This window comes from Nyctibius grandis, chromosome 4 (genome assembly GCF_013368605.1).
Source record: "Nyctibius grandis isolate bNycGra1 chromosome 4, bNycGra1.pri, whole genome shotgun sequence".
Lineage (NCBI taxonomy): Eukaryota > Metazoa > Chordata > Aves > Nyctibiiformes > Nyctibiidae > Nyctibius > Nyctibius grandis.
In genome coordinates, this window is record NC_090661.1 from 69,184,690 (window position 1) to 69,256,778 (window position 72,089).

General features: G+C 46.6%; 1 protein-coding gene across 1 annotated transcript; it reads right to left on the reverse strand.

Annotated features, from left to right (window-relative positions):
• Positions 1-19,489: 19,489 nt before the first annotated feature.
• TMEM260 (transmembrane protein 260) lies at positions 19,490-55,015 on the reverse strand. Its single transcript, XM_068397410.1, has 14 exons — positions 54,907-55,015; positions 48,219-48,370; positions 32,914-33,027; positions 30,390-30,569; positions 27,914-27,954; positions 27,458-27,541; positions 26,986-27,103; positions 26,635-26,807; positions 25,292-25,463; positions 24,142-24,290; positions 22,259-22,435; positions 21,640-21,693; positions 21,114-21,204; positions 19,490-20,022 (listed from the first exon to the last, which is right to left on the reverse strand). Exons 1-14 carry the CDS (start codon positions 55,013-55,015, stop codon positions 19,750-19,752), a joined length of 1,887 nt encoding a protein of 628 aa, XP_068253511.1. The 3' UTR covers positions 19,490-19,749.
• Between the last annotated feature and the right edge of the window lie 17,074 nt (positions 55,016-72,089).

Consider the following 72,089-nt stretch of genomic DNA (forward strand, 5'->3'; position numbering starts at 1 on the left):
TTCAACCCTGAGTTTTCATTGCACACAGACAGCGGCTTCATTTCAAATATCAGTTGCGCTTTGTTCAAGTCTTCAGTGCGCTGCAACTGCGTCTACTTGACCATCTGCTTGTTTTACAGGTATGCTGAGGGCTGCTCAAACCAAACCCATGGATACAGAGGAGTTCCTCCTAAGTCCTCCTCTTGACAACCAAGCAGCATCTGGAAACTGAATCCTTACACGGTGCTCACTGGTCCAGAAGATCTGCTCAGGTAGTAGCAGTATCATGTGTGATTTAAGTGCCCAGCATTGATTGATGCATTATTTTTAGTACTGATGACTGTGTGCACAACACACTGATTTTACAGATATCTAAAGAACAGGGAAACCAGCTCAGAACAAAATCTTTCAGGCTCAGGGTATATATGTGTCTGTTTATAGTGCACTGTAGGATATAAGCCTCTGGGAAAACCCTGAGTCTTTTGGAAGCAAAAGATCTGCAAGATCCCACAAGTGAGTGGCTTAGGAGGAGCCAGGAATCTGACAGGCATAAGAAAAAGGAACGAGTGTCTTCCTACAAGCCTGCAGGAGAAAATGAGCATCAGGCAGCGGGGGATCTTTAGAGTTATCAAATCCAAACTCCTCTTTGCAGTCATGTCATACAGTCCCTTACTCAAGCCAAGTGCCAAGATGCCAGTTTGCATCACAGCAAGTAGAATAGGCAGCCATTGGACTGGCTACTTCAAATACAGAATCTGAAATGCTGAAAGTGCTAAAAATGGTCTTTGGCAATGTATGTGATGTTACATTAGAGACCAGAGTTCAGGGAAGGGGCTCAAATGAATGGTTGCCAGTTTCGTGTCTGTCAAGGATAGGAAAGCAATGCAGACCACCAAGAGGTCAAGACAGAACATTTGATTATAATAAAACCACAGGCTTTCATCTCACAAGCAGAGTATGACAACACTTCCAGGGCACACACTTCAACCAGGGCACACACACTTCATTCCTGTTTGCGAGAATATGCCCAAAGCCTGAAAAGCAGTGTAAATTGCCATGGTCATCAAAACATGACAATAGCTCCAGAACTTTCTGGGAGGCACTTCCAGCACCAAACAGGAAACTAAAACATCCTAAAGCCCATTTGAGGACAAGAAGGGCCCCCTTTAATCACCAAGTCCTTCCTGTCACATTCCCTGGCAACCAAGTCATACAATCCCATTTCACAGGCTGAACAAGCATCAGCTTCAAATGAGCTGGAGCATTTGCCCCAAGGCCATTCCCAAATCTCTGTTGTCTGAGAGTCTCAAACTCTCTTCTGATATCCAGCCTGAATATATTGTTCATCAGTTCATGTCTCACTGTATTTGCAGCAGCACAGCCCATTAAAGCTAGGCAGCCTCACCCCTCTCCCAATCAGTCTACGCACAACCAGCAGCCACATCCCCTCCAGCATGCATCAAGCCAGGATAAATCATCCTGGCTGTGCCCATCTCCTCTCTTCATTCCTGCCCTAAGTTCAAAACAGTCCCCTGTTTCTGTTCCCAGCTGGTGTCCCCAGACTCAAATCCAGACAGTGCACCAAAGGAGCTCATGCAAAGATCTATCTCAAAAAGCAGAGGCCGCTGCAAAAAGGAGATTGTGTCTTTCACTGCAGAGATGAAGTTGGGGTGGACAGATGTCCACAAAGCCTCCAGACATTGGGACAGTTATACCAGCCGAATGCAACCTTGAAGATGTTCATCCTTTGCAGAATGTTTCTGCTTCACACAGTGCTGGTAATTTTGGGAAACTCTTAAGCTGGGCCAGGTGATTGCTGCTCTCATTGCAAATGATTGGGAAATGAGTTTCACAAGCATTCTGGGTCTGGGTTGCTCGCCTGGTAATTGGGGCACACATTTTTTTTCTGCTTGGTACAAAGTCCCAAATAAGCCAGCTGTGCAGCTCAGCAGGAATTTGTGTTTCTTCTTTTTTTTTCTCCTCCTCTTTTGTTGCAGTATTGGAGGCACTGGTTAAAAATAACTGTGTAAACCCACTGCAGGAAGTGAATGTCCCTCACTCAGGACTTCCAGGCAAGCCTCTAGCATGCTCTATCCAAAAGTGTTCACCAAGGCTGCATGCACTTTGTGGTCAGCCCGCTGGCCACCCCCGTGGCACCATTCAGCACTGGGTGTAGCTAGGGTAGCACACAGGCAGGCAGAGCAGTGCTGTGCACCCCTCGGTGGCTTAGGAGCGAGACATCCCTGGGACTAGGGGACTTGAGGTGGGAACCTGCCATCAGGACCCATGTCCCTCCTACCAGATGATCCCATTGCTCACTGTCCTTTGACTAACAGCAGTCATAGGATAATTAGTCTCCCTAGGTGGATGCTAACCCTGGTGAGCACCTTGAGCCCTCCAGATGAGTTCTCAAGGTTGGAGAAGAATTTGGGATAGAGTATAGAAATCAAGATGGGCTTTCCAAGACCTAGATGGCCATCCTAAGCACTCTCCTCTGTGACTGATGTGCCAATGGTCAATTAGCCAAACTACCCAGTGGGAGGGAGCTGGTTCCCAAGGCTTCACCCTTGGGACAATTCACACAGGAGAAAAACAGGACCCCTAACATGCAGGGCTTCGAATTAAGAAGGTAATCAACTATCACCAAGTTTCTTCCTAACCATTGGCTTGATTTCACTGCTGCTTGAAGTACCTTTTGGTGGCATTTCAAACCCATTTCAGTATTTGTGATGGTTTGATCACACTCATTGCAATCAGTTTTTATTTTAATTTGAACAAGGATTGCTGTGAATGGTGGTAAGGAAAGATCACATCTACAGGATGTCATCTTGCTCACAGAAAAATAAGTTGAAAAAAAACTACAATCAGCATCAAGTGGATTGCTTGGGAAATCATTTTTGTTCCAAAATGTAATCATCTATATTGGATACGACATTTATTTGTTAAAAAGAAAATAAAAATGGAGTTTGGGAGCTCTCATGTCTATAAAAAGACTACTTTTCCTGGCATTTATAAATATTAATATGGAATGCTAGTGAAGAACAATACATAACAATAATGAGAATCACCAAATCCCATCATTTTTGACATTGTCATATCAACAGCTTAAGGATTAGCAGGTGAACTTTAAACATATTGCTTCCAAATAATAATAACAACAGTAATGATAATAACATCAGAATGAAAAAAAAACCCTTACTGCATTATATATTCGTGATGGCTTTCTTCTTCTAATAGCGTTTACAGGATCATTGCTTTGAACATTTGGATGACATGCTTAAAAAATTAACCTGAAGAAGGGGGAGGTCTTCTTATCTCTTTCCATTCTTGCAAAGCTTTGCTCAGCCTCGTCTTTGTTTCCCACTAACCCCGACATTGACAGAGTCAAAGGCCTATCAACTAATACCCTAATTTCAGGAGGATTTTATATACACATATATCTATGCGCGTCTGCAAATGTTTTGTGCATGTGTGTATGTATATGCATAAAATGAAGCAGTGTTTTAAAAGATAAAGTTGCGCCAGGTGTCAATTTTCACACCTCTTACTAAATAAGCATGGTAAAAAATGATGCCACAATTTCATTGAAAATCCAAGCTATTGAGATCTAATCGCTGCTTAAGCTGTGGCTTTATTCAAATCTGGATCACCAATAGGGCTCAGGATGTAAATGAAGTGCAAAGAGAAATAAAGCAAAGGGGGAAAAAAAATCTATGATAGTCCTTTCCTTCAGCCATTTGATTCCCAAGTCCTTATCAGTCAATTAATGCATCCTAAAACTTTAGTGGCAGCCTCAGTTTAACAGACCTAAGAGCTAGAGCAAGTCCCAAGCATCAACCAAACAAAACACACTTTCAACAGCCTTAATATAAGACTGAAAAAAGGTCAAAACAGACAGGCTTTACAGAATAAATCCTGAAGATCCATTCTAATTTCCACTCAAGGATCTTTTAAGCAGTTCTTGGATGCTCTTTATGGTACTTTGATCCAAGTATATTTTCATTAAAACTTTGTGGCTCGGTATTTTTAAACCTGATAGCTTCACTAAACTAGTTCTCAAAATGTTAGCTAAGCCGCTATGCATAAAACTACTTTACTGTCATGGTGTCTTCTAATATCACCCAAGTACAGGCTGTGGCAATTTTGAAAACGAACCTTTTCTACATTCACTGGATCTCAGCTTGGGAATTTTTGCTTTCGCACTTGAAGGCTGTCTCGCAGTATAAAGGGAAGGTGCTGCCTTACCCCCTACCTCTCCCCCTCCTTGAAACCTAAAACTAAAATTAGCTGCTGTACCTTATTGTTCTGGAAGCAAGTTACACAGTACTTCTATCCACTGTGGTTTCCAATTGCAGGATTAACACTGGATGCTAAAAAAAACACCCTAGAAAAATAACAAAACATTAAACGGTGGTTTAAAATCCAGTTTAATGATGGCAGGATAAATTCCCTAAAGACCCAGGAAAACAAATGTTACTTCCCACCTTCATAACGTGGCATGTTAATAAATCTGATTTAAGTGCCACAGATAAAAAACCTTGTGTCTCTAGAGGTTGTCCTTTGCTCCCCTGAAAATGAGGATGGCTGAAAGGTTAGGCGACAATTTTCTTCCTTCCGCCTGGTGTTCACAAAAGCCTTGATTTCTCGAGGAGCTTTAGTGGAGAGTTTGCGTTACAGTAGTTAAGAGAATTACAGAAAGATGGCTTCAGAGGAGGCTGGGCTGACTTTTCGAGAGAAAATATAAACAAAGGATTATTTTTAAAAATAATAATAAAACCAAGGAGATGGGATTCGCACAGACACCCTGTCCAGCCCTGCTCCATTTTGAGCCAAGGGCCAAACACCCATTAACTTTCACGGGAACAATTTGGCCAGTGCTGGGAAAAAAAACAGCAAAACTTGCAAGGGAGCCCAAAAAACTCCTCTGGGCTGTTGGGTGGGAGACTGCTTCCACTCATGGTGGACTTTTAAAGCCAAGGTGGACATTTAAGGCCAAAACAGGAGCTTGTGTGTATAATCACACATGGAAGTGCAACTTCTGTTGTCTGCATAGTCACTCCCTGTCCTGCATGGGTACAAAACATCACACTGAAAAAGCCTGATGTTAGTTTTAACCCACAACCCAGTGGCTTTCCAGGGCTGCCCTTCCAGGGTCTAAACCCAGGATCCACCCTCCAACCTCACCTCTGCCCCAACACCACCAACAGAGGAGGCAGAAGTGAGCATGAAACCCTTTGGCATCCAAAAACTCATGAGATATTCATGGGTTTGTGGGAAAAAGCCTGTCCCATCAACCACTTCTTGGGCAAGGGCGGCTTTTGGCTAGTTATGGGAAAGGCCACCAAATCTTTGCTCTTTAATTCCTTTGCTCTTCAATTTCCCTCAGATGTTCTCTCAAAAAACCCCTGTGAATTACTGATATTGCAAGCAGTGACTGCCCGGTGGGTTGAGACGAGACTGTGCCACTCCTGCCTGGGTCCCCATCACCTGGCAGAAACGGTTTGGTTGTTTTCACTGCTTCACACACCTCCGACGGGTCAGCAGAAAATCCTGTCAACTGCACGCCTGACAAAAGCGTCCTGATGTCAGGTATAAAGAATGCCACCTACAGCTTAATGTCTGCAAAAAAAACCCTCCGACTTCATCCAAACAATGAACGTTTTTGTCTTCTTAATGCCCAGTATGCAATCGAGTGGAAATGCTACTTCCATCCTTAATCTACAAATGAAATTAAAGTTGTTGAAAGACACATGAATAAACTAGGATCCTTTGTTTCTTACAGAAGAGGGGAAAAAATTGGAAACCACTAAATATTTTAGCAGATTTACTAAATTTCCAATTAAATCTGGAATTATGGCAGAGCCTGTATCTCCCTCTCACTCCACCACACACATTTTCTATTAGAATAAAGTAGGTTAGACGAGGCGCTCCCTCCACCCCACCCACCAGAGCAGGAAATATTAATGAAGCAGATCGGTCGTCCCTGGCACACTGGGCCAGCGGGGATGCTTGGGCATCCCTGGGCTCAAGCGTGTGGGAAGGGCTGGTTTATAGGGAACAGCCCTGGCTATCCGGAGGGAGAGGGATATGCTAGGCAAGAGCACCCTCTGCCCGCTGGCAGGAGGGTCTGGCTGTATTAACATGCCCCCCCATCTCTCCCCCTTCTTCCCTTGGCTGAGGAAAGGTCACAGGAAGCAGCTTACACAAGCCAGATGAGGTGGAGACCAAATCAGGACCAAGATTATATGTCAGGGACTTAAAGGCAGGAGTGAAGAACAGCGTGCAGCGCTGGTGCATGCTTTCTGCCCGTTTCCAGCCCTTCCTCTCATTCCACATAGAGTTGGTCATGTCAAAGTAAGGATAATGGGCGTCCCTTCACCCCAGGGTTTCCAGTGCACATGGCCAAGTTGGCTCGGACTTGGCCAAAAAGGTGTGAGAGACATGGATGTGCTTACAGCTCTTCCAGTCTGGTCCAGTCCCGTTTGAAATTGAAGGGAAAAGGGATGCAGTGGTTGGCACTCGTAGCAGGCACAACCTCACTGTCCCCTTGTCCTCTTGGGGGAAAGGTGGGGATTTCTCCCTTGCCACAGGTCAAACAACAAGGGACAGGCAGACCCACAGGGAATCGCTGACCCTGAAGCCTAGACCAAAAAAAGGTAACACCAGCTGTAAGAACAGGGTCAGGTCTGTACTGGGTCAGGTCTTGGGTGCGGCTAGTATGTTGTCCCACCTCCAACACCAGCCACACTTCAGAAATGAGGTGGAGGAAGAAGCACAGAGCAAAATTCCCCAGCCACGTCCCTCAGCTTCCAGCAATAGAGACGCCTTGAGCCAGGCTTTTGCATTTAAGACCACCCCCTCTATGTTCTGGCTCCATGTCATTTCTGACATCTGTGGGCATGTCAACTCAGAGACATACAAACACCAAAGAGGCTGGGGAGACTCTCACCATGAGTGAGACCAGCAGCAGGAGCATGCTGTACAGGCGGCTGCACGAGCAACACGCAGGCAAGGCTGCCCACCTGCACTAAGGCAAAGACAGTCCTCTCAGCGTGGCTCTTGGTGCAGCTTATCCTTGCACACCTTTCGTCACCCATGGGTGATACCCACTGCTTGGGTACCACTCACAGGCACAAAGCTCTGCTCCACCCCTGTGTCCTTGGACATCCCTTTGCATATGCAGGGAGAGCTGATGAATTTCCTCCAGGCTAATGCTACAGCAACACGCCTCAACGGGAAGCAACTTGAGATTTTGGAAGATGTTTCCTGTCGCCTAGTGAAACCTGAGCTCCAGAGGAGACCAGAGGAGCATTTACGCACCCACTCCTGAGTTTCTCTATTTCTTGGCATCAGGACAAACAAGGACAAACGCCACTCGTCTTCTCCCAGGTATTCAGAGCTGGATCGTGCAGCTGCGGGCTTAATGCACACCTTCACCATAACCCTGGGTCAGCTCTCAGCACACCAAGGCTTCCTCAGAGGGATTGGGAGGGCAGTCATGTGGGACAGGAGGGGACTCACAAAAATTTGCCTTTGCCTCGTCGCTGGACCACAGATCACTTTACCTTTCTCAGGCATTAGCTAAGACTTTCCCCCCCTGGACTCTCTGGTACATCACTCGCTCCTGCTCGGTCTCAGCTCTGGCCGCTTGTCGCAGTGCTCAGGCAGGCACCCTCCTCTTTCTTCTACTCTTGGGCACCATCTTGCACAGGAGAAGGTAGTTTCTTGGTGCCACTAAAACAAAAAAAGAGAGATGAAGATTCTTTTTTCACCTTGCGAAGCAGCTAAGCCCGGTGAAAAGTTAGTACGAGGCTTTGCCGTGGCACAGAGCAGTTGAGAATAAGGCCAAAGAAATCAGCAATTGCGCTTATTTTCTCCTCTAAAAACAGCTCAATTGGTCCATTGCAACTTATTCCTGCTGTCTCTATTCATATCTTTTCTTTCTAGGCAGCTGCCAATTGATGCTGCACGTTTGCTTTGAGTGGAATATACCAGCAGGCCTGAGCTCTAAAATGTTGTTTCAGTCGTATTTCAATATTTAGCTTACACACACGTCTGTATAAGGCCTGGCTTGTCACAACCTCATATGCCAAGAGAGCAAAAGAGCGTTGTTTGCTTGTGGTCAGAAAATGCAAATTGCAGCTGCAGAAGGGTTTGCCACCTTGTGTGGGATTTCCTACACTGCAGATGCCCACGCCTGAGCTGGCAACCTGGGCTCCCTCCAGCGCTGACCGAGAAAAGGGGACCCTGACCACGATCTCCCCGGGATCAGCTGCGTTGGGATGGGATGGATCACCCTGTGCTGTGCCTGGTTGGGTTGTAGCCTGGTCCCCTTCCAGGAGACACTTTCCTGGGCTGCTGGGTATAAAGAAGGCTGAGCTGCAAAGGGGATTCTGTGAGCAGGAATTCTGAGAGGTGCCTTCATGCCGTGCTGCTCCCACCCTGGAGACCCAGTCAGGAGACAGGTCAGGATGTGTCCCATTTTCCACAAGACATCAGTAAAGCTGAGGAAACAGAGGCAACCATAGGAAATTCCAGGGAAACCTGCAGAGATGTGAAGTTACTATTGCAGGGATGTGCTGACCTTCCAGGGTCATCTTCCAACCTGAGCTGGACATGACTGGAAACCATGGAAGGGTTTCCATCCTGTACCTCAGGGTCAGGGGAGGAGTGGGAGAGCAGCGATGTGGGGGGTTCCCAGCAGACAGGAGTGGTAAGGCAGTTTGGGGGAGTGTGCACCAGCAATGACAGCTCAGAAACAAGCTGTATTAGTAAAATTCTCATCCTCTCCACCATCTCCCAGCATGATGCTCGTGACCCTGGAGAAGACCATGAGGCAAGTAAACTCATATTTATTCTTCCTATTTTTTTTGTATTTCACAGAATCACACAGAATCAACCAGAATCACACAGAATCAACCAGGCTGGAAGAGACCTCAGGGATCATCGAGTCCAACCGCTGCCTCTACACCACCCTGTCAACTAGACCATGGCCACCATGTCAACTAGACCATGGCACTAAGTGCCATGTCCAGTCTTTTCTTAAACACATCCAGAGATGGTGACTCCACCACCTCCCTGGGCAGCCCCTTCCAATGCCTAATGACCCTTGCTGAGTAGAAATGCTTCCTAATGTCCAACCTGAACCTCCCCTGGCCAAGCTTGAGGCTGTGTCCTCTTGTCCTATCGCTAGTTGCCTGGGAGAAGAGGCCGACTCCCACTTCACTACAACCTCCCTTCAGGTAGTTGTAGACTGCAGTAAGGTCACCAAATTTCTCTGCTCTAGTAATAAAGGACTGGGAAATATATTTACCTGCCCCCACAGGGACCTCAAATCTTGTTTGCAGCAGTAGGTAAAGGTACAGAAGATATTTTGAATAGCCACTAGCTAAATCAAAAATAGTCCTGAGACACCAAAACCATTGCTGTATTCAGGATGGTTTCAGGATATTTCATCCACAAAAAATGCCTTAGAAATGTACAAAAAAAAGGAAGCAAACATGTAATTATTATGATTTTATATTTTCAGAATTTAGGTCTGAAAATTCAGAGGTGGCTCAAATAATCCTCCGAATAAGGCTAACCATTTTGCTGCTGGCTGAATGGAGCATCACAAGGAAATGTTTCAGCAACAGATAAAAATGATTTAGTCTAATGTAAACTGACTGCCCTCCAAACCCAATAATTTCCAGAATTCCCAGTGGGAATTCCTCCTTGCCATTGCCATGTGAGTGGTAGAAATACCCACTACCATCAACCTGACCTGGATACCTCGGTGGAAGATGGATAGCCCTGGGCACCGGGACATTCACCTTGGCTAATGCTGGAGAAGAGCTGCAGAGGGAAAGTCTCTGATGAAGGATGTGGACAGGCTAATGAGATTGCTTTGCCAGAGCAAGGGCCCCACTGCCATGAGCTTGTGGAGGGCAAACAGCCCCATCTTACCAAGGGAAGTGGACACAAAACCTCCTTGTAATGGATTCAGTCAACCTCCATGGCTTTTACTCCCTCTAAAGGGGAAAAGGAATTACCTGCCAGCGGGCGGACAGGGAAGGCACTGCTGCAAATTCCCAACATATTGGATGAAACTCCACCAAAGGGAAGGGCAAAGAGCAGCCTTCCCTCCTCCTCAGACCCTGAACCTCTAATTTTGGGGGTCTCGGGTTGGTCACAACAGAATAGCAGCACCCATTGCTTTCCTGCCTCATTAGAGCTGTGGGTTTCCACTTCTCACCAGTCTCAAGCTTGGTAGAAGTTGTGGGAGGCATTTGGGGACTGGGGAACAACCTTGCCAACCCAACAATGATTGCACAATGGCTTGAGATTGCAAGAGTTCTTGGCTGCTTTCTCCTTGTAGAGATCTCTCCTATGAAGACAGGCTGAGAGAGTTGGGGCTCTTCAGCCTGGAGAAGAGAAGGCTCCGGGGAGACCTTCGAGCACCTTCCAGTACCTGAAGGGGCTACAGGAAAGCTGGAGAGGGGCTTTTTACAAGGGCATGGAGTGATAGGACGAGGGGGAACGGTTTTAAACTGAAAGAGGGGAGATTTAGATTAGATATTAGGAAGAAATTCTTTGCTGTGAGGGTGGTGAGACACTGGCCCAGGTTGCCCAGAGAAGCTGTGGCTGCCCCCTCCCTGGCCGTGTTTAAGGCCAGGTTGGATGAGGCTTTGAGCAACCTGGTCTAGAGGAAAGGTGTCCCTGCCCACGGCAGGGGGGTTGGAACTGGATGATCTTTAAGGTCCCTTCCAACCCAAACCATTCTATGAGTTCTATTCTATGATTCTATGATCTACAAGTAGATCTCGGACCCTACCAGCCTGGACTGGGGGACTCAGTGATCTCTGTCCCTAAAAACAGAGTCAACAGAGGTCCAAGACAACTTGCTCCTGCAGGCCTTGTAGGCACTGCCACGGGTTATGTGATTAAACAGCAGCACCAAGTTTGCAAAGCTGTCAATCCCATACCTTTCATCAGCACTTAATTCACAAAAAAAAAAAAAAAAAAAAAAAAAAAAAAAGCGCCATACCAGCCCTTAAAAGCTTTGGAGCTGCGTTTCTCATGGCTGCAATAATACTTACTTACAATATGGACTCTAGCTGGTTTTTATGTAACTGCTGCTCTTAATCAGCTCGGCATTAGCAGCTCTAACCTGCTCTTGCTTGATTTATTTTATTTTATTTCTAAAACAAACATAGATTTACAATCTCTCTGATTTCCCAGCTTTTACGCCACTCCACTGAGGTGCTTTAAACATCTCATTTATCTCCCATACGTTGGGAAATTACAACCCCCCTCTCTCCAAAACAAACAAGCAAGCAAAAAAACCTCCAGCTAAAACCTACACAGTTGGGAAGTGTTGATTTAAACAATAACCCTGAAACAAGATAGGGAGAGACCAGAACATGAAAATAGACTTTTTTTTTTTTTTCCTTGCACAGATTGAGCTCTGAGGTTGTTTGCATCAAATGTTGACTTGTTCCAAGGCACCATCTATTTATATTTTGTGAAACTGGAAGGAAGCAGCATGAAATATATTTTTCAGTCGTTGGAGAAAGACTGCGCTGTTGCATTTGTTCTAGCACACGTTTCTCTCTGCTTCCCTTCCTGCCCACTTCACCTGTGCTTGTGCAAAGGGGGCTGGAAGCAGTGGGAATAATGGGAAGTATTGGGCTTTCCGAACGAGGTTTGGGTGGGAAGCACATGTTAACTTTTTTTTTTTGACCTGTATCATTTATGAAAAAAATTCTTTCCTCATCAGACAGCTGATTTAAGGCTTGTGCTTGTTGCTGGTTGATGTGTTTGCTGAATACAAAGGACTGTACTTAAGAATATCTACTCATTTTGCACTAACGAAAGCAATGCTGTGCCCCAATGTCATAGTCCGTTTTGCTAATTGTGTAATTCACTGAATGCAAATAACAGTGGATTTTTTAAATTTTTGTTGTTTTAGACTTCTCTTACATTTTTTCCCCATCTATCTCCTGCCTAATGCAATCGTAGATTCTTTATGCTATAGTATGTGAAACTAATGGGAAACTTTCTCTTCCCAAACTTTCTCTTCCCAATTACTATTTTGTTATATATAAGCAAGAAACTCACATTTTTTCCATAAATAAAAGGGACAGTATTCCCCTCCTTATAATTCTCTTCAACCTTATTTTTTTTCACTTTCTAACAACATTTTTATTTACCCACAGAAACCCATGTAAAAATACTGCTGGCAGAACACAATACGACAAGATGCATCGCCTCCCTGTTAGCAGCCAAGGTTTGAATTTTTAATTCAAGATATCACCCAAACACTGAACCAGTTCACTGTACTTTAACGAGCAAACACAAAAATTTAACAAAACAGTGGGCAAAGCATGAAAGTCTCCTATGTATTGATGAGGGGGAAAGAGGAAGAGTTATAAATCTAAACCCTCCATTCCAGACCACATCCCCAAATGGAAATAAGCACACAAGCATGTTGCTACATATTTTTACAGAAATTATTCCGAACGGCCTCATCAGGGGCGGCGAATCCGGTGCCGCACGCAGCATTTATCCGTTGTGCCCTCTGCTGGGTACAGCACACAAGGCAAGCAAGATGATTTCCAATTAATTTTTGGCATCATCACTTGGCATCCGCTTTAGGAATGCGAAGCGTGAAATTTGTAGTAGCAGGTTTAATATTTGATCGAGCCAAAAATATTTTTGCTACAAGGACTTACCTTTGGTAGCGTTTTCCTCCCCGCTCCCCCCTCCTCTGCTCCATGTTGTTTCGTTGCCACCGAGCCTTGTTTATGGTCCAAACGAAAAAATCTGCCACCGAACGCCGTACGTGGCAGGAATAATTTCATGCTGTGCAAAATTTGTTTCATTTCACATCCTGTAAGAATAATTACTTAGCATAATGCCACTTAAGCTGTATTTCTAGCTGCAAACATTAAGGAAATGGTAAAAAGCAAGATCCCGGTTGGGAGAAAAAAACGGTATTTAGGGGTCACCGGGGTTTCTTAACACTAGTCGCTTCTAACACCAGGGACGGCAGGAAGAATTAAAATGTTACAAATGATGCCACTGAATTTAAAAACACAATAAACCCCAATATTTTCAAGGATATTTGAGGTCACTCATGTGCTGCAGCACCTTGATAGGACACTGCCTTCAGAAATACAGGACAAAACACCTGGCACATATTGCCCACGTTTCTCATGTTTCCCATGTTTTCTCTAAAGAAGTTTATTTGAAGGTGACAATTATCCAATCAGTCTGGAATAAAATAGCAACTGAAGAAGCTGGATCCTCCTTGTGTCATGTCATTGACTCTAATTTTTACATGATGGAAAATAGGACTCAGCAGGTTTGGAGGAGAGTTGATGCGGTGGATGAGCAGAATGTATTGAACAAATATTAGTGTTAGTCGTGCAAAAAACACCTTAGCACTTCAGAGCAGTGTGATACATGGTGCCAAAGGAGGGTCCAACCTCCATCCTGGGCCCCACAAGAGAAAAATCCGCCTTCATATCTAGTAGAATTATTCATGCTTCACTCTTAACTCCTAGCAAAACCAAACTGCAGCCTTCAATCAAATGAAAGACTGGCATGGTCTAATTGAATTACTTCAACTAAGTTTAAGGATCAAAGTTATGATTGTGGATCTGTAAAAAATTCCAGTTTTCTCGATGCCAAACCACAGCTTGCAATCAAGTAGCAAATTCTTGCTTTTTCTTTCCCAAATGTTGGCAGGAAATAATCACTTACAGATAACTGCTCTTGAGAAGTACCTTATCCCCCTCGTTTTTTAACCAGCAATGACAACACTTGTGTACACCAAGTATCCAGGCTGACCAGCTTCCTCGAGGCCATCGTGTCTTTCCCTCACACACCAGCAAATCCCACTTTTGCTGTAGTTTGACCAATGAGGATTTACTGATAAAATTCTCTGATAACCAGTACGGTTGCATTGGGTTTGTTCAACCCGACACAAGGCAAAATCTCAGATTTGTTCAAAGCAGGCTGAGAAGGATCCCTGGATGGATGGAGGCTGTCAGTCACAGCACATCATCTCCAACCAGCCCTCCGCTGGCACAAATTCCCCCAGCTCAACTCATCTGAATAAAGTTATTTCAATTTATACCCATTCCTTGGTTTCAGTCTGTTTTGAGCAAGCCTTTATTGACATGTCAAGTTTGAATACAAGAGGAGTGTCAGGAGGCAGCAAGGGAGAAATAATAAATTTTAGGGAAAAAATGGCAACAATCTGGGCACGCAAGTCCTTCTTCTGGCCTGAAACAGGCAGCAGGTCTTCCCTGGGGAGGCTTTATGAGCAGCAGTATTCTTCAGATGCCATTGTTTTTAAGTGGTTTTCCTGCTAAATCAAAGGCCATGACAAAAAAGGCCTCCCAAACCATCCAAAACCATGCTCCTCTTACGTGTTTTTCCCCCAAAGTTCAGCAAGCTGCTGTTCCATCTGACCAGCAGCAATATGTTACAACTCTAAAATACCAAAGAGCACTCAAATGCTCCCGTAAAAGGGACCACACGTGGAGAATGTGGTGTCACCAGCATGCTCCATCCTCATCATGTGGTCCTTCATGGCCATGGAACCAGGCAGCATCTCGCAGCCACCTGGCAGGGGCAACACCACGAGCACTCAGTCTGGCTTAGTTGGTCAGATCCAAACCAAACAGCCTTTCGGAGGGTACTGACAATGATGTCTTCATTCCCTACCACTAGCAGTGCAGGAGCTTTACCCGCCTGTTTGCTCACGTAGCGCCGTGCCAAGCTCCCGGCCCTGGAAGTCCCCAGAAAGGCAGCTCCAGCTCTGGCATGGGTGGGCTTCGTCGGGGTACATACATTGGCATCCCCGTGGGAGATGCCATCCTTAATGTGGACACCTTGTTTCATGAGTCCCCCAAATGCAGAGGCTGGGAACACATCAACATGATTTTGTGCTCTGAAATTCCCAGCTCGATGCCCTCCAGGATGAGGTGGCCCATGACATTGTCACTTATCATATATAAGATGCTTTCACAACCTGGCAAAAGTTTTATTCTTTATTTAAAATACGCAATGGGGGACATGGGGAGAGAGGGCAATAAGTACGCTCAAATTAATGCAGCATTTACCAAAATCAACATTAAAAAACAATTCACGTGAGAACATCCAAGTGTCTCCACGCTTAAATATTTCCCATCTATAAATGCCATCACCAACCCCACGGCTGACTCAAGGGCAGCCAGGATTGTCCTCAGGCACATGGAAACCTCAGCACTGCTCTGCTCAACCCTTGAGAGGTTGCAAACTGTCAAGAACAATAGTGCCACCTTACAGATCATCTCCCAGGCTCCGTGAGGGAAGCCTGGCCTGCGAGCAGGTCTGGTAACACACGTATACACGTGTACATGCAGATTTCAACTGCATTTCAGGATGGATCGCCCTGTGCTGCATCTGGCTCCATGACTCTCTTTTAAAGAGCAAATAGAAGTTGCCAACAGCCTCACGCAGGACAAGCCCAACAATTTATCAGTTGCCTCTTTTTTTTTTTTTTTCTAATTTTTTTTTAAACACCGCATTGAATCCCAACAGGATTTTGGGGTTTTGTTTTAATGGCGAGGCAAGAATTTGCTGATCCTCCCCGTGGTGAAGTTACTTTCAAGTCAGTGAAAGTTCTTGGCCTGCGATGAAAAGTCTTTGCCAATTAGCGCTCAACAACTCCAATTCATCCCTCCTGGTTCAAGATGAGTAGGAACCTAATAAGGCTGCGATAAAAGGGCAAAAGGCACCGAGTACCCAAAGGGGATTAATGGGCTCTTCCATTTATTTGTCTTCCTAACAGCTGAACTGTTACAAGTATTGACGGTCTTCAAACGGCCCGGGCGCAGGGTCTCCAATGGCCATCTCCAGCTCCCCGGCCCCGAGGGGCGAGGGCTTCCCCCTGGGCGATGCCAAAACCAACAAAGCCCCAGGGATCAGGTAATGAAACTTCAGCTTCCCCCCTCCCCGCCCCTTCTTTGAGATTTATTTACTGGCAGCTGACAAGGGGCAAATTCAGCTGGAATTGTGTAGTCAAGGCCCTGTCAAGCCTTCAGAGGCACCCTTATGTCGAATCACCTTCCTGACTGGCATGTCGCTGAAAAGCCCTCGGCGCTGGTCCTTAACAGCTCCCAACAGCACAAAGGACACTCCAGACAGATGCCTACATGGCATCCTGCAGCATTTTAAAAGAGAATTAGTGGTTTTAATTATGGTCGTTGTATGAAAGGAAACCATGCAAGCTCGGCAGGAGACCTTTGATCAAACCCTTTTGCTAGCACAATGCCGCGGAACTGTGACTATTCCTAGCAAGGGGCCTTTTCTCGCTGAATGGCTCACCAGTGATCTTTGAATGCAGACAAGTTCCTCACCCTCCCTCTTCATTAGCGAGCATTTCTATACAGGCCCTATATAGTGCGCGGAGTCTCGGAGCTATACAATGGGGGGGAAAAAAGAATCCCTACAGATTCTGGCCTCTACTTAGGAAGTGCTGAAGGACTCTGAGTGACTTTATTCATTAAAACAGGTTGCTATTAATTAACTGTCATAATAAAATAAAGAGCTATTATTTGCATTTCTTAGTGCGCTCCCTTTAGTAATATGTATAAAAGATGCTTGTAACAAAAATGAATTTATAAGGGAGTAAAAACCTTCAGAAGTCTTTTTTTCCTCTCCCCACCCTTTATTTTTTTTTTTTTTAAGGTCTAGGCAGCAGGAGCCCAACTAATTATTAGGACTGGTTTTGCAAGAGAACAAATAGAGGTAAAACACAAATATGAAAGTAATTAGGAAAATGCAAAATCCTGTTTACTTGGCAACTGATTTGTGCAACTGAGACTAACGACGAGCAAATCAGCTTTGCTTGTTTGATAAACTTAAGGGTGCCACCTAAGAGGAGCTGATAAAAATTAAACTTCTGCCAGCATCCCTCAGCACTGCCTTTTAGTGAACATCCACGCAACTGCTGCATCGACAAGCACCAGCAAATCTCATTTGAACAGATTCAGGGGGAGGAATTTTGCATCTGCCGTCTCTGTTAAATATTTTCACCTTCATGATCTGCCGTTGGTGATATCTTGGAGTCAAACACCCGCCACAGACACCTGTACCCCACGTGCACACGATTCATATGGACAAGGCGCCTGTGAACAGCACAGTTGCCACCAGTTCTGCTTTGCTCCCTAAAAAAGCGTCACGTTTCCACCGCTCTTCACACCTGGGAAGGCTTTTGCCGGTGGGAAACTTCTCCTTGTAGTTTGCATCGCTGCTTATCACAATATATGTCACACAGAATCACAGAATCAACCAGGTTGGAAGAGACCTCTGGGATCATCGAGTCCAACCGTTGCCCTGACACCACCATGTCAACTAGACCATGGCACTAAGTGCCATGTCCAGTCTTTTCTTAAACACCTTCAGAGATGGTGACTCCACCACCTCCCTGGGCAGCCCGTTCCAATGTCTAATGACCCTTTCTGAAAAGAAATTCTTCCTAATGTCCAACCGATCCATTACTCGACGAAGGCTGCAGGCTGGGATACCTTTGTCCAGCCTCTCTTTTCTCCTGAGCAGATAGTGGAATCCACAAAAGCTTCCAATTATTTCAAGACTATGCAGCTAAGGAGGGGCATCTAATCAAGATAAAGAAAACCCTCAGCTCGGTATATTTGCTTGAATGGGTTTTCAATAATGCAGGTAACAAAAGCATTCAAAAATTGGATTCCTGATGTTTTTCTGCTAGGCTGAAGGACTGACTTTGAGAAGGGAGAAGAAAGCCAGGCCTGAGAAAGCTGCACGGAGGAATGTATGATATTCCCCCGCTCCGTACAAACACTTCTGCGGGGATTGAGCAAAAAGAAGAGATTTAAGTGAGGCACGGTCGACCTGAAATGTAGTCAATTACAACACAAAGAGTTAAAATGACACCCCTGAACTGCTCCTCTTCCTTCTCCCCCTCTGCTTTGTGGCTTTGCAACCCAGAAGCCGTAGTTTTATTTCTTTTTAGTGCTCATTTCTCATCTGCTGTTATGTTTCTCTGTTCGTATGGGAATTGTTTATAGAAGTAACAGGGGGAATTGCTATGGGCATCATACTATACAAATAAATCAGAATGAGAAGGAGAAAAATAAAGGATGTTATTTTGCAACCGGAGTCAAGAGATTCCTAGATGGCAGCTTGATTTTTATTCAGGCAGCGTTCACTGAAAGTCAACCTGGGAAAGTTCAGCACTTGGAGAGAACAACAACGTATTCTATACTTTTAAAGGGAACTATTAGGATTAGTAGCCATGCAAGCCTAAATCTGCACCTACACGCACCTCAAAGCACAGAAAACACAGCATCCACGTGCAGCACCCCTCGCTCCTGCACACATCCTGATCCGCTCCTCCAAGCCTCTGGGAAGCTTCCAGAGGTGCCACTTGATAACATGAACTTTACAGAAGGTACTTCTTTCTTCTCTGAAAATTTTACGAGTCCAAATGAAATCCTGGACTGGCAGCAATTTCTCTCCTATAAAAACACTGGGCTGAGATCTCACAGAACAAAGTATGAAAGCTTTGACAAACACAGCTTTCCACTAACAATACCAGAGTTTTGGGTGTGTTTTAAGCATTTGAAGGACATGCCAATTGAGAACATTTTGAAGGACATGCTATTTTCTGTCATTTTTTTGGAAAACACATAGCTGAGCTCTCATTAATTGAGCTGCTTGGCCTTTGGGGTAGACTGAAAAGCAGGATGGATTCATGGACTATTCTTTTGGTTAAAGCTCCTGACACCTCTAAAATTGCAGTTCTGCATCCCCAGTACCTGCGAGGACGTGGCAGAGGAGAAGAGTGTTACGGGCTCGCACGGGAAGAGGCCACAGCACAGATGCCATGAGTCATGGGGAGAGCAGTGTCCCAGCAGAGCTGTTCTCGTGTCCCCATGCAGGGTCTCAGCACCACGGTCCCTCTGTCCTAGGTGGAGACAGCGCAGGAGATGCCACGCTGCTGCCTGCAGTCACGGTGCTCTGCAAGGGAAAAGACACAAGTTGTTTGCTCGCTCTTGGAAAACCAGTGCAATAAAGTCTATCCCAGCATAAAATCCCAGTGTAATGGAAATAACTATCCCTGCAAAGCAAAGGAGAGAGAAAGAGCTGTCTTGGTCTCTACCCACCATCCCACGCCAGGAGGACATCGTGTCTGCAGCACCCCGGGGCACAGGCACAGCCAAGCAACAGTGAATGACCACACTTCTGCAAAGGGCACCGTCCCACACGCCTGTTCTGATGGAAACCTACCCAACCATGCTGCCCCGTGACCACAAAAACACACAGACACAGCACAGCTAAAGAAAAATGGCTGTAGAAAACCTCTTGGCTCAGTAACAGAAGAAACATTTAAAAGCTAAATATATTTTTTGCATCTATAAAGGATGCTGCGTTCATAAAAAAAAATCAAAATATCTTCACAGTACAACAGATTCATGGGTTTCTTTTAAAAGAAAACTTTCCTTTTCGAAACCTAGTATTTTATTTAGTGATGAGCTTTTTTCCCCACACACAAAACAACGCGAACAGTTCATTTGGCAACAGCAATCAAAGACCAAACAACAGTATGTTCCTGCGGAGGCAATCACACTTGATTTTCTCTCCGCTGCCATTTCTGTCGCCTTTTAAAACCCTTCTCACATTGGCAAGGACTAATTCAGATTTTAAGTCCTGACTTCCAAATTTCAGCACTTCAGCAGGCAGGTGGAGGACCGGGCGCTACCCAGCTCCCCGCCTCAGTTCTTTTTTCCTTCTCCTCAGCCCCTGCAGCTCTTTCTTCAGGTGCTTCACAGCCTGCAGAATATCCTGCCGCTGGGGATCATCCGCCGCTTTCTCCGTGTACAGAAGGAAATGTTTCACGGTTTCGGAGAGCAAGGCTTCGGGATCCACATCCACCCGATGGAGACGCAACATCCTCTCGCAGGCGACGGCATAGTTTTTGTGCCAGTTCACCGGGTGATTTGGATGAGAGTTGACAATTTCTTTGTAAGACTGTTAAAGGAACAAAACAAAAAGGGGGGGACACACACAAATTAATTGAACGAAGGGGACCAACAGCTCTTAACAGTGCTTCAAAACTGCCTGTAAAGGAACAGATGCTATTTGGATGTCCAAGGCCAGAGTCGGAGCGTTTCTGTAACTCACTCCGCGTTTGCCGTGCGATGTGCAATAGCGTGAATCAGAAATCCAAGGGGGGGCTGAAACCTTTCCCTTCCTACAGCAGCTGTTTGTTTAGAAACGTTACAGATGATCGTGATAACCCCACCGCACATTACGCGCTTCCCTGAGAGACGTGTTACACCAGGCTGGGGAAAAAAAGAGATTTAACTGCCGTGCCTGGAAAGACATTTACTCAATGTTTCAGGAGATCAGGACGTCTTCCACAGGACTTAAGCCGTCTGTTGACTTGGGTGGGAATATTCATAAGCTCAACAGCAGGCACACGCCCAAGAACTTTGCAGAACAGCAAAAATCACAGCAAAATGGGCAAGAGTTGAAAGGAAACTATTTACTGACTCTTTGCTGGGGTATGAAACACTCTTCCTCTCTGCTGACAAACACTGATCATTTTGTGCATCTCTTGGCATCTCGGGCAGTCGAGTATTTCCAGAGATACCTACACCAGCTTAGGCGTGTTATTCTTCGGTGTGAAATGCAGCAGAATTAATTTGCGGCGAGAAAACTGACGGATTTTACACTTGCTGGCTCAGATGCGTGACTGTGTAATGACAGAGAGGACAAGCGCATAGAGGGGACTTCAGGACAACCAAGCTCTTGGCATGGGTTTAGGGCCCAGCACAGACAACATAATTATAGCAAAAGCAAGGTGTCGACTGGTTAGCTTTTGGCATCCTCTGCGACCAAGGGGGCAAGGAGGAATGGATAAAATCCCTGAACAAATCTCTTTGAATCTGCTACGCTTCCTGTTTGGATGAATGAAGGAGATGCAGATTACAGGATTGCTGACCTATATGGGAACACCATATTTGTATGGAATCGAGACACTAAAAAAAAAAAAACCAGAAAAAAGAAAAAAGGATGGAGACTGCAGGGATCATTCAGAACCAAAATATATGACTTACCGTGTAGGCAAAGGCGTAAAGTTGTGATTTCACTTCTGCAGTCACACTGGCAGTTTCTGCAAGGTCAAATATAAAGAAAGCTGTTTTCATCCTAGAAAAACAAGAAAAACTTCCATATAATAACTGCTTAACGTAACCAGCTCACATCACATGGTTATACCCATCTTCAACATGTCCATACAGCTCTTTAATTGTATGGGACAGTACACCAGCTTCTCCATTTAAGTCATCAGTGAAACAAACTTCTCTCCATGACGTATTTTCCCACCCTATGTCCAAACTACCCTCTGCTCCTTCAACATACTTTGAGCAGAACCTTTTGGTGAACAAAACCACCACTTCCCTGAAGGATCTGCCACAGGCCATGCACCCTTCATCTCACTGTGCCAACCTTTTCCTTCCAAAGCTTGGCACATGTAGATCCAATAAGGCCATGCACCATCAAGCTGCCCACTTTGGTGTGCATTTCCACGCCAGTGAGCTGGCATCGCCCACCGGCTGTCGGAAGGGTGCAAAGGAGCATCACCTGGCTTGCCACATCTCCTCGTTGGCAACAGCTTCCCAGGAAGAGGGCTTGAAACTAAATGGGAGTGAGAATAAAATTCAGCCATCAGATCCGTGTCACTGTGTTTCAGCCACTGCACAATCAACCCTTCTAACCCAGAGAGCTACAGACCTCCCAGGCAGAAGAAAACCTGCCATGAAGCCCATGGCTCTGGCAGCAGGGAATTCAGTTCATCCTCACTCTTTCATAAACTTTATTCCCCTCCTTGCATAGGAGGAGGCCCTGGTATATCAGCTGTTTCACAGCATTCCAGCTGTCCTCAAAGTGAGAGCAGCTTTTTTACCATCCACCACAGCTCAGCCTATGATATTTAAAGCTTTGGATGTCCCAAGTTCTCAAGGTTTTTTGGCTCCTGATCAAGTTTTAAGATCGGAATTCGACATGATATTTGACTAGAAACATCCTCTCTGTTTTTAACAGTAACAAAAATACCACATGCAGATTTATTACATGTTCCAGAACACAAAACATTATGATTACGGCTCATGCTTAATTTCTCTAACACTGCAATGGATGTGATTATGCTGCTGGCAGAAGAGCGATGAGAAGGAAGGAGCAGAGTCGTGCCTCTGCCTCGTACCTGCCGTAGTCTTCAGTCCAGTTATAGAGACTTCTTGTGAGATGAATCCACTCTCCTGGGTCAAAGACAACATCGGAAGGAACCAACTTTTCACACGTACCCCACGGCCAGAGCGAATAGTTCCTTCTCCAGGTTGAGTCCCCTTCATGCAGACCTATGCAGACAAACACTTCCTTACTGCAAAAAAACACCATAGAGAGCAATGGTGAAGCCATGCCAGAGAGCCTGGGCCACCCCGCATGCTTGAGCAAACCACACACCACACCAGTGTCGCAGACAGGTCTTAAGCAGCACAACATTTTCTGCAGCACAGATACGTGTGCAGACTGTTTCATATCAGAAAGGGACCTTGACAGGCTTGAGAGCTGGGCCTGTGCAAACCGCATGAAGTTCAACAAGGCCAAGTGCAAGGTCCTGCACGTGGGTCAGGGCAATCCTAAGCACAAATACAGGCTGGGCGGAGAATGGATTGAGAGCAGCCCTGAGGAGAAGGACTTGGGGGTGATGGTTGATGAGAAGCTCACCATGAGCCAGCAATGTGCGCTGGCAGCCCAGAAAGCCAACCGTGTCCTGGGCTGCATCCCCAGCAGCGTGGCCAGCAGGGCGAGGGAGGGGATTCTGCCCCTCTGCTCCGCTCTCGTGAGACCCCCCCTGCAGTGCTGTGTCCAGCTCTGGGGCCCCCAACATAAGAAGGACATGGAGCTTTTGAAGCGAGTCCAGAGGAGGCCACAAAGATGATCCAAGGGCTGGAGCACCTCTGCTATGGAGACAGGCTGAGAGAGTTGGGGCTCTTCAGCCTGGAGAAGAGAAGGCTCCGGGGAGACCTTCGAGCACCTTCCAGTACCTGAAGGGGCTACAGGAAAGCGGGAGAGGGATTTTTTACAAGGGCATGGAGTGATAGGACGAGGGGGAACGGTTTTAAACTGAAAGAGGGGAGATTTAGATTAGATATTAGGAAGAAATTCTATGCTGTGAGGGTGGTGAGACACTGGCCCAGGTTGCCCAGAGAAGCTGTGGCTGCCCCCTCCCTGGCAGTGTTCAAGGCCAGGTTGGATGAGGCTTGGAGCAACCTGGTCTGGTGGAAGGTGTCCCTGCCCGAGGCAGGGGGGTTGGAACTAGATGACCTTTAAGGTCCCTTCCAACCCAAACCATTCTGTGATTCTATGATTCTGTGTCTCTGGGTCAGGCTGCAAAACAGCTCTCCCACTGCAAGCGAATACCTCGTCTGGCATTACACATCTTGTGCTGCCAGCATCACAGACACATCCCCTCCCCTACGTTGGACCTCCCAAACGTGCCAGAAGCTGTCGGAGAAGCCCATTTCTTCCAGACAGCACCTGGCAATGCTCTTCTGCCTACCCACACTCGCAAGGCTCACCCTGGCTAGTCTAAATGCAGATGCTATTCTTATTCATGTGAGTATCTAATCCTTTCTCCACTCTTACTAAGCTATTTTTATATGATGATTATTCCTGGAATACATTCATTCTATGCTAATCAGTTGGCCACAATGTTCATGAAGGAGAAGCAGCAGCAATTTGCTCTCCAACCATCATAATTTTGAGTACAAAAGAGCATTCCTTTTTTTTTTTTTTGTGATGAATTGTATCAACAACAAAAAAATAATCAGTAAATACTCTCTGCCGATCACTTTCTTACTTTTCCTTCCTAAAAATCAAACCAACCAGCAACATTATATCTGGTTGGAGTTACTTCTGCACAGATACTAGCTTTAATTGCAAAAATAATCTCACCACCAGGGAGGAAGTCAGTGGAGAAAATTGGTCTTTTGGATGCAGTACCAAGCTGTTCCATAAACAATTTCAAGAAAAAAAAAGGTTGAAGATTTTAGGAAAGCTGTTACATATGAAAGAAATGCTTACTGTTCATTTACTTTGAGGAAACGATGGAGATTAAAAGCAAGTGTCCCATCGGGTAATACTCCTTCCACAGGATTCCACCGGTTCCCAGGAAAATAAACGCCAGGTAAATGCTTTGCCAGCTTGGGTAAATACCATTCATAAGTCATCATCTATCACCGAAAACATAAGCAACATTAAAACAAGAAACAAAGTTTTCATCCATTTTACATCCAGAAGCTGCAGAAAATGGTTTCTGCAGGAGGAACGACTCTGTTTGCTCAGTAAGGTCATCTCCCATTTCAGCAATTGCCTGGACCACACCATCAGACCAGGACACCAGTGGTTTCTGATCAGAGGCACGCGGTCCTCCCTGTGGAGGGGGCAAAGGGAACACAAAATAACTACTGCTGGTAAGAGACACTACAAGGTATTGGTTTGGTTAAATATGAGGTGTTGGGTTTTGGGTTTCTCCACAAGTCACAAACCCTTCCTGCAAAGCCAAGTGCAAGGACTGATGTAGCAGTGGAAGTGTCAGTGTCCCCTTCTGTCAGGGGGATCTCTCTTCTCCCATTTCTCAGAAAAAAAGGGAAAATAGTGCAAACACCACCCAGGGACACACAGCACCTCCGTTTTAATGTAAAAAAACAGAGGCAGAAATCTGCAAAACCACCTTTGGGGGACCAAGATAACACAGGGGATGCAGGGAATGAGCCTCAGCATAGTAAAGTCCTTGGGACAAACCACAAAGCTGCATCGCCCACGGGGCAACTGCTGACCTGCTGCCTTCCAGGCTGCTCTCAGAAGCTTTCTGCTGCCCCAACATCTGTATTTCAGGGCAACCGCAGAAAACAGCAGGGACAAAGCTTCCTCAGCAAGGCAAACATCAGCCCTGTGACACATCTGGATATCTGCCGTGGTGAAGAACTTGGGCTTTCCCTTCTCTCTACATGCTATTGCCTCTCTGTTGTTTTTTTGGGCTTGAATGGGGGTTGCACACCATGCTCCATCCCATAGCCACCCACAACCCTTTAAAAAAAATCAATTTTATTTCTGCATCATGAGTTTTATTTGGACAAAGAAACCCCCTTGAGAAGAGAAAGGAACAACTGCACTTTGCTTCCTATTTTTAAATCTGCCTGCTGTGTCTTTTCATATTGCTTTCTCAACCTACCTCCTGGTCCACTAAGGTGATATCTGGCCTCATCCCTTCGCAATAATGAACGTAACGAAGAGCGTTCCCGGGTAAGTCTCCTCTTAGCAAGATCACTGCACCCGTTGGCATAGAGGACAGCACGTTCCTTGCAAACTTATCAACAACATAGTTGTTGCTCTGATCACAAGCACTTAAGAGAACAGATAAAAACCAGTATCTTAAAAACAGGTATTTGCACGGCTTTGCACATCTTCAGAACAGTTTTATGCAATAAGCATGGACAGGTGAAGTCCTTCGCCCTGGTCAGATCTTGCTGAAAAGCATCATCTCCATTTACAGAGAAACCAAGATACAGAAATGAAGCATTTAGACTACAGTCGCCCAGAAACCAGGACCAGAGACATCAGCCACTACAGTTTTGCCAAAATACACACTCATTGCATGCCTTCACCTTAATTCTGATTTTTGCTTGGGCTAAACCTAAAGACTTACTAGTTGGAGCTGGAAATGTCAGTACAACAATGGTTCTGTAAAGCATCTGAATTCCTCCCCATTCTTTTAATGCTTTTAATAAAGCACTAAAAAGCCAAGTTTTTATAGCATCAGGCAGAAGTAGATTTATATCACCTGAGATTAGATCCTTTTTGTTACACAATCGTGTGTTGCACACACTCCATGTGGACTCAAGAAGAGGACACTCCATGACATGGCTCAGGACATGAGCTGTGACTGGTTCACCTATGGACCAGTCGTTGGGAAAACGTGCGTGCAAAGGAAGGATTCCTGAGTGTGAAGTTCTGCGTATTCTACACGCCACCAGTTTGTCAACCTCTACCTGAGCATCCCTACTGCTATACTCATTCCTACCCAAGACACTGTAGAGTTTTTGGTGTGGTTACAGGATAAGGAAGCCCTACACTACAGGTGTAACTCTTCAAAAAGGAAAAAAAAAATAAGAAAAACCCCAGGGCACAAGGTTTCCTGAAGCAAAGCAAGGGAAGGAGGTGACTGTTCAGGTCAAATTAATTCTGCAAACCTTCTTAGGAAATAAAGCACAGATTTATGAGTCTCTCTCATTAGAAGTTTATGTGTTTACACAGTTTTCTTCCTTCAACCTACACAACACCCCCATTTACACCCTGGAGTTGGTGCTTGGTGATTTTTAGGGAGATCAGACAAAGGGGTCCTGCAGGCTGTGGCCACGCAAGCTCAGGTGGGATGTGAAAAGTGTATTTCCCACTTCAAGACAATGATAGAAACCCCAGGAGCAGGGGTGGGGGGTTTACAGCAGCACCCCGACCGCACGGCACCCTGCAGCCCCGCGAGGCTACAGTGAGACCCGAGCCCGGGGGATTTGTTACCTGTAATTTGCCCAAACTTGAGAAGTGACAAGAGCGAGAGCAGAAAGCCACTCCAGCCACGGCAGTGCCCGGCTGCCCTCCAGCACGGCGCTTCCGACTGAGGCAAGCGTGGCCAGCCCCAGCCCCGCCAGCACAGCCACCACGGCACTGCTCTGCAGCCAGAACCGCTCCACCTAGGAAACAAAATCCCAGAGACCCTATTTCTGCTTCCCCAGCTATAAGGAAACAGAATAAGTTGCTGTATTTTTGCACCTTACGCAGCTTCAAGACATTCCACTGTTCCTGATTAGGTGGTTTTAAGGTTTCTTCCAAAAATTAACATGCCAGAGCAATTTTTGGAGTGCAACTTACCACACCCAGAAACAGAGGTTTTGTAATATCCAAATTTGCTCTCCAAGCGAAGAAAAGGGAATAAAGACAGAGCATTCCAGTGAAGAGCCAGATCACGGGTGATTTCTGCTGCTTTGTCCTATACAAAAAGTGGCACGATGAAAAAGGAGACAAAAGTTACATGTGCTTGAAAACCACTATCTCTCTGCATACCTAAATGCATTTAATACATGGAGCTGATGAGCATTTCTTTACCTTTGCAATTTATGAAACTTCCTTTTTCAAAGCACAAAACCATCAGGATTTCAAGATTTTTAAGCTCGCCATCTACAAAGCCACAGGGTTACCAGGAGCAGGGATATTTTGCTCTTAATTAATAGATGACCACAGTCAATTGTTGACATTTTTGCACCAGCAAGCAGAAGGCAAAGCAAGCTGCCCATGCAGCCAGTAAGAAAGTACATGTTGGAGCAAATATTCTCCTCCTACTTACGGCAGTGCTGTGCTCACACAGGCCACAAGTGCCAGGACGAGGACGGGAAGGGAGAGCTCCGACTTCATCTGCGCCAGCTGAAAACTGTGGAGAAATAGGTGCACGGATGCGTCATCCCCAAATCGCCCCTTGCCCTCAATTGAAGTGTCAAGAGAAGCAGGGAATAAGCACAACATAACACGCTCCCACTCTGCTGTGATTAAGTCGACCAGAAATGGGAACAAGCTCAGTTTACATGTCAGGGTTTTGAATGAAAAATCACTGGGGAGGCAGATCCAGCATTTTTCCTTCAATGGGGAAGACAGACGGACATGCTTGCTGTCCCTACACTGCACACACAAGACCCCAGCTCTGTACCAAGCCAAGGAAAGGCAGGATAGGAGCCACTTGGGCCAAAATGACAGCAGCAGCAGCAAGTTTCTCTCCACTAAAAGGCACAGTCAAAATTTTACTCACATCAGCATCTCTCTCATACTGGATCCTGTCTCGGACTTGGCCTAGATTAAAAAGAAAGAAAACCCATGAGAACTCCCCACATTGCCATACCACCGGGGCAAGGAAAAGTCTTTTCATTTTCTGTTTGCAGAGCCCTGAGCACACAGGGCTCCTCAAAACCCCTTCAGGTGGTACCCCAAGGTGGTCACAGGGAACAGGAATTGCTTAAATAACAAAAAGACAGCAAACTCTACTCAAACCTTCATTGCAAGATTTTCTCCCACGTTCTTATTTTACATTATGCTGCTGTGCAGGGTTTACCACCTGGATAAGCATTTTTTCAAGGTGCTACCAACCCATTACCCTGTGACTCGAGCACATGATATGGTTTAGCTATGATCTCGCTGTATCATAGAAGCGTTTAGGTTGGAAAAGACCTTTAAGACCATCGAGTCTAACTGTTAACCCAGCACTGCCAAGCCCACCACTAAACCATGTCCCTAAGCACCACATCTACTCATCTTTTAAATATCTCCAGGGATGGTGACTCCACCACTTCCCTGGGCAGCCTGTTCCAGTGCTTGACAACCCCTTCCATGAAGAAATTGTTCCTGATATCCAATCTAAACCTCCCCTGGCACAACTTGAAGCTATTTCCTCTCATCCTATATCTGCACAGTGCAATTATTTTCTGGGACATCTCCCCACAGCCTGAGACAAGCACGTGGGCCTCAATTCCTGCTTGCTTACCAGGCTTGTCCCTGTCCCCTCTGCCATGACAGAGGCAGAGCTGTATGCGATTTTTATATGAGAATTTTTATTGCAGAGACTTGTAATCCACGGCATGAGTCTGGGAAAGGAGACATGCTCGGTGGAGGTGAGGAATTCCCTTCATAGGTGCTTGTTGGAAAAGTGGTGGCTACCAGATAAAAGATAAGGTAAAGGGATCCAGGAGGTCTGGAAGGAATATTTAATCTCAATGAAAATGGAATAGTTAATTGCATTCAAGATTTAATTAAAAAAATAAAAGTGCTAGAGGATGGAGAGCCAGCCCACAGCTCCAAAGCACCGCTGCTACCTCACCGTTTCTTGCAAAGCCCCACCTTGCTGGCAGCTTCTGGCCCCAGACACATCCCTTGCAGGAGAGGACATTTCTGAACCTTGGCTTACAGATGGAACCCTCTATGAGTCTTTTCCCTGTTTTTTTTTTTTTTTACCCTGCCTGCCCTTAAAACAGAGCCGTGGGTTGCAAGGGCTGTCTGTCCATCCAGGCAGGGCTCTGGCATTAGCCCAACTGGCGTTGGGACCAAACACTAGGATTTTGCTGCATTTATTGCTCCTGCTTCAGACAAGTTCATCGTAAATGTGATTTGTGGTGTAGGATTACACGCAGCCCATCCTTAAGCCTCCTGAACATCAACTTGAATTCATCACATTTGATGGAGAAAGGAGTTAAGGGATTTGCATGCCTTGGTATTGCTCTGCCCAGTGGAGTCTCATACTCAGGAGACAGCTGGGAATAGGACAACAGGGGAAATCTCAAAAGTCCTTCAGAGGGTGGATCTTATCTCTGTAGGAGTTTTGGAAAGATTAATTGGCAGCAGCAGGAATTATCAAGTCTTTTGCCTCACATCCTACAGCCACCCGGCTCTCCGAGAAGGCTGTAACGGAACAGCAGTGGTGCTCGCTGCATCACATTGGCTGGATGCAGGGGCTTAATTCCTGAGGACATGGGGCTTCAGGACCCCAAGGAGTGACACAATATGTAAACCATACCTTTTTCTCTTTTTTCCCCCCAGTGGTGCCATTTCCTAGCCCTCTGCACCGAAATCTCTGAAGCAGGAAGGACAGAAGGGGTGCTGAGTGCTCACTTCCCTTGGGTGGCCAGAGCCAAACACCTAAGTTAGGGCTGGAGGAGCCAGATGTAACCCCTACGTCGTACCTCCTTCCCTTGGCAAGAGCACAGACCAGTCAATAACTCAGATCAGATGATGCCGAGACCCCGCAAACCTACCATTCATTTTAATTCGGTATTAGTAAGAAGTAAGTTGGAGGAATCTCTTTTAAAGCTGAAGCAATAAAAACTGCTTGCGGCCTCTTTAAACAGCTGAGTTTAAAATAAAAATAAAAAAATTAAAAATAAAAAATAAAAAATAATTATTTGTCTTAAAACAAGAAAAGCACAAAATTGATGCCACCACCTCCCTATAGCACAGCTTGCTCTTTGGGCATTCATAAATATGAGACACCTGTGCAGCTCCCAGTAAATAATACGGTTCACCTCGAAAAGGCAAAGAGAATTATTTCCTTGCTTTTCCAGCCACATGATCCATTCCCAGAAAACCTGATGGATCAGAAGGTCAAAATCAGATATAAATTTTTAAAAAAGAAAACATTTTCAATTTTGTCCCCTGCAAGCTGCTAATTGTCACAAATAGAAAGGTTCTGCTATTGCCTAAGTTAAAAGAAAGTCATCTAGAAATTGACCCTTATTTACCAGATTGAATGTCCCATATTCTTCCCTGAGAAAGTGGGTCAAAAATCCTTGAAGAGTCGTCTGGTCTCCCCATGTCCAACGGGCTCGATTGAGGTAGGATGAAGCCGGCAGATAGAGATAAGGCAGCAAACCAGCCAAGAAGCATAAACCCAACTTCAGCAAATGGCCTAGGGACAATTCCTGCACCAAAATATGTCATATTGCATAACAATGTTTATTTTAGTTTAATCACGCTGGAACTTCAAGAACAGATAAAGAAAAAACATCAAATATATTTACACAGAGCTGATCTCTCAATTTATAGTAAGTCCCTACAAAATGCTATGTTAAACCTTACGATTTTGTGGATTACTAGGAAACTGCATCAAACTGATCTCCTTTGCATGGCAGGGTGAAATTTAAGTGAAGCAAATAATATTAGCTAGGACTCATGAGTATCATACTCATTGCATCTTTCACATTTAAATCATGGCATGACATGCATAGATGGCTGAAGCACTGCAAGGCTGAGATAACCCACTTTGCAGCGATTAAGAGTTGGCTGGTATTCCATCTGGCAAAAAAAAAAAAAATTATGCTGCTCTAGTACAACTATACACATCATCACCATCATCAGGAGTCAGTTTTGCCATTTACTTTATCGTGATTACACTGGCTAAATTGGATAGGCCAACTTTTGGGGTGGGATTTTCAAGACTGCCTAAGGGGTCAGGAAGACAAGACTTTCAAAGGGACTTCTGTGCCTAACTCCTTTAAGTGCTTTGGAAAATCCCACCCTAGAATATTGCACGCTTGCTTTATCATTAGCCACTGCCCTGTCAATCAAAGCACTTCTTCAGCAGTTGAGGTTATGGGGAAGAGGCACCATTCCGAGTGGTGATCTACAGAACAGAAAAAGTAGCTTGATAATGGTGGTGGCCACAGCTCCTTCAGAAGAAAGCTGGCTCTTTTTTACTTAAAAAGGCACTGTTTTCCATCAAATATCCTTATTAGGCAGTTTTCTGCAGCAGGCACTACTGGGCTGTCTAAAGTATATCCCAACTGGCACAGGATTGTCCTTGGTGGAAATCACAGAGATCTCTCTGGACTTCCCTGGTTAAAAAAAAAAAAAGCTCTGTTTAAAGAACACAAATATTGCAGAAGTGAGTCTTCATCGTGTTAAAGGAAACACATCGTCAGAAAGGGGTTTGCTGGAGATGCTGAACAGATGTTGGACCAAGCTTGTCTGAGCTGCATCTTACCTCTTGCAGCTCAGCTGCTTCACTCCAGGTTTAGTTACACCCTGTGCCGTTACTCAGAATCACACCTGATTTATCAGGTCGAGGGTGGAAAAATACAGGCAGGACTGGCCCAGCAGAAACCTGCCCCTCTGTAACCTTCAGAGGGGCAAAAGAGAGAGAGGAGGGGGAGCAGGTGGAGGCTTCTCAGGGCCACTTGCAAAGGGATCAGAGCATCTGTGTCATTGAGATGTGCAGCTGTTTTCAGGGCTAAGAGTTTCTACAACACATCTGCCTCCAGCCTGATGCACTGATTCACAAAAGACCATCTACAGAAGACAAGAGCATTGCAGGGCCCCTGAACGTCACCCTCTAGCCTCATCCAGACAGATGCGTAGCACCTTCATAAGCAAGGCATGCAAAAAGGTGTTTTCACCTTCTTGCACAATGAGCAAGTTTATTAAAGAGGTGTAGGAGGAGGGACATCTTGAGAATGACATCTCTGGTAGAAGATGAAAGGGACATATTTGACTGGATCAGGGCCTTGCTGTTTCACTGAAGGTCAGCCTGCCTTTGGTCCTTTCCAGCTGGAACAAGCCAGGCACTCTTCGCCTGAGAGCTGGTGTCTTGTAGGACTCTCAAGTCCTGGCTGCATCAGAGCTGGAGGCCACCAAGCCTGGCACATCCCAAGGAGATGCCGAAGAGGACTTCCTCCTAGAGACAAGTCTCTGCACCCTTCTTGCCATGCCGCTTATTCCAGCTGCACCTTTAACTATCAACAGCAGTTGCAAGATGCTCTGCAACGAGTGGACATGGCTTTTGTTCATTACCACCAGGAATCAACACACAGAAACTCATCCCCAGATGAGTAGATGGCATGAGAAAGCCACGACCATCAGCCAGAAGAGGCAGTGCCCAGACTGCCCATGCCTGTGACTTCTCACAAACAGATATTGATCTGCTCTCCTGTTTGGTAGGTCATTGAACACGCTCTTATTTCCTACATGCTGAGCCATTTTTAGCTCAGAGCATCTGTCTTGTGGTTGCTCATGGGGTATTTGCAAGCAGCTGGGGCAGAGAGCTCCTGTGCCAGGAGACACGAGCAGGTCGCTGGCGTGAGCAAAGCCCCTAAATCACCACCGATGGCTCTGGTGTCGGATAACTTCAGTGGGTTATGACTAACTAGTTTAGACAGACCATTGACTGTCCCTGTTCGTACATCAACACAGGAGTGGCACAAGTGCTTGGAAAGCAGAATTACTCACTGCCTCAGAAAAACAAGAGGGGTGGGTCACCAAAATACATACCGTCTTTCGGAAAAGCCCGGAGAGAACCCAAGGCACAATACAAGCGATATAAAGCACTATCGTGTGCTGATTGCACAAACTGAGCCCGCAGCAAAAGGCACCAAGTTTAGAGATCTGAAAGGGGGAAAAAACCAAACACATTCACAATTACTCTTTACAGTTTGCAAAAACATCCAGAGACCAAAACAGTTTCAGTGCAGCCCACAGCACACTTACAGGAGAAAGGCAAACACATCGGTGAGCACCGGTCAGTTGTAACACAGATAATACAGGGTATTTTTGATTATTTACAGGGAGATTTCATTTGTTCAACAGAAAACATTATTTAAGAAGCATCCAGCGCCAACAGCTATGTCTTCGTGCACACAGAGATCATCTGTAGCACCGTTCCGTCATAAGGATGCGATGGGGTCCAATTCCTGAAGCCCTGCTGCACAGGACAGACTGCCCAGCAGTTAACTCCAAATGATGCAAAGTTTTCAGAAGCCATACCCTAAAATAATGCCATTAAGTACAGAGACCCCATTTTATATAACAGGAATGATTTTTTTCCTCTTCCCTAGGCACAGAGAGCTAAAGTCAGGGCTACACACTCTTCCTAAGCAAAGGGAATTAAATGTTACATCTCTCATTAGTCCAAAAGCTCATTTTCAAGCATCATTGAAAGAGTTTTCTGATAAAATGGGTACCGTACCCCAACTATGCAGCACGGTGCAGGGTATTTCTGGTACTCATTGAGGCTTATTCACAGGTTCGTTATTGGTACCATGGCCATCCCTGGCTGATGCTAAGGAAAGCCTCCCTCTGCGCCATGCTGCCATATGCTCTGCTCTGTCCCAACACCATCAGACCAGTGCTGAGTCCTCTTTGTTCAGTGGGGGAGGATGAGGCTAGAAGAGCAAGACCATATAGAAACCTTGGGTCAGTGCCATGTACACCACTGGCCACTGCTCCTCCTCTGAATTTGCCTCCTTCTCCACCATCATTGGCCACTTGGTCCACATTACAACCTAAAGCCAAGCCCCAGGGCAGCTCCTCTGTGGGCAAAAAGCCACAAGAGTCCCACAGATGTCATTCGACAGGAGCTGACAACCCATCCTCACCACCCCAGGCATCCCCAAGGGGGGCAGCACTTCCATCTGTCATCAGAGCATCACCCCTGCTTATTTGAGTCACCGGTGAGGATGGTGTGTGAGATGCAAACACTTGTCTTGGCATGGTGATGATCCCAGAGGTCTCTTCCAACCTGACTGATTCTGTGGTTCTGTGATTCTGTAATTTTTAACTGACTGCCCAGCATTCAAGATCGAATGCTGCCTTGCTATGGAAACACCTGCCATAACTTCTGAAAAACATTTGTGGGCTTTAGAGCTGCCCTGTGGGACTCAGAACAAGCTCAGGAATTTTTCAAGTATATTGGTGAACTCCAAGCACAGCCCTGAAGATGTTTGCACGACCATCTAATTTACGAAGAGAGCTGTGAGCTTGCTGTTGGCAGCCTGGCTTCTTCAAGGCATGGGATGCCAGACACCCAAAAACCATCGAAACAAGCTCCTTAACTGCTTCCGAAAATCTAATTTGAAAATCCCATTGGAAATTGGGCATGCGAAACGTGGAAGCAGGTTGGAAAATGCTCAACTCCGTCTTCGTGGAGTTCAGGTTGTAGGGATCTTGGGACAGTACTCATCAGAAAAGAAAAAAAATCCAGTAGTGAAATAAGGTCTCTATAACCACTGATAACACTTGTTATTTGAGAACTTGTGAAGCTGTTTAAACTACCACTGCGGACTCCTGAAATTCTGGGCAAAAATCCTTTTATTCACAAAATTTACAGGAGTCACAGCAGGCAAGTCTGTGAGAGGAGAAGAGAGCAGATGTTCAGGCAAATAGAAGTAGAAAGAACAAGACTGCTGAGTAAAAATATCATTTGGCTGCCTAGTCTGTTTATAAAGTAAAGAATATAACATGAAATTTAAAGTCTCTGTGTTTAACCATGCCATTATTTTAGGGGCACATTTAATTTCAAAAGAAGAACTGATTGAAAATTTGGTTGTTTATGTTTTTCAGCAGAAACTTGGGTTTCTGACTAGATGAAGTTTCCTGTAAAATAGACCTACTTACCCCAAGGGAAAATATCCGTTCTGAAAACAAAAACTTGAACACCCACAGCCTAGTTTTAGTCTTTGATTCAGGAAACCAAACTTTGCACTAAAACATTTAGACGAAAATGATTTTGCTTCTCCTGTTTCCACCCTGTGTGTATTCAACCAACCAACCCCAAACCCATCCAGTGGGTCCCAACTCAACCCTTAAGCAAAGCGGACAGGTTTGTTGGATGCCGCAGCCAGCACAGGGAGCCCACGAGGCGGGATTTAGCCCAGGAAATCTCTTACACCCATTCTGCAATAGCAGCTCTTTCCACCCAGTTGCATCAGGGGCAGCTCTGGCTCTGCCTGTTTGGAAGGCATCCCTTTGGGAAGTCACCCTGAGAAGACGCCACGTAGGTCACCACAACCAGCTCAATTAAGCCTTATCCAAAGACAGAAATAGCTGCGGCTATGGTCAAAGCTCCTCTCCAGAAACTCACCATCCCGCCACGAGACTAAGCCAGGTTCTACCACAAATTGGATATTTTTCTAGTCCCACCCCAGGTACGGACACTTCCATTTAGTCCTAACGTTTCCAGCAGGTTTAAACCAAAAATTATAAGCTAGCCAACTTCTTCATTAAGCTATACGTGTAATTTGCTCATAAATACCGGCCATATCCTCTAGCACAGCCAAAGTCCCCAGGTGGTTTGTTCTGCCCATCGGAGAGTGGATGTCCATGTAGGACTTGCTTATGAGGTTCCTCACATAACTCTGAGATAAATAGAGACCAAGGAAACAAAACCTACAGCCCCTACAAACAGAGATGAGGGAGCTGCTGGCAGAACACTCTTGAGCAAGGGCTCCTCTCCTTGGTTATGCTTTCTTTCCACCTTTCCAAAACGACCTCAATACAGCCAACCTATTCCTGTAGACATCAAAGAAGGACTTGTGCAGTCAGAACAGGAATTTTTAATCCATTAAAAACGGGAAGCAGGGTTGATGGGGAGAAGAGGACTGAGATGAAAGCTCGGGAAGACCAGGTCTCTATTCTTCCTCCTGCCACTGACATCAGACATCCTGGGTGGTCTGGGACAAGCCACTCTGCTGCTCTTGCCCCAGGTATCCCCAAATAGGACTAATGATTTTTATCTCCTTTGTAAAGCATTTTGAGATCTACAGCTGCAGAGGTAGCTGGAGGGCGAGAAGTAAGGCAGTTCAGTTAACACTGGGAAAAATAAACCAACTCTCAGGTGTCCAAGGCCAGAGCAAGACAAGCTCATAGTGACAGAGAGCTTCAGCATCAAGGTTGTAAGAAAGGGTCTTGAAAAATCAATGGAAGGGGAAATAAAAGTCTGAAAATTCCCAACTGACAGGAGGTGGGACTGCTTTAGACCAAATCTGTGTCTGCAAAGTACCGTATAAGCTTTTGAAGAAAGGTGACGTAGAACCTCTTCTGTAGGAAATCAGGCAAACTACTAGTATCTACTGTTGTGGTCACTCATGCATGCTGCCATGGTGGACTCTTCCAATGTCTGAACTTCACTGCGGTTCAACACAGGTCTGGGTATTGCACATGAAATTCTCCAAGACAAGACCTATCACTCACTGCATTAATGCAACGTTTCAAAATCACACAACTGTATATAGAAAAGGCATTCACAGGCATGAACGCTGTTCTGTCAGTTTTGCTACCAAGCCAGTCCAGCAGCCCTGAGTCCACCTCCTCCACATGAGAGATGGGACACCCATGACCTGTCTGGCAAGGTTCTCAGCCTCAAAGGCTCTGGTTGTGCTCTCCTCCTCCCTGTCACTAGAAAGACGTGGCACCCAAATAGAAAAAGGAAAGATGCAATGGAGTTCGCAGGAATCGAGTCCGGAGGGGTTTCTGCTCCGAAAGAAAAATACCAGGACAGGGCAGCAGGGCCAAGTGTATTTAAAAACCAAGAGATCCCCTGATACACAAACCCCCCGAAGTTTTGACTAAACCCTTCAAACAGCACAAACTTTTAGTGATAAAGAAACAACTTTGTAAATCCCATTGACATTCTTGCTGGGAAATAGTTAAAAAGTAAAGCCACATCCCCAGAAACACTGGGATGCAAAGCAGCATTTTAGGCAGATGTCCCAATCATTTACCAACTCTTCTTGTCTTTCCCAGAAAAGACTCGAGTGTATCATTAGAGTTCAAATGAGATGAAAGAAATCCCCTCCTCTCGATAAAAAGTCACAAACCTGCAATTCAAGTTTTATGAAATAAGGCTTAAGCAAAAGCTACTCAACCCAAAGCTTAAAGACTTATCCCAGCTATGTGGGGCAGAGGACACCTCTGCTCACCGAGCAGTGCAGGGTCAGGATCCAGCACTGAGCACAGTCCACAGATCTGTTTGTCAACAGAGTCAGCATTGCCTTTAGTTTCCTGTGAAACTCGTGGGAAAGCCAGGCTGCTAAGCTTTGTGAAAGCATGTTGCATGCGTGGAGCACTAAGCTCCTACAACTAGATGCTAAAAAAACAAGCGGAAATGTGTTGCATTCTCAAAGAACATCATGACAGTAGCTTTGGGAAACACAAGCTGGAGACCAAGAGTTTTTTCCAGATTCTGTTACCAGCAATGGAAATGATGGATTTATGAATTTGTTGATTCAGAAGGAAACACTCTGGGAAGTGGAAGCGATCAGACCAGGTATCTCCAGACAAGGATGAACACCCACCTGGCAGAAAAAAAAAACATGTCCAGCAGGTCCATCCACAACCGTTCACGGTGCGAAGTAGCACCAGCAGGATAAGCAGAAATTAATCCCATGCAACTATGTCAGCATGATGCTGGGGCCAAATGAAATCAACCTTGCCTTGCAGCTGGGCTAACATGGTTCTACTGCTCATTTTGATCCACATGAGGATCTCCATGCACCACTGCACTCTGCCATCTGGCAGCCTCTTGGACTCTTCCAGCACAAGAGTGACACTGCACTGCATGTCTCTTGCCTTAGTGCCAAGATGGCCCCCAAACCCACACACTGTCCAAGGAGGTGACAAAGCAACTCAGGCACGGACAACACAGGTCAGCCACCTACAACACTTTGGACCAAAGAACAATTTCAAGGTGGGAAAGACACTGGTGAGTGTTTAGTCAGGTAAGGTAGAAAGAGATGAAAGGACGGAAAAGGCACAAAGATGAGAGTAAAATAGAGACGGGAAGAATCGAAAGAGCAAAGGGATGGGGCAGAGCTCTGGACCTGCGGTCAGGAAGCTTGAAGCCAAGAAAGAGGATGAAAAGATTTGCAAAGGAAGACAGTGCAGTCTACAACTGCAGATGCTGTTGGTGACAACATGTTGCATAAGGAAGCAGGACATTAGGAAGCCAGAAGCATAGACAGCATTTTTGTGGTTAAGACAGAGTATGTTCTGGAAGGAGGTTAACACAAGAAGTAAAGGAGACTTCCACAACTACAGCAAAAGCTCAGCAACAACCCAATTACCAATGTCAAGACAGGGGAGGGAACAAGGCCCCTCAGTTCAAGAAGGACAGGGAACTGCTAGAGAGAGTCCAGCGCAGAGCCACGAAGATGATTAAGGGGGTGGAACATCTCCCTTATGAGGAGAGGCTGAGGGAGCTGGGTCTCTTTAGCTTAGAGAAGAGGAGACTGAGGGGTGACCTCATTAATGTTTATAAATATGTAAAGGGCAAGTGTCAAGAGGATGGAGCCAGGCTCTTCTCAGTGACATCCCTTGACAGGACAAGGGGCAATGGGTGCAAGCTGGAGCACAGGAGGTTCCACTTAAATTTGAGGAAAAACTTCTTTACTGTAAGGGTGACTGAACACTGGAACAGGCTGCCCAGAGAGGTTGTGGAGTCTCCTTCTCTGGAGACATTCAAAACCCGCCTGGACGCGTTCCTGTGTGATATGGTCTAGGCAATCCTGCCCCGGCAGGGGGATTGGACTAGATGATCTTTCGAGGTCCCTTCCAATCCCTAACATTCTGTGATTCTGTGATTCTGTGAAGGCCAAGAAGCCGCTTGTCGTGTGGAAGGTAAGAAGGGGTTTTCTCATGTTACGTGGCCACATGCCTCACCAAAATCAAATGTGAGGTCTGACAGACATTGCAAATAATTCCTGTGGTGGACCCTTGCTGGTCAAGCAAGCACACAGCCTCCAGTCTCTGCCAGCCAGCCTGGAGACCCACACTCTTCCATCTATTACCAGGCTTGCAGGTACACTGTGGTCAGGATAAGGAAACACTGTTTTTTTTTCTGAAAATGCCTTTTAGTTGCTTAGTTCTGTCTCTCCTTTTGACAACACACCAGGGCTCCAGAGCAGAGAGCAGCAGAGATTCATCCTCATTTGACTTCTGCTCATGCTTCTGTCTTTGAAAACATTTTTCAAATACAGTTGAGGTGCTACAAAAAACATGGCAAAGACCCATGACAGCTGGATCCTCAACCGGTCTCATGTAAAAGCAACATCTAGGAGGGCTTTATCCCATTGCTTCTGGGGAGCAGGAAGGGTAGCTTCCTCCTCACCCAAAGCCAACATGTTTCCTCCAGTCTTTGGAACCAGTATGAGAAAGCATAGATGACTGGAACAAGAAGATCAAAGGGTGGCCAACAATGAAGCCATGGCAATGGCAATAACCATCCAGTGTTCAGCTGTCAACATAGCGTACGCATAAAGCTACCTTGCAGTGATTTCCTCAAGAAGAGAGGCTTTATGAACAGCAACAGGTGGGGAAAACCCTGCTATAAGGCTCTGTCCAGTGGAGGAGGGACCCTGGGCTTGGGCTAGGTAAGGACTATCTCTTGGAGAAGAAGGCTGGGTCACCTAGAAGAAAGCATTCAGAGTAGTAATACCCCACTGTTGGAATAGCCTCAGCACACAGAAATCAGCTAATGAAAAAAGAAAAGATTTGCAGCCAACGCAACAGTGGGGAAGTCTTCATAACTCCTTCCAGGGGTGTAAGAGCTACCAGCACCAGGCCCGCTTCGAGAAGGACTGAAGCACTGAGCTTGAATAAAAGCTGCCTTCTGGGCTTGTTTATCTTACATGGAGGAAAAGCCAAGGGAACAGCTTGTATTTTTGATTTTGCAAAATAACCTGCTCAAAGCACATGGAGCACTTCTGCAAAACAAAACAAGTGGGAAGAAGGTCCCTTCCTACTGATCGACCAACTATTATCTTCTGAACATGGGGAGAAATTCCCATCATCTGAAAACGCCCTCAGAAGGGACAGAAGCAGTCAGCAAAGGAGAGGTCACGCAGTCCTTTGTGAGAAATATTTTCCCATGGTGTCCCTAAACATAAAAAAAAGCAAAAGACTAAAAAAAAAAAAAAATTATTTTGTTTTCCTTTTCAGGCACCCAAGTGAAAGAATGCGTGGTTGAGCCTCAGCTCCAAGGACACAGGCAGTAGAAACTTGCTTTAATCAGGAATATTTTAGCTGCAGGTTTTTGTTAAGAGTTTGCAGGAACAATGGGGAAAAATGAAATTAAGTATTTTAATCTGTTTTTGCAATTATAGTTTTTAGCTTTTCATTTGGTGGCTAAAACATGTCAGTTTATGATTGAAAATTGAGCCTCTCCTCTAAGTTTGGTAAAACTTTTTGTTAGCCAAGAGCCCAGGTCACATTGATATGCATATAACAAAGAACTCGATCAGCATTTTTATCTTTTATTTACAAAATAACGGCAGACATTTTAGATTTAATAATTTGCAAAAACTTATTAAACGGTTGGGATAAAGCTATATATGGATGGGAATTGGAATTTAATTAAAATATTTTTGTTAAATGCAATCTTTAGTGCAGTGGCTTCATAAAGAAGAAAAGATAATTGGAACGTTTTATACTTGAAGCTGACGTATTAAACACTGGAAACACCTATCTGTACCTAGGGAAATAAGCTGATTATTTCTGCCTTCTGTTCCCTCCAAAACTTTACAGGTAGCAGATCTCAGCCTCGCATTTTTTTTTTGACTCAGTGGAATAAGAAAAAACTCTCCCGTTTTTTAAAGTCTCCACTCATCAGCTAATTAATGGATTTTTTAAAATTTTAGTCTCTCCCCGCACCTGCAGATGATGACCCTGATGTCGGCGGTTCCCTGCACAGGCTCCAGCTACCTCAACAGCAACTTCAGCCTCTGCACTGCTGTGACTTCGCTTTGCAGTAGCAAAGATATATCCCTTCAATGTATTTTTATGTCATGGTAGAACAGACTAGTGCATTAAAGATTTAACATTTCAAATTTAACTTAAGAGGTTTCACTTGTTTGATTTATAAAAAAAACACTTTTTTGGGTTTTTTTAAGTAGGCTAAAAAAGAATGAGACTTAGAAGACTGAACAACCAAGCTTTCCACAGATACTTTTTAAGTGTGCAGGTGCATTGGTGCTGAAATAGGAGAACTATTTAAAAATAAAACACAAATAAAAATCCAAACATGAGTTTAGGACCTAAGCAATAACAGTTATCCCCCAAAACCCCAGTCCCTCGGGTTTGCCTGCCTCTTACTCACAAACACTCAACGGACAAAAGGCGGTTTCTCGTGCTCTCAGCGCTGAAGAGCCAGTATAGGTACTACAGGGAATAGCAAACCAGATTTTATTCTTCCTCAAGGACCTGGAGCTGAAGAGCCACTTAAGCCCTGCCTGCAGCCTCCGCTCCCGGCGCTGAAGGAGGAGGTAGGAGAGTGCGGCTTGGCTCGACGATCCCGGTTGAGTCTTCATGGCCACAAGAACAGAACAGAAACGAAGCCAATGGGCAAGACCACCATTAAAAAAACCCCACCAAACAACGAAGTGGGCACTTTGGTTATAACTGGCTGCTGTCCTTCGCATCAAATGGGACTTCAGCACCACACGACTTCAGTGTTCCCGCAGACCTGCAATGTCTCGGGGTAGGGGGGGAGCAGGCAGCATCCTCACCACCCTACACTACAAGCTGTAGAAGGGATGGTCCAGCCTGGTTAAGGAGTATTGAGCTAGTGAAGATTTTGGCTAAGGGGAGCTGGTCTTTGCATGCTCTTGCATACGTCCTCCTGGACTGGATGTGTCCAGTAAGGACACCATCGTGGACGTGTCCAGTTTGGACACCACCTCTATAGGATAATATTGAGTCTCTGCCTGTCCCCTTGTTAAATGCGGGCCCGTGAAGGTCACCAGCATATGCAAGAGGTGTCTTGCATGCCACCTCTTGGGTCCCGGGGCCATGTCACCTCAGCTCCTCTCACGGGGAGGACCAAGCTGCCCCTGCAGTGGGGTGCCCCAGGATGGTGGCAGGGACCTTGGTGGGTCTGGACATTGGGAATGGGGAAAGCCACCCCATGAGGGTTCGTCAGGGGATCAAGGAACGGGATTTCTTGACTTCAAACCTCACAAGCTCCCGGGTGTCCGGAGCCACATTGGAGCAGAGCCTACCTGCAGCAGCCCCTTCCCAAGAAAGTTTGGTAATTAACTTCAACGCCTCCATGCCAACCCATCCCAGAGCAGCTCAATGAGTAGCACAGCTCCCAACAGATCAATAAAATGCATATACAGCTGCGCTACTTAATAAATACCGCCCCATACTCACACCTTTCTAATGGTGAGTTGTAAAAACTGTGCTTCCAGCCATTACAAATGAGAACTTCTCTCCTGGTGTCTTTGCAAGCAGAAAGGGTGTATTAGTTAGACCCATTATTTGATTCACAATCCTTAGAAAATAGGTATGCCTTTATCCCGGGCGCCTGTAATAACCGGTGCCTACTTCCAAAAACCCCAACCCTCAGTATGAACCGACTTTAGCTATTTAAATGTTTTATAAGTTTTTTTTTGGTAATTGCAGAAACTTTTCCTAATCTGACATTTGTTAAAACCCCTTATTAGAAATTATGCAGCTGCAGGAGAAAAAAAAAAAAAAAAAAAGAGAGAGGAAAAAAAATAGAATAAAATATAAAATAAAATAAAAATGAGCTGGTTTCACAATTACCAAGTCAGCCCATGCAGCCCTTCGCTATTGTACGGAGTGGCATAAACCCCTCGGCGGCCTATCAGCTCCCTGGCAGGCAGGGGGCTGCGCTATTCAAAGCGAGAGATACAAGCTGCAGGGCAAAAACCTGGCAGCTCCCATCTGACCCCCCAATCCCCGGCTGGTGACAGCTCCAAGCTCCATGGCAAATTAGCCCTTCTCACATTACAATTGCAGGAGACAGATTCCATTAGCGGTATCTGAAATTGAGTGGAGAGCTGCTCCGTTATCAGACTTGACTCATAAGCGCCGCTATTAATCAGAGCTATGATAGCATTTATATATTTCAAGCTATCTGCCGCCGCTGTGATATTCTGCTACAAAGGGTTGATGGGACTTAGGGAAGGGAACAATGGAGCTTTCTGGGAAAAGCAGAGTAAATCAAGAAAGTCTGTGACTTCCGCACATTCTGAAGGGATTGCGGTTTACATAAATTTTCTCCCAATTGGAGATTGAGCTCTTCCTCATCTTACACATGGGATTTAGTTGTCACTCAATGGTAACAGCTGTGAAAAGGTGAAGCGGCCCACCGCTCAGAATATTGCCTCCGCTTTTAAAGCAATTAACCCATGAACAGGAGGATACCTGGTGATATCAAAGGGATTAAGCCAGGCAGTGCATTATTAACATTTCCTTGAACTAATTCTAACTCTGACTAGTTGTCAGAAAAGACTCTTCAGTCTTTTTTAAAAAAAAAAAAAAGTTTTTTTGCCCTGCTTTTTTTCCCCCTCCTTCAAAATGAAGCAGAGTTCTTGCAGCCTAATGTGCCTACTTTAGAGCAAAATGCAAATGAACAGATTGGGTAATGTCTTCAAACAGACTGAACTCAGTGCCGGTTTATTATGGCGACAAAGGGGGAAAAGAAGAAAATATATATATGTGATCAATTAGCCAGAGGTCACAGTAGATACTCTGCTAAAAGCAAATTAACACTTGAATACCTCCTTTTCTTCTCTCCCTCTTAAAACTTCGTAACAACTCATTACTAAACCCAGCTGCTTCTGAAACAGCCAAGATCTCAGCACTGTGCTGCAAGGGTGATAATCTACGATAATCTGTAATCTGGAAAAATCCAAATACACCCTGTAAGGAGACTCCTCCTTCCCCAAAGCCTAATATTTTAATTTCTCTTGATGGTCAAGGGAGCACCAGCATGCCAGGCAGGAGCACTCCTCTCTCATCTCTCCGTCTTCCCCAAACTGTGCCCCCCAAAAAACGGAGTCAAACTATTTGGACATGACTCCTGCTCTGGCAAACCCACGTACTGGAGGGACACCAAGTATCTCCCCACCCGTGGCATGCAGCAGACAACTCTTCCCAGCACCAGTTAGTTTTAGGAGAGCATCGTCCATGAGGTCCCTCTGGGGATGGCCATGAAGGTGACCCACCCTCCTGGTGCTCCAACACGCCTGGTCCTTCTCAGGGACCTTCCCACAAGAGCTCCAGGACACACTGCGCTGAAGCAAGAAACCTCAGGGCCATCAGGATGGTCAAGTGCCATTTCCGAAACACCCTGATGATTTCAAAATTGATCAAATCATTTCAATGATTTCATTATACAACATGCCTACTGCTCCTTTTTGTTGGCGGTGGGAGAAGAGCTGGCTCCAGTTTTCATATACATCCACAGTGTGTTGCTTGGAAGGTTTGGGGGCAGGGAATATATATATATATATTAAAAAAATATATATATATTAGTCAAAAATTTAATATGATACCCAGAACAGCAAACTGAAGGGGCATGAACTGCTTAATTTAATGCAACATTTTCCCCCTTTTGAAAAACACGTGTGCAACTCAGCCAGAATAAAGCCAGCAAAAACTTACCAGAGGTACTTGGGCAATGACACCTTCTACTCTGCTGCTGCCCCTGAAATAAATTAGCTTTGCATATTTAGAGACAGCAAAACAGCCAAGCTATGGAAGGTATACACTGAACAAAAATGTACTTAAAGCGGGGGAAAGCATCCTACTTCAACAGAGAATGCAAAGAATGCATCATCTGTGCAGCAAACGACACTTTGGCAATCATATTATAAGAAGATAATTGGTTTACTTTGTGAACTTGCTATGCTTTGCCTCCCACAGTAAAACAAATAAATAGTTGTTTAAAGAAACAATCCTATAGCCGCACTTGCTGCGTCCTAAAAACATAAAGCAGCTCCCCCCCTCTTTCAAAGCAGAGATGAATTATTTCCCTCAGTTACAAGCAGCGCGAGAAAACTCTTTCTAAATGCCATTTTCCGATAATTACAAGCAATTTATTAAGACTGTGCAGAGGGGAGAAAAAAACATAATTTGAGAATTAATTCAAAGGAGTAAACCGCTGGTTCGGCGATAGTCTGGATTACTGACAGAAGGGCTTTTTGTGTCAATGCGGTTCGACGTAACTTTGTTTTAAGAAGCACAATCTGGGCTTAAAAAAATGTAAAGAAATTAATAATATAATATAATATAATATAATATAATATAATATAATTAACAAACAAAATGCCAGGGTTGCTGCCTATAGACCCCGGCGGTGCCTGCACAGAGCATCCCACCAGCCATCACCTGGCAGAGGAGAAATCTGTTTAAGGAATAAATTCGATCCTAATCCCGCGCATGCCGTAACATCCCAAACACCACCCAGCCACAGAGGGAACCGCGACTCTTTCCTTCAGCAGCAAAAGAAAATGCCCTGACCTGCCAAGGAATAAACTCGGGAAATGCCTCAAACAAAAAGAGTCAACGGGGAAAAAAGGGAGAGATTTACTGTACGGGGATGCTGGGAGGCACAGAAAAACCCCGCGAGGGTAAACAGCAACGCGGCCCGGCTGGTGGGGAGAAAATAAAGGTTTTAGAGGTTAAGTTCAGGTCAGACAACAAATGAAATTGTAACAACCCAACTGACATTGTCTAATGTCTTCTTCCACTCGATCAATAGGGCAGCGTCAGCCCCATTACCATAGAGATGGCTTCCTCCCCGCTGAAGGGTGGCTATTGTTTGAGGAGGGAGATTTGCCACTTGAACCGTGTTGCTCCCGAAGGATGTGTACTTCATCAATTATTTGCACGCCTAACATCTACATATTTTCATATTAACATCCACATTTTCGTGCGGCACGCGGAGCAGGCGCTTGTTTTTCCTCTGGTACCTCGCGGGGGTCACCCCACCAGCGAAATTTTAATTAACCCACAAAAATGCGGGGGGGATTTGATGGACTGGTTTAGATCCTTTGTGAGTGCGGACAAGCCTGGTTGAAACCCAAACACGCCGCCCTCAGATATTCACGGCTTCCACGCAGACGGTGCCAGTGAACACTTTCTGAAATATTTTTTTTTTTTAAAAGTAGATGGCAATAGAAAGGAAAAACTTTTTTTGCTAAATGAATGTCATAAAAAATAAATCAATTTTAAGATGCTTAAAGGGAAAAATATAACACTGTAATTTGGAAATAAAACGGACCCACGATACCTTACAATTCATTTCAAAAAAATCAATCACTGCTAGGCTGAATAATTGATTCTGTCAGTGCCTTGCATCTATGAAATTATTTTCTAAAAGTCCCAATAGTTTCTATCATCCCTCTGTTCCAGGTTTTCCATTTGTTCACGCAAGTTTTAAATTTGACGGAAGCAACATCTTCCAAATCCAATTAAACAAAACCAATAAAAAATATTAAACCTCCAGAAGTGGAAAAATAATTCCCAAATTTAGCCTGTCGTTTTTCTCCTGTATTCTTGTTTCCCTAAAGCGATGATCACATCGTTTCACATGCACAAAACGGGCAGGTAAGGAACTCTCACGTTGGCATTAAAACTAAAAAGTGGGGCAGATCTTCACAGTAACTGTAATAACAGGAACAATCATAACTATAAAAAAAAATCAGAACCCAATATCCAAAAAATTTAGTAACTCCTTGCAGGAGTTTTTATTATAATCAAAACGAGTTGTGCTCTGACGCTGCGCCTGGCACCGTGCACGGGAGGGCAGCGTCACTTCCAGCTCCCCAAATACACTGTTAAATAAAGGATATTAAATTAAATAACGCCAACTTAATTACACGTATTACCCAACAGTAAAAGAAAACGCTTTAAATGCCTATAGAAACAGTCAGGAATTACTTAAGCAATTCCAGAAGGTGTGCTCTGGAGCTGATGCGCTGCTACGTGAAAGGTGATGTGCAAAAAGCAACTCCTCGTCAGCAGAGGAAGATGCACCGGGACAGACAGACCCCGTGGACCAAAGTTTAAGTGAGCTCGGGGCTCTCGGGCTGTGCAGGATCTGGCCCTCCCCTTTATTCCTGCTTTTATTTCTAGGTTGCACTCGCTCTCTGGGAAGGTTTCCCCGAGGGGCGACGCGGCTCTTGGGAGAAAAGCGCTTTTGTCAAAATATAATCTCGCCCCGTCTCATCCCGAAGCGCCCCGATATTATTTCAGATTTCACTGTTTGCAGTCCAGCAACATGCCCTATTTTCCCTGCAAAAGAACATCAGAAATTGTTTGTACGGGTTGCGATAATCCTCTCAAATATGGGTCAGGCTGAGGTTAAGAGCAGCCAGAACTTGCACATCAAAGACAAGCGGGGTTAACAAAACCCCCGACCACGTGCGCATCCCGATTGTTCCCTTTTCTCCCGAGGTTGGAGGTCTGGAGAAAACGGGTGGGCTCTGGCTGGGACCCCCCCAGCACACGGCAGCACCTACGCGGGGGGAAGGCGGCCGGCGCGGATGCTCGCCCCGGTCCTCCGGTACCAGCGGCAGGCAACTGCCCGTCCGCCTCCGCCGGGAGCTGCAATTAAACCAAGTTCACAGTTTCCCCATAGGTGAAGCTCATCCTGTTAATTTAAACAGACCATCTGCATCTTTCGAGAACGACAAACTTCATTAGTTCTGGTTAGTTAAACCGAGCGGTGATTTGTGATAATGAGCCTGAACAACCTGTCACGCCTGTGTAAGGGAAAGGGCGCACTTTTTATTATTGCTGTTATTATTATTTAACAGAAAGAAAGAAAAAAAAAATAAAAAGAAGGACCTTTTGTGCAGAAAGAAGGTCAAATTCAGATTAAACTGCTGTTAGGTTAATCAGAGGAACTAATTACAGCTGGAAAGGGAGGGGGGAACCGCTCGTCCAAAGGCCAGAGGGGAACAGAGAGGAGCCTTCGGAACCGTCCCGAGCCGAGGGGGAAGCGCCCTGCCAGCATCACGCCAACGAGAAAACACCCCCGAGGACTTTACCTGAAAACCGTGTAAAAAAGCAAAGAGGCCGCAGCTGCTCCCACCAAGGCGCAGAGAAGATTGACCCGGTGGGCGGGCGAGCCGCCGGGCAGCAGCCCCGTCGCCAGCTTGGCCAGCAGCGTGAACAGGGGGTAGCCGGGAGGGTGGGCGACCTACGGACAGAGCGATACGGGCTTGAAAAGGGGTGAAATACTATGAAATGGAAGGGAGAGCAGCACACCGGGGGCCAGCGGCAGGAGCTGGGGGGTCTCTGAGCAGCACCTCTCCCCGACCCATCCTTTCGTACCGATTTTAACTCCACAAATATTTTTCCTTAGTGGATTTGGCTCCACGCCTCGCTCATAATAATGAGGTGGCGAGAAAAGGAGGTGCCACGTTTCATTAGCGTGCCTTAAAGGGCTCCTTGTTTGGGTTCACAGTACATTAGGGTCATTCAAAAGGCTGTGGGGTTTTTTGTTTTGTGTTTTTTTTTTTTTTTTAAAAAAAAAGCAGCTTCTCAACTATTTTATTGGTTAGCAAGTTGAAAGACCACACTGCTATCGGATTACCACCGCGCTGACAGTCCTAAGGTCTTGCCTAAAGGGATCATGCACCATAATAAAGTTTATTAAATAATAAAACTTATTAAAATTGTTAACCCGATTTATTTTATTCTCCCCAGCTTATACAAAATTTGGGTTGATAATAAGCCAGCTACTGTATATACAGTAAAGCCTTTGCTTTATAATTTAGTTTAATTGGATTTAAAACTTGAAGTAAATTGTCGCGTGCTGTACTTATAAGTTAGTAAAAACTGTGGTTTGAAAATAAATTAATCTACTTTACTCCATGCTTAATTAAACTTCCTTAATTCCTAAAACTGTTAATGAGAGCATTGATTAAACAATAAAACTAATACTTACTCCAAGCTCATATGCGGCTGTGATCAGCTCCCCTGTGAAAAAATAATGTAAAACCAATAATTACTATTAGGAAATGACACTCCTCCAAAGTTTTCAAAATCCAAATGCTTGCATTGGGGTTTTGCATTAATTTGACTGGATAAAACTAAATCTCTACAGATTTAACAGCATGAAATTTTCTAAGAATATTTTCTCCCTCTGATGTCATTGCACAAAATATCTTTTGTGTGTTTTTGCGAGACTTTTATGAACAGATAAGTGAAAGTATAGGTAGGCTCGGGTAAAGAATGGCCCGAGATATTCTAAATGCAGACATTTGTGCGTGCTTATTTTTAATTTAAAACCAATTGACTCAATAACTTCCAAGCACTACGGTTCGCAACGCTTAAGCTGCATTGTCTCTTCAACAACTCGGTTGTTTCTCATTAGAAAAATCCCCAGCTTTATAGTTTTAAAGGGGGTAAATATAATCATCGATCGTGCAAATCTGCACGCATGTATTTGGGATGCTAAAGCAATTCTTGCAGCATCTGCTTCGCAAGTAACTCATTTACCTGTCAGCAGATGCTGCCTCCAGCAGCCGCCCCCATTACAAACACCATTTAGGTTTTGCATTTCATTTGTATTTGACGCCAGGACAAATAACTGCCACAAAAAGATCCACGTTAGCATAACAGTTAATAATACTTGACATTTTTAGAGCACTTGACACCGAAGCATTTCGCAACGCTCCTGAACGGCGTATACAAAATATATTCAATAGGCACAAACACATTCGGGGACGAAGGGCACAACCAAGGGGTGACAAAATCTAAAATTACGGCTGGTTTTCCTTCTTTCCTTCAAATATCGTGATCCAATTTTGCGGAGCCTGGTCTTATTGGCCCTGCTAATTTTGCAAGTGCCAAGGTCACGGTAGCTTTGTCCCATCGTTAGATGGTAAAGACACAAAACGAAGGGCGCTGTTGGCTTTAAATGCTGAATTCATAATATTTTAAATTTCTGCACATTATTACCTCCTTCCCACCCAAGGCAAAGGGGGACGAGTGTACAAACAGCACCTTTAAATCTTGACATTAAATTAAACAACACATTTTAAAAGGGAGATGCAAGTCAACCCACTCTCGCTGTTCGTCACCGCTGTAAAACCCCAGCTATCGCCCCACGCCAGCCCTGCGTCTTGCTGCGCAAAAGCCTCTCAGATGGGGATTTTACCACGCCTGCAAACACCAGCTATTTTTATTGCTACTCTATTTTAGGAAGGTTTTAATCTATTGCAAGACAGCTCGAAAAAAATCAGATGCAATGGGAAAAGTGTCCATCCCGAGCCGATCCCTTTAATTTCCTGTAATTCTGATGTTTCCAGGGCTCGGAAGCATCCGACCCCCCCGCACGCAGCAAAAGGTGATGCTTATAAAGGAAACTCTAAATTCGGTGTCCCAGGGGTCCCTGGCACAGCAGCTAACGGTGGATGCCCATCACCCATCGCATTGCAGGGATGCTGCTCCTGAGACAGGAACGGCTTCACCTTCATTAAAGTCCTTCTGAGATACACCAATATGTGCAGCTAAAACGGCTAAAGATTAAGTTCACATTCACACTCATTGCTATGATATTGGTTCATATCACAGGCAATAACAACCCCAAAGCAATACAGACACGAGGCAACCAGAAAGACGCAAATAAAAATAATAAAATACAGATGGATGCCATTGCCAAGCTTTGGAAGCCAACAGCACAGCTTTGCCTTGTAAGAATCGAGGGAAAAAAAGTAATAAATAAGTAAGAAAAGTAAGAAAAAGAGTAAGAAAAAGCAAAAATAAGCTCCCAGGTTGCAGGTCTGTTGAATTCCACCAGGAAAACCAAAAGGAGCACATAACACCCACCACTTCAGACAGGTTAATTCTCCATCTCCCACCCACGTACCTGGGCATCCCTTACAGCCTCTGTGGGCTACAGAAGTGCAGATATGGGCTATATAGGTGCAGATATGTGCTATATAGGTGCAGAGCACTATTATGAAATTACCAAACACACAGAGGAAGACCACAGCACCCACAAACTCGATTTCAATATATTTCTGTTGAGAGAAAACAACCTGCGGCATCTTCAGACACCACCTCAAACTGAAGAGTTTATTCCCGCGTTATCTTGGTGTAAATATATTTCTGACCACCCGGCTTGATTCCCTAATAAAGGCGTCCAGGCAATGGGCCCAACGCTGCCTGAAAACTGATTTATCCCCAGCAAGGTTTGGTTTTATTTTTTTTCTTTTAACTTGAGTTTATTTGATCCTTTTTTAAGCTGTTTTAACATCTGTGGAAGTTTCCGAATTAGCTCTAAAATTCATTCTCTCAGGTCTTTATTAACACGAGAAAGCTGCCAATGAAAATACCTATCGCCTTTTACATTTTAGGATTACTGCAAACTTCAGGAACAATTAAAAATATACAGATAACTTTAAAAAAAATATAATAATAGGCTCCCTGCCTAAAAGCAGATACAGCAAATCCTTAAGCACCTCTTTACTCACACAAGTAGCTTCGGTGCTTTTGATGGCATAAGTTTGAGCCCCGTGCTCAGGCGTGGGCAAGTTAATCGCCTCGAGCGGGGCCACACAGAGACCTTCCCGGGGACTCCGGCCAGGCGGCAGGGCTGAAGCATCCCATGGGCTGCTCGAGTCGCGAGAAACTAGGGGAATAACCCAAAAAAGTCTTAACACAATGTGATGAGGTAGCTGCTGGCTGGGAGAGGCACCAGAGGACAGCGGGGACGAGCCCATCTCTGTTCAGCGCCAGTACAGAATCACAGAATCACAGAATCAATCAGCTTGGAAGAGACCTCTGGGATCATCGAGTCCAACCGTTGCCCTGACACCACCATGTCAACTAGACCATGGCACTAAGTGCCATGTCCACTCTTTTCTTAAACACCTCCAGAGATGGTGACCACCTCCCTGGGCAGCCCCTTCCAATGTCTAATGACCCTTGCTGAGACGAAATGCTTCCTAATGTCCAACCTGAGCCTCCCCTGGCAAAGCTTGAGGCTGTGTCCTCTTGTCCTAGCGCTAGCTGCCTGGGAGAGGAGAGTAAACACATACAACTCAAGCAGCAGATGTAGAAGAAAATGCATAATAAAAAAAAATAAGGGGAGATGGGGAGTGAAGTCATGGGCAAGCTGGGGGACACCACGCCGAGAGATTTCCTCTAATATAATTCCCTCTAACATGGGTTGCTGGGAGCCTGTTAAAGCATCCAGTGCCCCAGTTCAGCCACTCCTGGGGTATCTCTGTGCTGTGCCCATTTGCAGCACGCACCTAGTCAGTGTCCTTGATACCTCTGACAAAAGGTATGAGTGATGCACGTATACACATGCATTTCTATACGTGCAGCTGCTGTGCTAGAAAGAACCATGCTGCCTTTGGAAATTAGGGAAAGAGCAATCCCCCTCCTGCCTCCAAAATGGGATAAAAGAACCACGACGACCCAGAGAAAGTGGGGCGAACCCACGCCTGCGCTGCGTGGCCGCTCGCTGTGTCTACCGGGATAATTCACATCAAGCAAGGAACAAATCCCAGCATCGATCCATCACCTCATCGGGTGAGCCCACACCCCACTTTGTAAAGGGTGCTAATGGTTATTTGCATCCCGAAGGCAAAACCCAAAAGCTCAAGCACAATTAACAACCAGCTTCCCGAGGCTTTGCGCAGCACAAACAGCTCAGAGCACAGGCACCCCGCGCATTCCCAGACACACATTTGCCATCAGGGGGTACTTTAAAAGAGAAAATGGGAATAACTGTAAATATATCGATCATCACGTATTAACTGATACAACCAGAAGGAGCAAAGCCAGCCCTTTTACAAACTTGGGAGCAGAAGCAAAAGCCCTCAGGGTGCACGCTGGCCAGCCTAGCCCAGGCACGCTTGCATGCCTCGTCTGGAGTGCAGGATGCAGGCTCGATGGAGAAGCGATTTAAAAACAAATTCTTTCAATCCAGCTCTGACAACAGGGTGCCTCTGATCCAAACACAGTAACAGGGAAAATGGACAACGCAAGGTTGCACCAGTGTCCATCTACACACCAAAATCCCTGCTCTGAGAGCCAGCTAAGCAGGACAAGCTCGGTGTAATGAAAACACAGCTCCATCCTGTTACCTTTAAATCAAAGAACCCTCACTTGAATCACTGCTCAACTTCACATTTGTGAGCAAAGAGCTATGCTGAATAAGTGCTGCCCTAAACCCGGCTAGACAAAACTATCCTGCTTTTACCACGTGACACTGTCTTTCATGTAACTCTAAACAAAAACTAACAGCAAATTTTAAAGAGCTGTAGTTAAGGCATGTATCTCTCTCTGTCCACACATACGGAAGCTGTAAAATATACGTATCCATTAAAACCCCATTTATTTATAAGGAATTTTATGCATAGTTTGGATCCAAAACCAGCGATGGCCAAGAGACACAGAGTTCAACAGACCCACTCAACGCTCTTCTGGGATACAAAAGAAGTATGCTGGGTATCTACTCCATCAAAAAAAAAAAAATCAAAGCATCCCTTAGAAAATCCAAGCCCTCCTATCCCCAAATCACAGCTGCACATATGCTACAGAAGGAAGGTGTTTTTTAAGCAAGACCAGACTAAACCAGCAAAACCACAGAAGGACCAAACAGGGGAATTTTGTCCCCAGGTCCAGAGATTTCACTGCTGCATCAGCTGTGGCTGCACAGGCCAGAGAAAGCGATGGCCCGAGCAGTGATAGTGCATCTGGCAGGATACCACATCTGGCAGGACAGCACATCTGCCTTCTGACGCCACCAGCTGTCCCCAGGGCTCCTGACTAAATCCTTCGCTGAAAGGCTCAGACAGAGGCAAACCATTCGCTGCAAAGCAAACAGGAAGGGGGAGAGGATCAAGTCGACACGGGGTGGCCAGAGAGTTCCAGCCCCAAGGGGTACCCACACTGCACCATCCCCAAGGGGATGAGCCCCCCAAGGTGTGACAGTGATGCACCAGGCCCTGTGGGGCGAGCACCCCATGGGGGGATGGCAAGGCCCCAGCTCTGGGGGTGTGCACTCCAAAATAGCGTCCATGATGCACCAGCCTGGAGGGCAAGTGCCCCTATGGGGAAGCTGCAATGCACCAGCCCCTATGGGGGTCAGCACCGCACCCCATAGAGTGACTGCAATGCACCAGTGCCCATGGTGGGGTGCAACCCTATGGGGTGACAGCAACTCTACAGGACGACAGCAACACATCAGCCCCTATGGAGTGAGCAACACTTCGGGGTGACAGCAAACTTATGGGGTGACAGCAACGCACCAGCCCCTATGGAGTGAGCAACCCTTCGGGGTGACAGCAGAAACCGTATGCGGTGACAGCAACCCTATGGGATGACAGCAACACACCAGACCCTATGGAGTGAGCGACCCTATGGGGTGACAGTGATGCACCAGCCCCTATGAGGGAGAAGCCCTGTGGGGTGACAGCAACGCCATGGGGTGACAGCAACGCACCAGCCCCTATGGGGTGACAGCGACCCTATGGGGTGACAGCGACGCACCAGCCCTATAGAGGATGAGCACCCCTATACGGTGACTGAGATGCACCAGCCCCTGAGGGCTCAGCCCCTCCCCGAAGGGTGACCGCGATGCACCAGCCCCTACGGGGTGAGGGTCCCGATGGTGCGTCCTCCCCGGTGGGATGACCCCACGCCCCGGCCCCAGGGGGTGCCCCGCCGCCCCTCCCCGGCTCGCGGGCGGGCTGGCGGCGCTGAGTACGTTACCCGCATCCCCGCCGGGCAGGGCGGGCGGCAGCGTGGCCGTGTAGAGAGCCGCCACGGCAGCGCCCAGCGCCCCGGCAGCGCCCGCCCCGGCCCCGGCCCCGGCGCCCATGTGCGCCCCCCGGCCCGCCACTTCCGGGTTCGGCTGAGCGGGGCGGGCGGGCCGTGCCACTCCACAGCCCCGCGGGGGGAGCAGCCCCGTCCCGCCCGCATCCCCGCTCCCCCCGGGACCCCTCCCGGGGGCGCCCCCATCAACGACGCCCGGATAGTGAACAGGTAGGGCCGCAGACCCGGTGGGGCCATTCAGCGCGGCCCCCCTCCCTCTTTCCCCCCCCGCCGGGAGGAGTTGGTACAGCCGGAGAGGGCGGGCGGCCGGGCGGCAGGGCGGGACCACCGCGCGGGGGGGCGGGGCGAAACCACCGCGGAGCGGTCGATGGGGGGGTCATGGGGCCGGGCCGCGGCCTTCTCCGCCCGCCCGGGGCCGTCCCCTCCGCGGGACCCGCTCCGCCGCTTTCCGGGGCCCGGCAGGGTGCGTGGCCGTGCAGGAGACCAGCCCCCTGAGGAGGGGGCACGGCGGGGTTTGCCGCGAAGGGAGGTGGCGTTGCCTTGGTGCCCGTGGGCTGGGCCCGGGCCTGGTTCTGGGCCGAGCCCGAGGCCTCCTGAAACACCAACTTTTCAATGTATTTTAAATACCCCGCTCCCAGCCTGTCTCAGCGGCTTCTGCCGGTTCTCCGCCGCCGCAGGCCCCGACGAGCGGCTCCTCTTGTGCTGCTGGAGCTGGTGGTTGCGGGGCGGTGCTGGGTGAGGTTCCAGGCCCAGCCCGGGGGCGCAGGCTGTGGACTGCCGCGCTTCAACTGCCTCACAGCTCCCCGTACAAGTGGCAGAACACAAATAATAAAGATTTATGCCCTGAAAGGGGTTACAGGAGATGCTGGTAAATAAAAGAATTGAAGGTGTCAGAGTACAGAATTACTAAAAGCAGCGATTCCCGCTGCGGGAGTAGTTAAGGAAGGCAAATAGCATCCTGAGACCTATCGATAGAAGATAAAACACATCCATAGAAATCATAATGGGATTGTACAAAAGAGCGGCGAGGCCATACCTGGAGAATTGAGACAGATTAAAGAGAAGCTTTTGAATACAAATGAAAAAGGTATAGAAGAGGGTAACTAGGATAATAAACAGCCTTATGGATTAGATCTAAGTGGAGACCTTAGAAAATTAGGTTTGCGTTTATTAAAAAAAGAGCAAGATTAAGGGTTGACACGACTGAAAAACCGTGCATCATGTTCTAGAGACTGGAGAAGCTGGTGCCGAAGGACCCTTTTGAAACAGCTGGCTCAAAAACCCCAAAAGGGCACAAGCCAAAACTGAGAAAGATATTAAGGGAATTTAGGGAAAGTCTTTTCACACACTCCAGCCAGTATGTACAGAGATGGCAAAAGAAGCTGAAGTTGCGACCTGCTCAGAAGTTAATTGGGTTGCTTGAAGGAACTGGTATTTGAGGCTATAAACACCAGCTGAATAACAGCTGGGCCCACGTGGCTGCCTTCCACCCAGAAGGCAACCACTTGGCTCTGTGGTGACCAAGTGAGCTTCAATATACTCAACTCGTTGGCAGGTTTCTGCTGTTATTGGCTGAGGTTCATCGGGGAGAAGAAAAAGATAGGTTGCAATCCTCCGCCAGCCATTGTCACTATGGTAATGAGAGGGGTCATTGTTCCCGCACCCGTTGGGGCTGCTGAAATGTAATTTTAGCAGCAAAGTGCACAGTCTGTGTGTGAAAGCAGGCTGGTGGCGAGGCTCTTTATCCGAAGCGTGGCTTTTTTCTTTGCGGTATTTTTCTTTCTTTGTATTTAACTTGGAAAAGGCATCCAAAGACAAATGTTAACCATGACTGATTACAATTCTATCGATGGGGGAGGTAGCAATTTAAAGGCGAATATCAAAATGTGGAAGAATGGCTGGTAATAATATGGTAAGGACAAACTATTCTTTAATTGTCCTGCAAGTTGTTTTATATCTTTGTCATGCAGAAATTGGAACTTTTAGGGTGCCAGTGACAAAAGTGCTTTGCTGTAATATGGTAGGGCAGGCTCACAACGGCCTTTGTCTTACTGAATAACTACCACCGTTTCAAAGGCCAGGATTACAGACACACTTTATGTCAGCATAAATGCTTTGGTGAGTGCATTTACATTTTTCTTCTGTAAGCAGAAATCTGTTAGTTCATGAGATTTGACTCCCCCTTCTTCTCCAGGCATGAACCAGGGGTGCGACCAAGACAACAAGGACATGCAGACCCTCTTTTTTTGGTTTTGACAGAGCCAGGCAGATATTTTTTAACTGTTTTCATTCATGCTCTGGAAGTTGTGAGTTGTCCAAACCCCAGTTAGATTCACCTCACTGCAGAGCAGCACACAGCAACCCCCTGGGCTTTCCCAAAGCCTTGAGGATGTGCTCAACAGCGATTAAAAAAAAAAGTATTGCTTAGAAAAAAAAACACACTAGGGCAAGTGGAAAGCATTTGAAAGACGGCCTTGTGCTACACATATTGATTTATTTTTAAAAAATCCCTGGAACTTGTAGCATGAGAGCATACTCTAGTGGCAACTGAGCAAAGAAATTGCTCGTGGTTTGTGCAGTGTCTTGTCTCCTTTCAACGGGAGGCTTATTCTCTCCTGTCTCCTCCGGCTCCATGCTCCGCGCTCAGCCCAACGGGAAATACCCACGGCAGGCAGAGAAAATAAACAAGAACTTCTAAAGTAATTTTAAAAATGCATCTTGAGAGTGTATCTCCCCAAAATGGCTGTGTACTTAGAGAGTTGTCTTTTTACCAGGCTCTACTGCAGATTTTCTCCTGAGAGACACAGTTTAGAGGAGGCAGGAGATAGGAAAAGGGAGAATAATACTTAAAGCAAATTCTGTTCACCCATGGCAGTGTTATTACAAACTTGAATGAGCACAGTTATTGCAAATAAATAAAAACAATAGACCAGAACCAGTTTTACATAAGAAAATACTGAAATACTGTTCAATTAGTCCTAAGCTTTAGTTAAACCTTTTCTTTTGCCCATCAGGTGATAAGGTTAATACAGAAAGCACTCAACTGCTGTACTTGTGCAACAACAGTCAGCATCCATTTAATGAACTTGCGTGTATACACATTTAGCAAAGCTTCAATATTGTCAGCGCTGGGCTGGTGCAGAATTTTAATGGCAAAGTAGCCAGCCCAGTGTTCATCATAAACAATATCCCCATGTAAGGAAAGCAGGTCCTCATGGGGACCATTAACAATACAAATAAGCACCGCTTCTATATTTAAACAAGAAGTTTGGCGGTATTTCCTCTGACGATGGATGTATGCCTGCCTGCAAAGCACAAAAAGGAAGATTATGCTACTTTTATTTGTCCTTAAGTGGCTTGAATAAGCTCCATTTTATGAGTTCTTGGGGTTTTTTTTGAGGGGGGGGAAGACCAGGCTCGTATCCCACATTCACGGCAACATGACTGCGGTAGCTAGACATGGTGCAGAGGGAACTTACAAGTGGAATAAAGCAGAATAAAAGCACACTTGGTCCAGCAAGCATCCCTCTGGCCCTGGTCATGGGGCTCTCACTGCCCCATCCTGCACATGTGCATGTTCAGTATTGCTGAAGTGAGCGGCCTCCGGCTGCACCCAGCCGGGCTGTGGGCTTAGAATCATACAATCATAGAACCACAGAATTGTTTTGGTTGGAAAGGACCTTTAAGATCATCAAGTCCAACCGTTAACCCAGCACTACCAAGCCCACCACTAAACCATGTCCCTCAGCACCACATACACATGTCTTTTAAATCCCTCCAGGGATGGGGACTCCACCACTGCCCTGGGCAGCCCGTTCCAGTGCTTGACAACCCTTTCGGTGAAGAAATTTTCCCTAATATCCAATCTAAACCTGCCTTGGTGCAACTTGAGGCTGTTTCCTCTCATCCCATCACTTGTTACCTGGGAGAAGAGACCAACACCCATCTCGCTACACCCTCCTTTCAGGTAGTTGTAGAGAGTGATAAGGTCTCCCCTCAGCCTCCTGTTCTCCAGACCAAACACCCCCAGTTCCCTCAGCTACTTCTCATAAGACTTGTGCTGTAGACTCTGGTGGCTCCAGGATGGACCATCAAGGACAGGTTTGGATGTGACTAGTCACCCAAAGCACATGCGGACCTGTGTGCCTGGATACCCCACAGAGGTGGCTCTTTGTATTCACCCCGGCCATCTCAGGGACTGAACTTCATGCGATGGTCTGCTGTGATACCCCCAGTGCCTTGTGAACCCATCAAAATTCAAAAGAAAGGTAAAGATCTCCCAGGTTACATCTGTGTTCCTCCTTCCTCCCACTCACTGCACACACTGATTTGGGTCTCTCACCTCTGCCCACCTTTGCATGAAATGGCTGTGACTATAATAACATCTAGGAGGTCTTTATAACTCATTTAGGTAAGAATTTTTCATGTTACATCCAATCCTCTTTGTTTCATTCCTGTTTATTAAGTTGTGATCAGATTGTATCATCAGCTGAGGGTTATGCTCAGGAAATTTGCACAAAGGATGAGTTTCAAGCAGGACAAGAATTCCACCGTCCAAAATTGTTCTCCTTACCTGGGCCTGCCATATCTTCATTGTGTTCTTGCATTGAACAAATTCCCAGTGCTGCTACTGGTGGTTAAGCTACCACAGGTTGTCTTTTAATCTAGCTGGAAACAGATGGAGCTCCAGAGTCGGTTCAGAAATCTATGTTCTTCCATAAGGTCGTTGTATTAGTCTCATTATGGTAAGGTTATAGTAGGAACCTTTTGTCCTCCGAGCTATTCTGCGGAGGTGAGGTTACTGCCCAGGACTGTGATGTGTTGATATATGGCCCAAATTAACTTGTGAAGACGCTGAACAGCAGCAGGTAGTGTAGAACAGCAGGAGATAAGGAGATCTAAGATTCACTTCAGCCAAGGACTCCCTTCTTTTCATCAATAGACTGCTCCACAAAGAAGTTCATGTCCCATCACCAGGCGTGTGCCTCCAAGGAGGAAGGCAGTGAGAAGCCTTATATGTAGGCAGAGCTAGGGCTGTGCTTATAACTGGCATATAGCCCTGCCTGCTCCTACGATTTTGTTAGATCTGCTGCAGCTTTGAACTCTGGGGATTGTTCAGACAACGCTGCTAAACCTTCAAGAGAAGGGACTTGAAAGGGACTCCCATTTTCCCCATATACAAGCAGCCCTGCTGATGTGAGGTCCGTTAGAGGTGTGTCAGCATGTAGAAAATGCCATTTCTGGGATAGTTTGTGTTACCTGGAGAGCTCTAATGTAATATAACCAAATTTTGGAGGAGAAAGGCGGGAGGGTTAGCGCTTGGGCTGGATTTTGAGTTTGTTAGTCTGAGTGGGCTGGTTTGCTTCTCCTCAGCTGACTAGGGACAGATCTCTACCTCAGCCCTCTTAGACCTCGCTCCGGTGGGTGGCAGTCCTAGAGATGTTTTTTTTTTGTTAGACAGGAGCAAAACACAATCATTTTTCTCTTACCTTCTCAGTAATGGCTGAACCATTTAAGCATAAGTGTCCAGCAATATTCAGGCTGGAACAGTGAGATTCTCCGTAGCTTCAAAAAATAAGCTTTTGCCAAACCTCACCCATGTTTCCTTCGGTATGCTGGTGGCTGAGAGGAGCATGTCCCAGCTCAGCAGATGCAGATCTGTGTGTGGCAGCAGCATCCCCACAGCTCAGACGGACCGCTGCCCTCTGTACAAGGTCTTCCAAGTAAAGCTCCTGAACGTGCTCCATCCACTTGTTTCAAGGTCTGTACAGGTCCTGCAGTTGTTCTCTGTAGAGGTCAGGAAGCACAAAAAGAGAATCAAGATATTTTGGTTCCGTCGCCATTTCCTGTAGAAGGCCAGGCTAGGAAACAGATTAAACGGATTACATTAAATCCAGATTAAATCCTGGCGTATACCCAGACCTGACTTGCCCGTTCACATCACCAGTTGCTCAGCACCCATGTGGCTAGAGCATTGCATGAGCAGTCCATGTTCAAGCTAGCTGCCTCGTGAAAAATATCATAGGAAGGACCCCAAATTCAATTTATCTGCTGAACTGGATCTGTGGGATGTCACCACAAGGAGCCGGGGCCCAACAACGAAAGACCAGATGAGGGAAGCACACTCTGCCCAAGCTGTCTACATCACAAGTAAGGGCACAACTGAGCACATGTTAAAACACAGCCCAAACCCAGGTCTCCTCTCCTGGCATGCCTCAAAGCTTACTTCAAGCTCGCATCTGAATGTCAGCTGGTAACCTTATAGGATGGCCATAAGGTCATCTGGGGTATGGGCCCAGGTTCAAATACAACCTAGATCTCCCTCACAGGTGCTGTCAGAGCTTTTCCTGCTGAGGATGAAGCAGAAAGATGCACCAATTTCTGTATAGCAAGCTCTCGAGTTAGAAAACACAAGCACAAAACTTCAGTATGCCCCTCTAGGGCACAAGTGTTACAACAGCCTGTACCCAAACGCCTGTGGTTGGGTTTTGTCATTTTTTTCCACAAGTCATGCCTCATTCAGTACCTGGGATGGATAGTGATTTGGAAGTAAATCAGGGAACATTTTCATAATCAAGAAGAGCTGGTGAAGGTGCTGGGGGCTCTAAGGTGGCTGAGACAAGGGGCTGCAGAGTGTGCAAATGAAAGGGGGACCGAAGGCAGAGTCCCAGTAAATTGTCATGGAAATGAGGCCTTCCAGGGAGGGAAGTGGGACAGTCGGAGCATCTTTTAAACACCAAATATCAGTTGACAATCACATGAAAAGAACATTTAACATAAAGCAAGAGGCCAAGGTCTTTGCAGAATATAATGATGTGTCCTAGAACTGTTATTTCAAGGGTGGATAAAAACAAACAACATGTACGTAGGGCAGTTCTTGAGACGTTCAAAACCTTCATGTCACATTAACTAAAGGGAAGCAGCTTCTGCAGCCTCCTCCTCCCCTCTCTTGCATCTAAGAGCCCAGGACAGGTGACTGCAGTGTTACATGGTCAGTAGTCACTACAAAGTCTGCTGTTATGTTAAGGCACGTGATGTTGCCACCACTTATAATTTAGAAGCCTCAGACTTCTCCTCTGCTTTCTGTGACCTAGTATTTTCAGGCTCCTCACAAGTCAGAATGAGAAAAATGCATCTCATTTTTCAAAGGCCAGAACTGCTGGTGCAGAAAATAGCTAAGTGCTAGGGACTGAGCTCTGCTTCTGCCCTCATTGGGATAAATCCAGCATCCCTCACTGCCTTCAGCTGATTTACTCCCCATTTGGTGTAACCGAAAGCAGAATTTGCCTCGTGCTTTTTTTTTCTTTGATGGCATTAAGGCCTTTAAAGAAAATCCTACAAAAAGATTTAGGTGCAAACAAAAATCTGCTTTCCACAAATCTGCCTGAACTTACACTGCGAAGGGAAACACAGAGGAACTGAATCCTCTTGCAAGGGGTGGGGGACTCTCTAGCAGGGTCAGCTGTGCATATATTTATACATGATATTAGCAGGAAAAAATGCAAACTGAGTGCATTGTGGCCCAAGGTGGTCCAAATGTTCTGCGCTATCATCACTGCTGGGGTCAAAAGGTGTTGCTGGTTGGTGACTTGATAAGCATGATGAGCTAACGAGCGACAGCTTAATCAGCACAGATAATTTTTCTGCAATATATGAGATAATGACACCCTTTTTTCTGATTTTTAGGAACCTTGTGGATTTTTTCACTCATAAGTATGAGATAATGCCATACAACTTGACCTTCCCAAACAAAGCTTTTGCAGAAAGCAGTGTAATATCCACCGGTTGTTCATGAATACAGCTATCAGCTTATCTCAGCTGTTTTTTTGTCCACTGCAGCTGACCAACTGGAAAGAACACCAGGAAAACTGCAAGAAAAACCATTAAAATTAATTAAATTTTTGTACACATGGATAAAACACCTCAGGTTCTGAGTTCAGAGAGTCGCTGCTGTTATTTTCTGGGAGACACCAAGGGCAGAATGGAGGCATCCATGGGGTCTCATCTTTCATCTTCCCAGGAAGGACTCAGCTCTGCAGCACTTCTGGGGAAGGAAGCTCTCCACTAAACATCGTAAGTCTTGCATAACCCATCCCTTCACCTGGCACTTCCTTCCCCTGCCCTGGCCAAAATCATACCTCTGAGAGGCTGCCAGTAAGGCCCTCTGAAACAGCCATTCTGCTGAGAGTCTGGAGACAAAGAGACGCCGTTCAGACAGCCCCTCGGTGTTAAAAAAGGCCACAGCAGAGCAGGAGGAAGGCAGGACAGTCTACGGACTCCAGGGTGGCCGCCTTGAACCGCCGCGTTAGTCCTGCACTCCAGACAAGATGTGTCAGAAGTCCAGATTGGAGGGTGGGGGATATCCTGTCTCCCACCTCCTTTGGCTCGCTTGAATTTCTCTCGTGATGGGCCCGCTGGAGTTAAAATAAAGAGTCAGGACCATGTGTTGCCAAATTCCCTCGGTTGTGGTCAAATAGGAACTGCTGCCCATCTCCGCCCCTCGCTCGTTTGTTTGTGCCTGTAATAACTGGATTTCCCAGCTGGTCTCCCAGCCCAGGACCTGCTTAACTCCAGTGAGCAAACACGAGCAGGGGAATTCAGTCCAAGCAGGCAGGTGCAGTGGCTGGATAGCTTGTGGATTTCCCTTCTGCCACAAAACAGCAGTTACTGCACATATGTTGCAAAGATAAACATTGTTTGCCGTCGGTAGAGGAAAAGCCAGAGGCTCACCGCAATTTGGGAGTCTTGCTGTCAAAGAGACGTGAGAGCGAAAGATGCGTGTGAAAATAAGGGAGGATGCACTCTCAGCAGCCAAGGAATAAAAGACGAAGCATTTTGACTTCGGCTTCTTGCAAACAGGGAGCGCATCTGCCCCAGAAATAGCGGGTGGTGAGGCCACATCTGGAGTACTGTGTGCAGTTCTGGGCCCCCCAGTTCAAGAAAGACCAGGAACTACTGGAGAGAGTCCAGCGGAGGGGTACAAAGATGATCAAAGGACTGGAGCATCTCTCTTATGAGGAGAGGCTGAGGGAGCTGGGGATGTTTAGCTTGGAGAAGAGGAGATTGAGGGGGATCTTATCAACACTTACAAATACCTTAGGGGTGGGTGTCAAGAGGATGGGGCCAGACTCTTCTCAGTGGTGCCCAGTGACAGGACAAGGGGCAATGGGCACAAACTGAAACATGGGAAGTTCCATCTGAATACGAGGAGGAAATACGAGGAGAAAATACGAGGAGGAACTTCCTGGAGTTCTCCTCCAGGGCAGGAGAGGCTGCAGTTGTTTGCAGCTCGTTGGGGAGGGCACTGACTCTCTCCCAGTGCACAAGGCGAGGAAGGTGCCAAGGAGCTGTGAACCAGGGGTGGCACCAACAGGTATTTCCCAGCTCAGAGGAAGAACAATTGTATCTACCCGGTGGAAGAAGACCAAAATGGATGTGGGAACCCAGACAGAGCTCCCACGGAAGGAGGCGATGGTGCAGGTTGCTGGCTGCAGGGAATGCTACACCGTCTCTGTGGTGTCAGGGGGCTGTGTGCGCTGTGAGCAAGTAGATGATCTGCTCGGCCGAGCGGCACAGCTGCAAAGCCAGGTTGAAAGGCTTCAAGCCAAAGTAGAAAGGCTTAGGAGCATTCGGGAGGCTGAGATGGAGATAGACTGGTGGAGCCAGGCTCTGCCCTCCCTGCAACAAAAATGGGAGCACCTGCCGGAGAGCTCCCAGGATCGAGGGACCCCTGTACTCTGCCCCTCTCAGGTGGAAAACGATAACCAGGATCGAGGGACCCCTGTACTCTGCCCCTCTCAGGTGGAAAACAATAACCTAGAGGAGAGGAGTGAGTGGAGGCAAGTCTATGGCCGTGGCAAAAGGCGAGTGCCCTCCTTGCCTACCTTGCCTCCACAGGTGCCTCTGAGCAATAGATATGAAGCCCTAGTGGAATACAGCCGGTCCAACGGGGATGTGGTGGAGAGGCAACCTATATCAGAGGTCCCACCACAGTCAGAAAAACCTGACGGGTATATAGCTACCTCCTCCACAAGGAAGAAGAGAAGAATTTTAGTGGTTGGAGACTCCTTCCTAAAGGGAACTGAGGGCCCAATATGCAGAGCTGACCCCCATCACAGGGAGGTCTGCAGCCTGCCTGGAGCCCGAATCAGGGATATCACCAGGAAACTCCCCAACCTGGTGAAGGCCACAGACTACTACCCCCTGCTGATCTTCCAGACAGGTGGGGAAGAAGCTGCATCCCGTAGTCTGAGGGGGATGAAGAAAGACTACAAGGCCCTAGGACGGTTGGTGAAAGAGTCTGGAGCACAAGTTGTTTTCTCCTCCCTCCTTCCATTTTCAGGTGATGAAGTGGGATGGAACAGTAGGATTCTCTCTATTAATGCCTGGCTACGAGACTGGTGCTACAGGCAGGGCTTTGGGTTCTTTGATAATGGCTGGTTTTATAGGACAACAGGTGTGACAGTGATACATGGGAAAGGTTTATGTCGTAGGGGCAAAAGGGTTCTGGGACAGGAATTAGCAGGGCTCATTCAGAGAGCTTTAAACTAGATTCGAAGGGGGATGGGGTAGTAGCTGGGCTTGCACCACTGGGGCAACGCTCTAGTGTTGAGGTAGACCAGGAGGCCTCCCATCCCCCTGGGGTGAAATCGGTGTGCTCAGCTCGCTCCCTGAAATGCCTGTACACCAATGCACGCAGCATGGGGAATAAACAGGAGGAGTTAGAAATCCGTGTTCAGTCGGGGGGCTATGATCTAGTGGCAATTACAGAGACTTGGTGGGACGCCTCGCATGACTGGAATGTGGTCATGGATGGCTATGTCCTGTTCAGGAAAGACAGGCCGCTAAGGAGAGGTGGTGGAGTTGCTCTTTATGTGAGTGAGCAGCTAGAATGTATTGAGTTCTGTCCAGGGGCGGATCAGGAGCGAGTTGAGAGTTTGTGGGTGCGAATGAAGGGGCAGGCTGGCAGGGGTGATACTGTTGTGGGTGTCTATTACAGGCCACCGGATCAGGATGAGGAGGGTGATGAGGCCTTCTACAGGCAGCTGAGAGCAGTCTCTCAATTACAGGGCCTGGTTGTTGTGGGGGATTTCAACTACCCTGATATTTGCTGGGAGGCCTACTCAGCCAGCCATCCCCAGTCCAGGAGGTTCCTCCAGTGCATTGATGATAACTTTCTGATGCAAATGGTGGATGAGCCAACTAGGAGAGGAGCGCTGCTGGATCTTATCCTTACGAACAAGGAGGGTCTGGTTGAAGAGGTGAAGGTTGAGGGCAGCCTTGGTTGTAGTGACCATGAGATGGTAGAGTTCAGGATCTCATGTGGCAGGAACAGAATAGCTAGCAGAATCACAACCCTGAACTTCAGGAGGGCCAACTTTGGCCTTTTCAAGCAATTGCTAGGGGAAATCCCATGGGACAGGGTACTAGAAGGTAAGGGGGCCCAAGATAGTTGGTTAGCATTCAAGGACTGCTTCTTCCGTGCTCAAGATCAGAGCATCCCAACGGTAGGAAGTCAAGGAAGGGTACCAGGAGACCTGCATGGTTGAACAGGGAACTGCTGGGCAAACTCAAGTGGAAGAAGAGGGTGTACAGATCGTGGAAGGAGGGGCTGGCCACTTGGGAGGAATATAAGTCTGTTGTCAGAGGATGTAGGGAGGCAACTAGGAAAGCTAAGGCCTCCTTGGAATTAAACCTTGCAAGAGAGGTCAAGGACAGCAGAAAGGGCTTCTTCAAATACATTGCAGGTAAAGCCAACACTAGAGGCAATGTAGGCCCACTGATGAATGAGGTGGGGGTCCTGGAGACAGAGGATAAAAAGAAGGCGGAGTTACTGAATGCCTTCTTTGCCTCTGTCTATACTGCTGGAGGCTGTCCTGAGGAGCCCCGGACCCCTGAGGCCCCAGAAGAAGTCAGGATAGAGGAAGAATCTGTCTTGGTAGATGAGGTCTGGGTCAGGGACCAATTAAACAATCTGGACGTCCATAAATCCATGGGCCCTGATGGGATGCATCCACGGGTGCTGAGGGAGCTGGCGGAAGTCATTGCTAGGCCACTCTCCATCATCTTTGCTAAGTCATGGGCAACGGGAGAGGTGCCTGAGGACTGGAGGAAAGCGAATGTCACTCCAGTCTTCAAAAAGGGCAAGAAGGAGGACCCGGGTAACTATAGACTGGTCAGCCTCACCTCCATCCCCGAAAGGTGATGGAACAACTTGTTCTTGGTGCTGTCTCTAGGCACATCAAGGATAGGGGGATCATTAGGGGCACTCAGCATGGCTTCACCAACGGGAAGTCATGCTCAACCAACTTGATAGCCTTTTATGAGGATATTACCCGGTGGATAGATGATGGTAAAGCTGTGCATGTGGTCTATCTCGATTTCAGTAAAGCGTTTGACACTGTCTCCCACAGCATCCTCGCAGCTAAACTGAGGAAGTGTGGTCTGGATGATCGGGTAGTGAGGTGGATTGTGAACTGGCTGAAGGAAAGAAGCCAGAGAGTAGTGGTCGGTGGGACAGAGTCCAGTTGGAGGTCTGTGTCTAGCGGAGTCCCGCAAGGGTCGGTTCTGGGACCAGTTCTATTCAATATATTCATTAATGACTTGGATGAGGGATTAGAGTGCACTGTCAGCAAGTTCGCTGATGACACCAAACTGGGAGGAGTGGCTGACACAACGGAAGGCTGCGCAGCCTTTCAGAGGGACCTGGACAGGCTGGAGAGTTGGGCGGGGAGAAATTTAATGAAATATAACAAGGGCAAGTGTAGAGTCCTGCATCTGGGCAAGAACAACCCCATGTACCAGTACAAGTTGGGGGCAGAGCTGTTGGAGACCAGCGTAGGGGAAAGGGACCTGGGGGTCCTAGTGAACAGCAGGATGACCATGAGCCAGCAGTGTGCCCTTGTGGCCAAGAAGGCCAATGGCATCCTGGGGTGTATTAGAAGGGGTGTGGTTAGCAGGTCGAGAGAGGTTCTCCTCCCCCTCTACTCTGCCCTGGTGAGGCCGCATCTGGAATATTGTGTCCAGTTCTGGGCCCCTCAGTTCAAGAAGGACAGGGAACTGCTAGAGAGAGTCCAGCGCAGAGCCACGAAGATGATTAAGGGAGTGGAACATCTCCCTTATGAGGAGAGGCTGAGGGAGCTGGGTCTCTTTAGCTTGGAGAAGAGGAGACTGAGGGGTGACCTCATCAATGTTTATAAATATGTTAAGGGCAAGTGTCAAGAGGATGGAGCCAGGCTCTTCTCAGTGACATCCCTTGACAGGACAAGGGGCAATGGGTGCAAGCTGGAACACAGGAGGTTCCACTTAAATATGAGGAAAAACTTCTTTACGGTGAGGGTGACTGAACACTGGAACAGGCTGCCCAGAGAGGTTGTGGAGTCTCCTTCTCTGGAGACATTCAAAACCCGCCTGGACGCGTTCCTGTGTGATATGGTCTAGGCAATCCTGCCCCGGCAGGGGGATTGGACTAGATGATCTTTCGAGGTCCCTTCCAATCCCTGACATTCTGTGATTCTGTGATTCTGTGATTCTTTACTTTGAGGGTGCCAGAGCACTGGCACAGGCTGCCCAGAGGGGTTGTGGAGTCTCCTTCTCTGGAGATATTCAAAACTCGCCTGGACACGACCCTGTGCAACGTGCTCTAGGTGAACCTGCTTTAGCAGGGGGTTGGACTAGATGATCTCCAGGGGTCCCTTCCAACCCTTAACCATTCTGTGATTCTGTGATTCTGTGGGTGCGGAGTTACATCTGTGACCAGCACTGACAGGCGCATTTCTGAAGTGTTAGGCTCAGGTTTGGCTTCCCAAGGAGACTTGTTAAAACATAGGAGAGGTCTAAAAATTGCTGTAAGCACCAGTAGGGGTGCAAAAAATCCCTTTGCAGTTCCATTTAGCAATCTACAGCTTAGCAGAGAGGAGGGTAGGCGGTAACTTGACTGTGGTCTGTAAGTACCCCATGAGGAGAAGATTTCTGACACTGGAAGGCTGATTAATTGAGCAGACAAAGGGAAAGTGAGTCTGAAGTGCTAAAAGCTGCAATTAGATAAACTACACCTAGAAGTAAGGTAAGTGGTCCTGAGTGAAGGCAATTAAATGCTGGAGAAATTTTCCTGGGGTGGCAGCTCCTAGTTCACTCCTCTGTGTGGTGATGGCCACACACACCACTTTCTCCTCTTGATGTTCCCTGTTTCTTTTCTAGCTGTCTTTTATCTTTTCCAGGGGACACAGAAGACACTTGGGATTGGGATGACTTGAATGTCCCTCAAACCATGCGTGGAGACAGAGACAATAACAAACAGCCCAAGAGAAGGTCCAGGCCAGTGGGGCTCAGCATTTACTTGCTAGGATACCCCAACTCCCAGACCAGCTGAGAAGACTTGGCTTTCCACTAAAGCATTTGCTGTTGGGTTGGAGACTCCAGATTTCTTCCCCTGTCCCATGCAATGTTTCTCAGGGACTAAGACAGGCAGAGTGGTCTGTCCCTATATATAACAGATGATCTGTACACATGACCAGTGCCACCAGCAACACTGGCTTTATTCCACCCCATAAAGCAGCATCCACTCCTGAAGTCCATGGAGCTCCAAGGCCAAGGCTGGGAGGAGAATAAGACCTCCTGTTTCTAACAGCATCTAATCCCTGCCCTCCATAATCAGTTTTAAAATGGCCATCAAATCTTCCCTCCACCTCTAATTGAAAAAGTGATGGCAGCAGTAATCTGCTGCCCCGGTTTACCCCCATATATTTGGGCAGTTTGGGCTAATGCGTTGTTTCATAAACATATGTTTTAACGCAGCCATGTGCGCACACACACAAAGAGAAAGCTCTGAACGCGCTGCACTAGTTACGGAGACTAATGCCTTAAATATTACTTTTAATACTAATGTCAGATTATTAAAAACGTAATCCATTCTCCTGATTGGACCTAATGTAAGCAGGAGGATAAGAGGGCTTCTATCCATGCATTAACACATTTCATGGAGTGTAAAGCCACTTTCTTCCTCTTAAAACGTAAGGTCAGTAACTAATAGAATCTGTGTTTCAAGTGGATTTTTAAAACATATTACATAGAAAGTTCAGTGAAAGTTAATCTGTCGATAAGTGTCGGCTGGAGCTGTGTGGGTAAACAAGAAATAAATGTCATTCACATGCATTTTTTTCCTGTTAAAAACCTATCTGTGCACTTTAAAACATTTATATTTAAATAGAACGGAGACCAGCACTAAGAAGCACTCAGCCCAAAGCAGCTTTATGTAAATGTGTTGTAAGGGACTAAAATAAAGCTACCCAAATCTCCCAAAGATAAAAGGAGAAGGGCTCTGACCCCGCGTGAATTCTCCCCTCATCCCAACCACGTGTCGCTCCTGGGCTTCATTCCCTTTTCCCCTTCTCATGCACCTCTCCATGGCAGTGTTCCCCATTTCCCTCTGGGCTCCCACACACATCTGCTTCGTGCCTGGCCAGCGCCGGGGCTCAGGGATGGTTTGGCAGTGGTGGGGCAGCGATCTTGGCACCCTGGTCCCGACCAGCAGGTCTGTCACCTCTCCATCACACTCAGCCTCTGCCAGCCTCCTCCTTGCCAACCGCAGGACCTCCTCAGCCACACATTCCCACCGTGGCAGGCTGGGTTGTTCCAAAACCAGCCCCCTTCTCCCCTTTCCTTTGCCCAACCTCTGGAAAGCAATTTGAAAAGCCCAAACCAGGCGCTGAAACGAAGACAATATCCACAAAGGGCTGTTTTTTGCACAGGACCCGCACATTTGGCGAAACTGTCATTTTAAAGCAGCCTCAGCTCTCCAACGTTGGTGGAGGCTGGGCGGCTGTCCCTGCTGCAGCTTATTTAATTGCTTATCTGGGGGTTTGGGGGGCTGGCAGGCGATTCAGAAAGCAGGAGCGCAGAGCCGGGGTGATGGTCCTCCCTGGGGAAGGCACGCAGCCAGCTGCCCACCTCTGCCTCCTCCTTGCTCCAGCAGCACATCTTCTGGGCTGCTCCACCACCACCCTGTTTAAAAAAGAAACCATTTGGTTCCCCTAAAATAGAAATAAGAGTTGCTGTGGGGGGTGCCGGCTGCCAAGGGAGGGAGATGAGAGGGCAGCGGGAGAAGCAGGAGGTGGAAGCTTGCGCTGGCAGGCGCCAGGACTTGGCCCTGGTGCTCCCAGCCACATGCCAGAGATTTAAGCTTCATAAACCGGCTCCAGCCACCAGAAAGAGATTGATGACATATGGATTTCATACATTCAGCAAATGAAAGAAAAGCTCTCTACGGCTGCATGGGATTAGCAGAATTTATGTGCTGTTCCTTATAGCAAGGGTCCTGGAGGAGGGCTGCATCGCTGAGATGCTGGCAAGGGCATGCGTTCGAAGCTTTGCACCATCACTACAAGCCACTTAGGGTCATGCTTATCTCAGTGGCATTGGAGAGGGCTGACACCCTCTGAGAGCCAGGCAGGAGGTGTAGGGAGGGCATTGCATGGCTGGGGGAACCTGAAGGGAATTCAAGTCCAGGTGGGTCCAGACCTTCCCTATAATGGAGACAAGCAATTCCCCTCCTTGTCTGTCTTTCCAGTGCCACACATTGCGACAGCAAAGGGGATGAAGGTCCACCCAGTCTGGCACAGCCTGCTTCATTCAGGGCTTAAAGATGCTGCCTAGACCCTAGAGAAAAAATAGTGGTGCAGACTATTGGAGGAAAGGACAGATGGGTAACAATAAGTATCAAAATTTTGGCTTTCATCCAGTTCCAGGGAAATGTGGAACAAAGTGATTTGGCATTTCCCACCCTGCCATACAATTTAGGCAACACTTGCCGGTATGGAAATAAGTTGCTGATGCTGCTTTCAACCCAGCAGCCTTGGGCTGCTCCAGGTCCTTTGGCCAACTAGTCTAGTACCACCAAAACCAAATAGCAGGACTTTTCACTCAAGAGGTTCAGTTTCCAGAAGAAAACCCTTTTACCATCAAATATTCTCAGGACACAACTGTTTTCCAACATACCTAACCCTGTCAAACATCATGCACCAGTTCATGAGCAAAGTCACTAAAAAGGAAGAAAAAAAAAAGTAAAATAAAAAGCTAGGATGCTAGATAGTGAGCCCCAGCCATCTCCTGGCCATGTTATT

Bases quoted from the DNA above. Each gene is read 5' to 3' on its own strand.
- TMEM260 (XM_068397410.1), bottom strand. From the start codon at position 55,015: ATGGGCGCCGGGGCCGGGGCCGGGGCGGGCGCTGCCGGGGCGCTGGGC. The intron at 48,371-54,906 runs GTAACGTACTCA...CTCTGTCCGTAG, and splicing joins CCTGCCCGGCGGGGATGCGG to GTCGCCCACCCTCCCGGCTA. The intron at 25,464-26,634 runs GTAACAAATCCC...TGTTCTCTTAAG, and splicing joins CAAGTTTGGGCAAATTACAG to TGCTTGTGATCAGAGCAACA.